This window comes from Ostrea edulis, chromosome 9 (genome assembly GCF_947568905.1).
Source record: "Ostrea edulis chromosome 9, xbOstEdul1.1, whole genome shotgun sequence".
NCBI classification, from domain to species: domain Eukaryota; kingdom Metazoa; phylum Mollusca; class Bivalvia; order Ostreida; family Ostreidae; genus Ostrea; species Ostrea edulis.
Window position 1 is genome coordinate 15,198,850 of NC_079172.1, and position 71,201 is coordinate 15,270,050.

General features: G+C 33.7%; 2 protein-coding genes and 1 long non-coding RNA gene across 12 annotated transcripts in view; 1 reads left to right on the forward strand and 2 right to left on the reverse strand.

Moving 5' to 3' along the window:
• The window catches only part of LOC125659167 (uncharacterized), a 15,254-nt gene extending 7,136 nt beyond the window's left edge, over positions 1-8,118 (reverse strand). For 2 of the 3 annotated variants that reach the window (XR_008798452.1, XR_008798451.1), the window contains exon 1: positions 2,060-8,117. The gene's annotated coding sequence lies outside the window, so the exon portion shown is untranslated. Of the gene's footprint in view, positions 1-2,059 lie in introns of all 3 variants that reach the window. The other variant, XM_056148635.1, reaches the window with a different exon arrangement.
• Positions 8,119-22,094: 13,976 nt separating this feature from the next.
• Positions 22,095-56,718, reverse strand: LOC125657945 (uncharacterized). Of its 8 annotated transcripts, none has more exons than XM_056148629.1 (11): positions 56,538-56,718; positions 51,137-51,261; positions 47,487-47,603; positions 37,008-37,228; positions 36,813-36,873; positions 36,230-36,686; positions 32,473-33,987; positions 30,834-31,029; positions 26,251-26,494; positions 25,805-25,975; positions 22,095-25,267 (listed from the first exon to the last, which is right to left on the reverse strand). In XM_056148629.1, exons 1-11 carry the CDS (start codon positions 56,644-56,646, stop codon positions 25,139-25,141), a joined length of 3,345 nt encoding a protein of 1,114 aa, XP_056004604.1. In that variant the 5' UTR covers positions 56,647-56,718; the 3' UTR covers positions 22,095-25,138. The 8 variants fall into 8 exon arrangements, with proteins under 8 accessions (XP_056004604.1, XP_056004606.1, XP_056004605.1 ...); XM_056148631.1 differs by having other exon boundaries at positions 36,482-36,686; positions 56,538-56,717; XM_056148630.1 differs by having other exon boundaries at positions 25,829-25,975; positions 56,538-56,706.
• Positions 56,719-56,739: 21 nt separating this feature from the next.
• Positions 56,740-60,535, forward strand: LOC125657947 (uncharacterized). Its single transcript, XR_007363532.2, has 3 exons — positions 56,740-56,838; positions 57,649-57,804; positions 60,159-60,535. It is a non-coding gene; the product is annotated as an uncharacterized LOC125657947 (long non-coding RNA).
• The last annotated feature ends 10,666 nt before the right edge of the window (positions 60,536-71,201 follow it).

The window sequence follows — 71,201 nt, forward strand, 5'->3', positions numbered from 1 at the left end:
GAGTGAAGGATTTAGTGGAGGCCCCGACCATCCCTCTCCCTCTTTTGGATAAATTAAAGGTAATTTTGGCCTGATATATATATATATATATATATATACACCAAGGGCGGATCCAGGAATTGCGATTAATACGGGGGGCGCCACTTGATGAGACAGAGGTCTGAGGGCCGCCTTGAGTGGGGGTCCTGGGGGCGAAACTCCGGAAGCTCCTAGATTTTACAGATTTTATAGAGCTTGAAATATGTCTCCTATTTAGTCATTTGTACTTTTTTCTATCATTTTTTATAAGGTGAAATTAAATAAAAATGACGCAAATTTTAAGGGTTTTTGGGAAAAAATTAAGTTCTCCCATTAAAGTATTTCAAGAAATCAAAAGATTTTGTTATCAAGTGTAAGGAACGATTACTTTGGGTAGAGATTGATAGAAATTATGTTTGAATTTTGGTGGATAATAAACTTAATATCTATGTAAAGGATATATACGCCAAAAGCTGTCCATTCTGTGCGAGAAAGGCCTCGATCAGTTCTTTCTCGCACAGAATGGACAGTTTGAGGCTTAAATCCTACTTAAAACATTACATCTTTTGTTCTAAGAATGGACAGTCTCAGGTAAACCCATTGACAATGATAATTATGGATAAAGCTATTTTTGAATAGTCTGACAATATAACCAGTCTTGCGTAGAAGTCTGTTTCTTTTGTTCACTTACTGGACAGTGTCAGGTAAATAGTCTTGTACTGCAGGTTTTATATTCACTCACTCTATAGTACTGAGCCATATCAACATGTCTTCCTCGGATGGGGAGAGATTTTCATTGCACAATCAAAATTTAAGGATTTTAATGAAAGTGTTGCAAATATTATCTTAATGAGTGTTATATTCTGGATATGGAAGGTGAGAAAGTTTTGATTTGAAAAGCATTAACAGTGCGACATTTAACTCTGGACACGACAAAAGTCCGGAGTTTCGCCAACCCTTTTATTAAGGATACAAATAAACCCTTTACAAAAAAAGATGGGATTTTATGTCCACAAGACATGCACCAACATTTACACTTGTAACTATTGTAGTTTTTAAGATATTTCACCTGAAATCAAAAAATCCCATGGGATTTTGGAGGGATTTTTAATCCCACTTGGGGGATTTTCACTCCTACCAAAAATCCCATGGGAGAAAAAATATAATTTCTCCCATAGGATTTTAACTCCCATATTTAAATTCAAAATGGGATACAATGTCCCATAGGAGGAAATGTCCCATAATGAACATGAAATGGCAGTGAATATCCTATTTGAGCATGAATGGGAATAAATATCCCAAATAAAACACAGGATGGGGACTTTTATCCCATGAATATAGTAATAAAGCAGAAAATTGTATCTTAAAGAGTGTTGTTTGTCATGATTCTTAAGAATTTACTTGCAAGCTAAGGAATGACATTAACTTTATATCTAGTAATTACATTCCTAAATTATGTAGCCCTATACATGTGTTAATGGATAAATGTCTAAACAACATGAGAAATTAAATTATATTAGAGCTCTGCATTACTAAACTCTTTCCCATGCAATTTCAATTGTATACATATAACCCTATCACAAAAATATTAGAATAAAATTGAACGGTATTAAATTATGCAGTTAGAACACTAACTTATTTACATGCAGCTGTTCACATTCTCTATTTACAACCCTTTACAGGTCGTCAGGTGTGAATATTCACAGGAACCGGTATTTTTGTCTGTAATAATAATAGTAGGCCCTATGGTACCATCCCCAATGAAAAAAATAACCCAAAAGGAATGGCACCATTTCTTACTCAAAACTTCGCTTCAAAATAATTCGAAAATTCTGCTTTTATCGTCCCCACCCCAATTGTCATTCTGATTCAGTAATCCCAGTGCTTTTATTAGGGGTGTGTGGTATATACCCCTACTCTTATCATTATGTACAGGCTAAATTACCGGTTCCTCTGATATGTTGTGGAATTTTGGAATAGCCTGGCTTACAGTTACAATTTGTTTACAATATATTAAAATTAGTGTTAATTAAGTGCTTACGGGGAAATCTGCTACTGCTAGATGATGCTAAGTTGTTTCGTGAACCGAATCAGACATCTCCAACAAGATTCTCGAAGATTTAACAACACAAGAATCATTTTACAAAATGCATGCTTCGGTCCATCATTCTCCCTCTGACAATCACATTCATTCTGAAGTCAAAGTACTTTCTCCTATACCTGAAGCGTCAAAAAGACTTTGACAGGTAAATACGAATAAACGGTTAACAGACATCTCGACCCTAAGAAAGTTCAGTCCTGGATGTTCTAGTCCAAAAAGAAGTATGATCCAATCTTATGCATTCATTTATTACATTTCCGGTTGAGCAACACCCAAATCCTCTAGAGACATTGTTTACAGTTATATGACATTACCTAAATGTGTGACACAATATTAATCCACCCCTGCTCAAAGGTACACAAAGGGCATAAGCACCGAGCATAGACCTAAATGTTGCAGCCCTTCACTGGCAATGGTGACGTCTCCATACAAGTGAAAAATTCTCAAACAGGACGTTTACGTTTTTTTTGTTTTTTTTTTTTTAATTTTGTTTTCATTTTTTTAAATGTTAAACATGAAAAGTATAACTGAATCTGTGTTCACAGCCAAAATTTTAACCTTCTGGATGCAGGAATAAAAACAATATTTTAGCCTTCATTCTGTGTTATGTAAACAAAGACTGGAGTCTTTTTATGTTTACATTTAAGGTGGCTCACTACACCGGGAAATAGTTTCTCAAATCAGTACAAATAGATTTAATATTTTAAAAAAGATCTGATGATATACAATAAGTGTGTATGCCAAAAACAGCAAAAAATGCAAATTTGGATAAAAACATGATTTTCAAAAATATTATTTCAACACATGAACAAAAGACTGGTGGATTTGAGCTCAAGATCTGTAGTTCACCAGCCCAATGCTCTCTCTCTCTCTCTCTCTCTCTCTCTCTCTCTCTCTCTTGCCCAATGCTTTATTAATTAACCACTTAGCTATGGTGTTATAGACGAATAAATCGATCAATACAAATACTTTCCCAAAACATTTAAATCGCCATCTTGTAACATAGTGTCATAAAGCTTTAGTGTAGTGAGTACCTTAACAAACCAGTGAAATGTTTAATTTTGTAATTGAATTTTCAAAGCATCTTTACTTTTGCACATGCAATTTTACAAAGATTATTCAATAAAGGGTAAAAAAAAAAAAAAAACACTTAAAATACTTGTTTTTGATCCACTGTAGATATTAGGAAAATATTAGATTCCTGGGTCAGAGAAATCTAGACATCATTAAATGATAATGAAGTATTGTATAAAAAAAAAAATTTAAAAAAAATAAAAATTCAAGACTCTGCAATATGTTTGCAACTAGGAGAAATGGTCACAAGCTATTTACACCCGCATCCCTCTTGGATCGAACCACTATAACTTTTAGGATAACAATAAATCCTCTCCCAACAATGTTCACATCTGCAAATGGCAATGAAGCATTGTACAAAGTTTCAAGTTTATCAGATAATCCATACAGGAGGAGAAGCATTTTAATGCACAATTTAAGACTTTGTGACAGACAGACTTACAGATATGGACAGAAAATACAAAAACCATATAATTATATGAAATGATTTTGCATGTAAAAAGTACATGAAGTGCACAATTATGATTTAAATGTAATTATCATTTTTATTAGGAATTTAGATGTCTCCTCTTTTTGCAAACAATTACACATCTATATATGAAGATGACATATATAGTGAGCATATAAAACACTCCTACCAAAAATGTAAACAAATATGTGCAATGCAAGTTTGAAAAATATGTATGTCTTAAAAAGTGATTGACTAGATATCAGGAAGCAAGCAAGCTCACTCCATGTTACTGTGCTACAACTAACTGAAATTCACTACATTATCCAAAATCCACCCAAAAAGAACCAAAACCTACCAACACTAAATACCAATATATATCCATGTGAGGTCAAGGTTTCAGGAGTGAAACAATGTGTTTTTTAAACTTTAAAATCATTATGTTTTACTTTTGTAGGATATTCATAATGTTGAAATTGATTTAAAGCAATCAATTTTCAATTGGAGATACAAGGTACATGTATGCACATAAATGTACCACCCTGAATCTCATATCATACCTTATTATAGCTGGCAAAATTATGAAATGAAATTTAATGTCACCACAGAATTTATAATTTCCGTTTCTTTCTCTCAATTCACATGGAGACCTCCTTTTTTAGAGTCTTATTTTCTTTTACTTGAATGTTCTAAATTGAAATCTAAGGAATAATAATCTTGGAAGAAAAATCTACATGAAAATATTTTCTACTTTGAGAAACAAAATGACAAACATAACTGTTTTAAATGTAAGTAAGAAATAGAAAAATAATTCAATTTAATGCACTTACATATGTAATTGAAAGAAAATTCCTTTGAGTACATGATTTTAGAATGAAAATAAGATTGATTAATATTCAATAAAGTATTTCAATTTCTTCAAAACTTCGATCTTCAGATGATTTTCCATCCATTGACACCCCAAATGTATGATCACACACATTTAGCAGGAACATATGTTCCTCAAATCTCCTTCACATAACACTTGACTACTTTTGAAATGCAATTTAAGTCTTTTTAGAAATTAACAAAGATGAGTGTACAGATTCATACCCTAGCTGTTGATGATTGCTAAAACTGATCACTACTCAAAACTCTGAAACAAATCTTTATGGATTTTTTTGTATTTCACACACACACGCACACATACACGTACATGCATACACACATCAAAAATATCAACAAGACACTGACCTTAACTAAATACCTGAGTTATTTAGTTAAAAGTATTACTAACCTCAATATGAATGAAATCTATATAATACAGTAACTTTTCTTGCTCTAGGCATGCATTTATATGCTAAATTCTAATATTCAGTAGAAGTATAATACATGTATAAGGTGTAATTCATTCCCCCAAAAGCGTCTATACTGATGAAACATTTTACAATTATAAACTTGATATACACTTTTAACACTATTTGGATCTGACCTTGAATCAGAACCCTGGAGTTGCAAGTGTCACAATTTTTGTACATCTTTCTGTTTTTCTTGACAATGCATCCATCATTTATAATATTCTAGTGTCAACAAAATTAAAGAAGGATTCTTTTAAATCATAAAGACATGTAATTACTATGACCATTTTTGGTTCCATCTATTTTAAAGCTAGTATCAAAACCTTTAGATTCTAACATGTATATATAAACTGTGTTTTTAATTATCAAATACCAAAAAAAAACCACCCAAAAAACCAACCAACTTTTAGCCATTAGTGTTTTATTTTGATAATTTAATTTACAGATACATGTATAAGTTGTCATAATGTCATTTAATTCTATTTTATTGTTGCATTCCTCTTCTTGCCCTTGTAAAGCACAATCTCATTAAAATAAGATCTTTGATCCGCTCCGTTATTGTTATAAATAAGATCTTTGATCCTCTCCATAACAATAACGGAGCGGATCAAAGATCTTATTGAAACGACATAACAATAACGGAGCGGATCAAAGATCTTATTTTAATCAGATTGTGTAAAGCACCTTAGAGTAATAAACTGTTTTATATAAGGCTGCATGTATATAAATTTTATTATTATTATCACTGATAGAGGTCATGAAATTTACAATTACCTGTTCCTTCTTTACCTAAAAGTATCAATAGCATTAAGGAAGATGTTATCTAAATTTAAATGTTTTACACATAAACACTATATATCAAGTTTGGTTCCTCCTGGAGTCAGAATTTCTACCCTAGGAATCATGATATTTTCAAGCTTGATGTTTTGTTTACTGTCACAACAGAAGCTGACCACTAGCAATAGGTCACATGAGAGAATCAATTGACCTAAAAATCTATTAATTAACATGATTGAAATGTTTTAATCTTTATATCCATGATAAGATATTCTTTATATATTTTATATTGAATTCAATTGGTACTTTGACCTCTTTATTTTCAAAATAATTGGAATTATGTCTATATACACACATGTGAGAGTTGGCCTCCATGTGTCCAATGAAGAAATTATGAATAATGGAATGACAAATTAATGATTGTCTAATGCTTACAGGGATGGATCCAGGAATTTTTGAGAGAGGGGAATTTTACCATTAATTTTGGTTATCAAGGGAGGGGGGTCCACCCTCAAAATGTGTTATTTTTACTTTATTTTAGCAAAATTTCCTGAACCAGCACCCCCTCTGGATCCACCACTAGGTTATCATTTACTCCTTCATTCTTGATTACAAACCTAAGGACAATAAATTGTAATTTCACATTTTTTTTTAATTTGACAATATTTCATTATCACACAACAGCAAAATTATGAAAGCATATACATGTACGTACAATAATAGCAAATTGATTGTTCTGACATATCATTTGATATACATATATATTCATAAGAAAATTTGAACTATCATGCATATTATAGATTATCAGTCATCAAGTTTTTTGTTGTGTTTTTTTTTTTTCAAAGTAATTTCACATTTTGAATCTTGCTTATTAATTGATATGTTGATATGGAATCAAATGACATGCATGCACGCAGAAGCTATGTGAAAAATGTCAGATCTTGTGTAGCAATTTGTAAACCCAATGATTACAAAGCCTATTAGTATTCTATATCAGTAAAAGAAAATCCTATTTTAATTCATATTTTGCAATAGATATGATAAAAGGAATAAGCATTTAATAATAATTATCAAAATCTATAGTATAAAATTGAAAAACAATCTCATAAAAATATAACATATATTTTACACATGCATTTTTGTAAACTTTACAAAAGGAACAGATTTCCCCCCTGAATTTATATAAAAATCAGTATTATGTCCTGTGACATTTTGTTATTATGCTTTAATAAACTTCTAATATTGACTTTGTCCTTGCATGGTCATTTTGTCCATTTTTTTTTTATATCTGTACCCAGGTTTTGTCTGGTGAATTTTACCCCAACTAATCCCTTTGTGTATAATACACATGGGATGTTCTTTACAGCTCAGCAAGCCCCTGACTTTGTTTCTCATTGTTCCTTATCTACAATTACTGGGTGAATGACTTTGTGAGGTTGTAATTTGCCATCTAATACTTTTATAAGCATTTCATATCATGATCAACATATCATGCTATTTCAGTCAATATTATAAATAATTCATTTGATACATAATATGTAATATTGTAGGCTTATATGGTGATATTTGGAAAATAATGGCAAAGCAATTCTCAGCATGAACATTGAAAATTATGTTGCAATATACATCACCCAATACAAAGACAAAGGATACATTTTAATTTTTACGTTTAAATTCATATGAAATATTGTGAAATTCATAATCATGTGAATGCAATAGCTGCAGAACTGTAGCTCTCTGAGAAAATATTAATTGGTACAGATCTGTCCCAATATTTTCTCAGAGAGCTACAATTTTGCAGTTAGTGAATGTGGTTAACTTATACTACCATTAAGATATGTAATCTCTTTCTATTATTTGTTTAATTTGTACCTTTTTCATATTGTACAACAAAGTATAATTTAATGCACATTAATCCTCGGATTATAATAATTTTTTTAAATTATTTTTTTTAGGCTTAATTTTTTTTAATTTATTTGTACAAATAGAAATTAAGTGCATCATAATATATACTTTTAAAGGTAAGATGTACAATTGATATATAATCACTCATACCAACCATTCATACTCCACTCAAACATTTCAAAACTATGGATTATAAATTTTGATTAGTGCAAAATTTGTTAATTTCTATAAGGTCATCTCAAATCTTTTAAAATCATTTTAGTGACTTTTTGGGGGAAAACACCTGAAACACTTTTAAAGCCAATTTAAATGGTCCAGGTCAAGCATATTTTGCTTTTAGGCCAAATCTTTGGAAGATCATTTGTGCACTTTGACAATTATTTCTAAATATTCGGGCTAGTATAATGAAGAAGTATGGATGTTTCAATTCTCATTAACATTTAATACCAAAACCATATCTCCTTTGCTTGACCAAAAAAGCCCCCCCCCCCCTCCACACACACACAGTGAGGTCTAGATCCGCCACTGTTTAATCTGTGATTTTGGGGCAAAGTTGGATCAATTTCATTTTATAAACAAGTCCAGTGGTACGATGGATTTTTCATTTTCAAGACAAATTAATAGAAATATAAATTGTTAGCCAGTAAAAAGAAGTAATGATTTAAATCAGATACTTGGAACAGTGTTGATGTTAACAGGGACCTATATACTAGTTAGTATATAGGTCCCTGATGTTAACTTATGAAATTCTTATATTGTATACAAGATATTATCCAACTAACAGATAGACTTTTGCAATCATATCTTATGCATTATGAACTGTAGCTAAACAATATCACTATTAAAATCTTATGTCCATTTCCATGTAGTTGGGAATCAATTAAGCTTTCCTGGTTCCGATTTTGATTTAATTTTTATTTTGTGAATATAAATCAATATTTGTCTAATCACAGGAACCGGTAATTTTGTTTGTAATGATAATAATGAGAGTCTATACGATACCACCCCCCCCCCACCCCCGTGTTTTTATTAGGAGGTGGTATTGAATACACCCGTAAATACAGGGCCGTAAATTACATGGAGGCGGAGGAGGCAGCTGCCTCCTCCAACTTTTGAGCCAAAAAAAATTAAAATTTAAAGTTCATTAGAATTTATGTTGTTTCCAATAACTAAGAACATGATACCTCCCTTAAAAAGCATTCCAAATCTTTCTTTTAGAATGAGTTAGTCAAGTAACATCTTAGAAGGCCCTAGAATCAAGGATTTTGCACGAAACGTGTTCAGTGTGCACAAAATGTGCTCAGCGTCTGGGGGCCTCGTCGGCCCCCAGACCCCCGCCTAATTTCCTGCCTCCTCCAAATTGAAGGTTAATTTACGGCCCTGAAATATCATTACAGACAAAATGGTAATATATTTACAAGTGCACTTTACGTATTGTTCTCCACGGGCAAGGGCACAGGCACCGGAAGTATGGATACATGTATTTAGAGATTGGCCTTCTACTGGTATATAATAAAATGAATTTTATTATACCGGTAGAAGGCCAATCTCTATACCGGTAGAAGGACAATCTCTAAAGCTTACAAAAAAAAAACGTGAAACGATTACATGAATCGAAGAGGGATGAAATAGACTACGAATTCATACACTTCAGAGAAATTATTCCCATAAAAAAAAATATGAAAAAAAGTTGAGGGGGGGGGTAGTAATATCCATATTTAAGGTGCCTGTGGGCAAGGGCGCATCCAGGAATTGTTTAAAGGATGAGCGGATTGCGACCCAAGTTTGTGCCTATTCCGCCCCGGCCCCAAAGATGGGTGAATATCGCAAACTGGTAAAATGACCAGTTTTGTTTAAAACTATGGAAGTAAAGTGGAGTGACTACAACCCTCTCGATCCGCCACTGATGAACAAGAACTACATTACGGGGATTAGGAAGCACAGGGTTCATTTAGAATAATTGTAATCTTTAAGGAAATCTTCGTGGAGCACATTATCGCAAATAGTTGCTGAAATTGAACCTTACCATAATTCCGCCGGCGAGGATTGCAGCTATTTTCACTTTCACATCGCAGGAGGTGCGTTTGATGAGCTATCAACTTATACAGACAGTATCTCCTCATATCTACATGTACAGGGGCGGATCCAGGAATTGTGGTTACGGGGCGCCACTTTATGAGGCAGTGGGTCCATGGCGAAGCCCTGGTTGGGGCCCAGGGGGCGAAGCCCCCGGAAACTCCTGGGTTTTACAAATTTTATGGGGCTTGAAATATTTCTCCTATTTAGTCATTTGTACTACATGTATTTTCTATCAATTTAATAAGGTGAAATTAATAAAATGACCCAAATTTTAAGGTTTTTTTGGGGGGAAATATTAAGTTCTCCCAATAAAGTAATTAAAAAAAATTAAAAGATTTTGTCATTTATTTCTCCGCCTACGCCCCCTCTAAATCCGCCACTGATGTATATTGCAATAATCTACCAGAATATACTGACACCTTATAGGTGATACTTCATTAGTACAAATGGACACCACCACCACCACCATCCCTCCAAAGGGAGGGGGTGAGACTAACAACGAAAGGGGTAAAACACATTCCGTAAATTATAATATACATGTAACAGGCTGTCTTTGCATTTAGTCCGAGTGTTTTCAGTTATCTTTTTAAAAATTCTATATATTGATTGCAACACAAACATCCTATTATAATTACATGGCGATGATAAAGTCTCAGTAAGTTTCCACAAAGCTGAAAATTGGTATACACCATATTGTACAAACTGATACAGAACTAAAATATTGCGGAAACTTATCAAAACTTTGCGGTAGACTATCAGTATAGCAATGTGCATACTAAAACAGAACAGTTTCTGCAAACCGAAATTTGCGCAAACTTGATCAGCTTTCAGCAAATTGTCGTTGCGGAAACTACTTGAAAACAACGTAGATATATCAAGTTTCAGCAGGACACACCAAGTTTTTGCAGGGAGAAAGCTATCAAGATGAAAAATGAGTGCGGAAACTTGACGAAAACCACTTGTACACCTAAGTCTATGTAGTGAAATTTGTATTTTTCATCCATTTGTAAATTCCATGTTTTTAATGAAAAGAACTTATAATAATTGACATTAGTAAATACTATGTAATATTGCAGGTAAATTTTGTAGGGTATATAAGCGAGTGGGGGGGGGGGGGGATTCAGACCAGTTTTTAGTGTTAGGAATTGCATGCTTTAGTCCCAGTTTGTGTTACTCTGAAGTGAAGTCCCAATTGGTTATTAAAATGCACGTACATAGATCTATACATTTCCATACACCTATATTCAGTGCAACCCCCCCCCCCCCCCTAAAATTTTCAAATTTAAGGTAAATCGCGGTATCTTGTTTAGAAAAATGTACTAAACGATAAAAGAAGCAATAATTTCTTCCACTCCCGGAGAAATAAATGACAAAATCTTTTGATTTCTTGCATTACTTTATTGGGAGAACTTAATTTTGTTCTAAAACCCATAAAATTTGAGTCATTTTATTAATTTCACAAATGACTAAATAGAAGACATATTTCAAGCCCTGTAAAATCCCGGAGCTTCCAGGGGCTTCGCCCCGCTGAACTCCACCAGCGCTTTGCTCTGGATCCACTGTGGGCCTCAAGGCGGCCCCCAGACCCCCTGCCTCATAATGTGGCGCCCCCTCCCTGTAACCGCATTTCCTGGACCCACCCCTAATATTACGAAGTTCATACAGCCAGAATCATCGAAGCTTAGACTGGGTATTTTGAATTGAAGATTTCCATTTGTAAAGCATAAGATTCTCCCCCGCATAGACTTTCCCTCCGGAAAAACGGGCCCGGGATAGACATTCCCCCCGGAAAGATGGGCCTGGAATAGAATTTCCCCTTACGAAGAATTAACCCGGGTCCAACCCAACCCCCCTTGGAAAAACCGTCCCAATATAGAAATTCCCCCTAAATGACAGTACACCCCCATTCTTACATTTTAGCTATGTATCTGTTTCCATTTCTATTACTAGAATTCTCTTGCTTATTTAGACCCAGTAATTCTTCTGATTATTTTTGTGTGTGTGTATCGTGAACAATCACCATCTTATGATTTTTTATAAAAAGGAAATTGCTCAAATCGTGCGATCGTGCGATCTCCACACCCCTTAATTCCGCAAGTGAGACTGTTAGTTAACTCTATGGTAAAATTTAGAAGATATAAAACAGAAAGAATTTTGATACAAGTAAAAAGTTTCATATATTTTTAGAAAATTATCTAGATGTGCATTATTTAGGATTAAGCTCAATAAAAATCCGAAGTATGTAACATTTGATAAGGGTAATTTTCGCATGGGGCGCCTCTATGCCGGCTTGATTAGATCGCGTCGTATACGTACATTTAATGACAGAGTGAAATTTCAGTGTTTTTATTGAAGAAAATATGTGGTTGTCATAGACAAAAAACTCCGCACTTTTATCGTGTCCAGAGTTAAATGTCGCACTTTTAAAGGTATTTTGTTGATTAGGAATATGCATTGATTGATCACTATTTTACGATCAAGTGTTGCATCTATATATTTTGGAAAATGAACTATACGTGATGGCTGGTCGAGGGGTTGGGGAAAGGGTGGGTGCTTTGATCAGTCCGCTACTAAAGTTTTCCTAGTAATGAAGACAGTATTAGTTCTTCATTGTAAAATCTATTTCCAATATCAACCGTAACTATTTCAACTCCAGTAAAGCTTCCACCAAAAATTACAACAAACAACAAATCATCAATACATAAATGTTCGAGATTATGTCTCTAGGTAGTGTCAAAAATAACAACGAAATCTTTCTTTGGAAGCGGAAGACCATAATGATAACAGAGATAACAATGAGGTCTTCAGTTGGAAGCGGAGGACCTGAATTACAGTAATCAAAAAACCCATATATACTAGACTAGATAGGTTAGGGTCAATGACTTATGATCTCGTATCTGACGAAGCGTAACGTGTAGAATTTAATAGGGTAGTTTGTTAATTGGGAATACAAAATGACTGACTAGTGGGACCACTATTTTTTTTAATTTTATTATTATTATTTAAGTAGTGTCAAGAACAACGGAATCTTCCGTTGGAAACGGAAGACCTTAATGATATCTTATTCAGGTTTCCATTTGGAAGCAGAAGACCTTAATTACAAGACTTGTTCGGTTAGGGTCAATCTGTTATGTTGTCGTGTCTGACGAAGCGTAACGACTAGGATTTAAAAGGATAGTTTGTTAATTGAGAATACACAATGACTGACCAGTTGGGCCACTCTATTTTTTTTTTTATATCCGTGTGATTATTTCCTGTACATATAGTATTGAAATTGTACATTGTATAGAATATCAGGGACTAAGTAGAGTGATTGATCAGTATTTTCCGTTCAAGTGCCATTTCTATCTGGTCAAAACGAGCCTTTTGTCAATTTTGGACAATAAATCCTGCAGGAGGAGGGGTGGCTTCTGCTCCTCCGCCGCTAAAGTTTTTTTTTTTTAAATTTCAAAATATTCAAAAATAAACACGATTATCTATTCTAAATATTTAAATTATTCAAAATGTTAACGTTGTCTATTTCATCTTCCAATATAGTTAGGAAGCTAAGTGAATAACGCTGAATATTACCGCAGATATCCATTGACTTCATTTACCTAATTATTATAGATCAACACAATTATATTTATACATTTACTTAAAAAAGTGGCGGATCCAGGGGGTTAAATTGCAATATGAATACTTTACTTTTGAAGAAGAAGAAAATAGAAAACCCAAACAAATAGAAACTCCAAATAAACAATGAAACATACTAGTAAAGATCACAGGAATTTATCACGTACAAAATCAGTATCTAGGTAGTATTAGTGGGTTAGTGTCTGACGAAGCGTAACGGTTAGGACTCAATGGTGAAGTTCGTTAATTGGAATTACACAATGACTGACCAGTGCTTTACGTTCAAGGGTAAAAATGGGCCACTTGTCAATTCTAGAAATTGAATTGTGCGAGGGAGAGGGGGATGTTCGCTCTCAGTCATCCACCACTAAAGTTAATAAACATCATATGATGAATTCCTTAACATGTATATATGTAAAGTATTCAAAATGTTAACATTATATCTACTTGTATTTTAACTTCCAATAATGTTACAATGATAGATGAGTACCGCTGTTATAGGCATCACCAAAATTATCTAGCTAGTGGCGGATCCAGAGGGGTAAGAAGTAGGCATAAAATCGTGATAACAGTACTTTGCTTTTGGAATAATGATAAATAAACCCTGACAAGACAACCCTGATATATATATAAATGTCCGTGATCATAGAAATGTATCACATAAAAAATCGATGACTAAGTGGAATAACAATTAATTGTCAATGATAACAGGTTTTCATTGCGAAGCAGACCTTAATTACAATAAACAAGTACATCCATACATACAAGACTAGTTCGGATATGTTGTCATGTCTGACGAACCGTAACGAGTAGGATTTAAAAGGGTAGTTTGTTAATTGGGAATACACAATGACTGACCAGTGTCCCCACTACATTTTTTTTTTATTTCCGAACTAAACATCGTGTGACTGTTTATACCATACAGATATGAAATATTCAAATTGTACATTGTAGAATACCAGGGACTAAGTAGAGTTACAATGGGAGTAGTTTTTTTAATTGGAAGTACACAATGACTGACCAATATTTTCCGTTTGAAAGTGCCATTTCTATCTGGTCAAAACGAGCCTTTTGTCAATTTTGGACCATAAATCCTGCAGGAAGAGGGATGGCTTCCGCTCCTCCGCCTCTAAAGTTGTTTTTCTAATTTCAAAATATTAAAAAATAATCCTCGTATGATTATGTATCCTAGATATTTAAAGTATTCGAAATGTTAACGTTGTTTATTTCAACTTTCAATATAGTTAGGAAGCTAATATTAAAAGTGAATAACGCTAAATATTACCGCAGATATCCATTGACTTCATTTACCTAATTAGTAGATCAACACAATACGTCTACCTAATAACTGGCGGTTCCAGGGGGTTAAACTGCAATATCAATACTTTGCTCTTGAAGAAGAAGAAGAAGAAGGGGGAAAAACAAAACAAATAAAAACTCCAAATAAGCAATGAAACATACGAGTAAAGATCATAGGAATCTATCACCTACAAAATCAACTCACGACTAAGTAGTGTCAATGGCAACATAACGGTCTGTATTCAATGATGAAGTTTGTTTATTAGAAATACACAATGACTGACCAGTGTTTTACGTTCAAGGGTAATGTCTATCTGGTCAAAATGGGCCGCTTGTCAATATTAGAAATTGAATTGTGCGAAGTAGGGGTGGGGTGTCGTTCTCGGTTATCCACCACTAAAGTTAATAAACATCATAACATCATATGATGAAGGCATGCCTTCATCATATGATATATATATATATATAGTATTCAAAATGTTTACATTATATCTACATTTATTTTAACTTTCAATAAGTTAGAATGATAGGTGAGTACATGTACGTACCGCTGTTATAGGCATCACCAGAATTAATTTAGCTAGTGGAGGATCCAGGGGGGTATTATAAGAAGTAGGTATAAAATCGTTGTAATGGTACATGTACTTTGCTTTTTGAACACTGATAAATAAATCAGATAATCCTGATATATAAATGTCCGAAATCATAGAAATGTATCACAATACAAAATCGTTGACTAAGTAGTGTCAATGGATTGATTTAAGGTTTCATGTCCAACGAAGCGTAACGATTATGATTTACGAGGGTAGATTGTTAATTAATTGGGAGTACACAATGACTGAAAAGTGCTTTACATTCAATAGTCGTGTATATCTGGTCATTAAGTGGCTGGGGAAATAATTAGTATTATGCGTGAGGGATGGGAATGGGACGGGGGATCCGCCCATTCGCCACTGAAGTTATAATTTGAAAAATAAACATCGTATAGTTAAATTCTTTTGCGTATACAAGGTATTCAAAATATTAACGTCATCTATTTTATCATCCAATGAAATTAAAATGATAAGTGAAGACTGTTGTAACCACACAACTTGTGTAACTAATTAGTGGCGGATCTCGGGGTTAATACATTTGTAAGTAGACCTAAAAATTTGCGATAACATTGCTTTGCTTTATAAGTAAAAAAGTCTACAATATTCATAAAACATTGATACACAAATGTCGAAAATCATAGAAGTTTATCACTATAAAATCGCTCGAGATGTTTAGAACATTTAGAGCCGAACTTCCCTAGAGTCGAGACGTCTGTTAACCGTTTATTCTGACACGCCTGTCAAAGTCTTTTCGACGCTTAAGGTAATGGTAGCAATCGGAGAAAGTACTTTGACTTGAGAATGAATACGATTGTAGAAGGGAGGGAAAGATGGACCGAAGCATGCATTTTGTAAAACGATTCTTGTGTTGTTAAATAATCGAGAATCTTATTTGAGATGTCTGATTCGGTTCACTAAACAACTTAGCATCACCTAGCAGAGTTCATCTTTCACCGTAAGCACTTAACACTAATTTTAGAATATGTAAACACTAAACAAGTTGTAAGTTAGGCCTATTCCGTAATTCAACAACATATCACAGGAACTGGTAATTTAATATGTAGTAATAATACTGCTAACCTTTATAAAACCACAAGGATGGTGGGTGACGATAATTTTAAGAACTATTTTGAAACGAAGTATCAGCCCTTGTAGCCCCCCCCCCCCCCCCCCCCCCCCCCCCCCCCCCCAATAGCAGCTGATTAGGGGATGGTACGGTATATGGTATACCCACACTATTATTAATACACTGACAAATTACCGGTTCCTGTGAACATATTTTAACACCTGACGACATATGAAGGGTTGTGAATAGTGAATGTGAGCAACTGCATGTGAATGCACGGGCAATGGAAGTTGATGTAAATAGATACATGTAGTATGTGCATGTATATATATTTATACATGCACATACTATATATTTACATTAACTTACAGTGCCCGTGTGTGAATGAGTATTTCATAGTGTTCTTGTCTGCTTGTTGCAATAATATAGTCCCGTCCAATTTTATATGGAGATTTTTGTGCAAGGTTATATGTATACAATTAAAATTGCATGGGGAAAAGTTTAGTAATGCAGAGCTCTAATATCCTTTATTATCTCTCATGTTTTTTAGACATTTATTCACAAACACATAGGCCGACACATAAGAGTTTATAATTACTATATATATTTAAAAATTAATGTCATGCCTTGGCTTTTAAGTATATTTTAAGAATCATGACAAACAACACTTTTTAAGATACAATTTTCTGTTTTATTGTTATATTCATGGAATAAAAATCCCATCCTGTGCTTTATTTGGGATATCTATTCCCATTCATGCTCAAATAGGATATTTACTGCCATTTCATGTTCATTATGGGACATTTCCTCCTATGGGACATTGTATCCCATAATAAGTTTAAATATGGGAGTTAAAATCCTATGGGAGAAATTATATTTTTTCTCCCACAGGATTTTTGGTGGGAGTGAAAATCCCCCAAGTGGGATTAAAAATCCCTCCAAAATCCCATGGGATTTTTTGATTTCAGGTGAAATATCTTAAAAACTACAATAGTTACAAGTGTAAATGTTGGTGCATGTCTTGTGAACATAAAATCCCATCTTTTTTTGTAAAGGGTTTATTTGTATCCTTAATAAAAGGGTTGGCGAAACTCCGGACTTTTGTCGTGTCCAGAGTTAAATGTCGCACTGTTCATTGTGTTTTCGAATATTTGGATGAGGAAATAATTAACACCAGCCAAAAGAACTCAATACGCCCATCTCGTGAAATGACATTCATGAAAGCAAAAATAATAATTCAGAATTAGGATATATATGCTTATAAAGAAAACATTAAAAAGTGTTGTGAAGAAGTTTTGGAAAATGCCTCTGAATCCAGCAAAATTCAAATACAATATGGAAATATGTCTTTCAAATTTAAGTTTTATGTGATATAATAATGGCCAATGGAATAAAAAAAAGTTAAAGTTGAAGCAGAGAATTCTACTAAGGGGAAATGTCGTTTTAAGTGTCTCAGTGATTTTTCCGATATCCGTGTTGATTCTCCCTTGTAGGGAATTTAAAAGTCTTTGACAAACATTGTCTTTCTCTTATTTTCAGCCTACCTGGGAGACATCTAATAAGTTATTGAGTTTACCTGGCACTGTCCAATAAGTTGACAATTACTGTCCATTATTTCTAAGAACGGACAGTATCTGTCCATTCTTAAAAATAATGGACAGCAATCGTCAACTTATTGGACACCTACAGGTAACCTTTTCACAACAAGTGGACTTTATCCTATATAAAAGCCTAAAAAGACAAAGGATTGCATAAACTTATCAATACACACTGACCTGTTCTAAGGACCTTTAGTCCGTATTACGTGTACCACAATCGTCTAAATGACAAATAATGTCAAAGTATGTAAAGAAAAATACAACCTAATGAATACATGTATTCTTTCCTCAGATTTTAAAAAAATCCGATAAACACTAAAGAATATAAAACATTTTAAAAACATGTTATGAAAATTATGTGAAGACACTGCCTACTCGACCCCAACGAAGCTAAGCCCCTGTCTAGATCTATTAAATCGGATAAAAGACTTATTTTAAAAATCGTTTTTACTATATCATAAATCATAGAAACGATTTATTTTTTCTACTAGTTTAAAATGAGACGTCCAGAATACGCCGTCGAAAGAAGTCTGCTCCATTTTGATTTTCTGCATGCTGCTCCGATTTTCCGCATGCTGCTCCATTTTGTTTTTCTGCATGCTGTTCCATTTTGATTTTCTGCATATGATTAATTCAGGGCAACAAAAGAAATAACCTCTTGGTCCGGATCTAGTTTTTGCCCTTACAAAAAGCTCACCCATAATCGTTCTAGATTGTCGCCATACGCTGAGTAAACAACCTTCTTGAAGTTGAAAATAAAATACATATACATGTAGTAATTACTGTAACTTTATGAAGGCTTTACCTAATAACACAAGCTTATGATTCATCACATAGCACTCATGAGGCGGTGCATTTATGTATACATGCATGTTAATTAGTCCCCTACTGACGAAGTCGAGGGGATTTCAGGTTTGCGCTCTGTCCGTCAGTCCAGTTTTCCGCACTTTTTTCTCTGTTCTTGCAAATATTTATTTTATATTTGGCATGTGGCTTTGCCATAACAAGTTACAGACCAAGTTCGAATTTCGTCTCGGTCCGTTTATTTTTCACTTAGTTATGGTCCTTGGATTTAGAAAAATAGCATGAATAATCATTTTCCAGATTTGGTTTTTTTTTTGTTTTGGTTGTGCTTGCAGATATTCATTTGATATTTGGTACATTGCTTTTTCATAACAAGTTACGATCAAGTTTGAATTTCGTCTCGGTCCGTTGATTTTTCACTTAGTTATGGCCCTTAGACTTAGAAAAATAGCATGAATTATCAGTTTTCCGGACTTTTTTGGTTGTGCTTGCAGATATTCATTTGATATATTGCTTTGCCATAACAAGTTACAGATCAAGTTCGAACTTCGTCTCGGTCCGTTGATTTTTCACTTAGTTATGGCTCTTAGACTTAGAAAAATAGCACGAATAATCAGTTTTCCAGACTTTTTTTGATTGTGCTTGCAGATATTCATTTGATATTTGGTACATTGCTTTGCCATAACAAGTTGCAAATCAAGTTCGAATTTCGTCTCGGTCCGTTGATTTTTCATTACGTTATGTCCCTTGGACGTAGAAAATTAGCATGAATTGTTAGTTTACATCCAAGTTTCTTATCTCTTAAGATAAGAATTAAGAATACTACACTCACTAAAACTTCTAGCATAGTAATGCTACAATATAGATAAATTATTCATGATTATCTACATGTCACAGTTTATTGACTTGGTTAAAGACCTAAATCTAATTATAAATTCGTCTTTTTTTTGGTCTAGTCTCTACTCAAATAGTAGTTGATTTCCAATCATTCCTATCCTGGTTCCCCAATTTTTCCTTTTACCATAACCTACATAATGAACTTTGAATATTGTTGTGGTAGTGATTTTTGCAACCGGTAGGGGACTATGTATTGCCATGCAATACTCTCAGAATGCTTGTTGATAATAAATGATGTACATATTACCCTACCCCCTTACAGATATCCAATTTTTTAAAAATAGAACTATGTTCAAAAACACCAAAATATATACATCTTATTTTGTGAGAATGAATTCAGGAGTTTGGGGGATTTGCCCCAAAGGCCCCTTATAGGGTATTGCCCTTGACCCATTGGGGGCCTTAAAGGGACTGATTCACGATTTCCCCCAAAATTTTCTTTTTCACTTTTAATGATCAAAATCTACTGCCTGATGTGTTTAAAAGATTTCACATAAAAATTAAGGTTATACGTTATCACAGAAGCTCATTGTAGAGAGTTTATTATTTGTTTTGTAAACAGAGATTGCGGTGTGTTATTGTTTACGAAATTTTCAAAAGAAATGTAAATCGATCTAAGTTTATTATATCTTTCACATTTCAAACATTTTTGGGGTAAAATGTGTAATCTAAAAGTTAAAATTTGTGACTACGCAAAATTAAGATGCTTTATTTTACAAAATCAATATTTTACTTGCTTGTTTGTATACATAAAATGACTCGAGTCTTTGTTTACATAACAAAGATTCAAGGCTAAAATATTGCTTTTATTCTTGCATTCAGAAGGTCCAAATTTTACAACATTAAATGAGTTATATTTTTAATGTTTAACATCAAAAATGAAAAATATTTTTATCAAAACTCGTGAACCAGTCCCTTTAAGAGAGTTCCTAGATACCCAGCCGTTTACCCCCACCCCTGTTTGAAATTTCTGGATTCATCACTGGGTCCAGCAAATTATCAAAGGGAGGGTTTCGACCCAAGTTTGTTTCCCCTTTCTCTCTCTCTCTCTGTCTGTCTCTGTTAAAGAGGTCAAAATGGCAAAATAGTACTATTTTTGTTAAAAATGTTGAACCAAAGGGAGATGTAACCCCTGAGCCCCCCCCCCCCCCCCCCCCCCCCCCCCAATCCACTCACTGTCATAAATATCAAAATGAACCATCTCATACAAACGTACTTTTACATGTAAATGACATTTTAAATTTTTCATTTTGCAGCTGTTATTATTAATGAATAGTACAGAATAATGTATAAAGCAATTAGAGAATATAATGTTCTCTATCTGACTGATACAGCAAGCATATTACAAGTACACATGCCATGTGCCTAAACCTAATTCTGGTCAATTTCTAGATTATTACCCAAATCACATGAAATGAAAAACATTATGCAGGTTGGACACAAACTCCTCCTATAGGCACCTGATCCCACCTCTGGTGTGTCCAGGGGTCCGTGATTGCCCAACTATCTATTTTGTATTGCTTGTAGGAGTTATGAGATTGATCACTGTTCGTTATCTTCACCTTGCATGCAAGTCTTTAAAAAACAGTTGTAGAATCTAAACTGTACTTAAATTATAGCTGTCTTATCTATTTATACCACTGTAATCTCTCTTGTCAAAATACTGAATATTAAATTCAATAATATAACACATCTTACAACCAATTTTAGCCTTCTCAGTCTAAAAGTGTAGAATTCCTGATCCTTTGAAGTTACAAGGTGCAGAAAAATTATTATTATGTCTCCGAACACAAAGTGTCGGAGACATATTGTTTTTGCTCCGTTTCTTATTATTCTTATTATTATGTCTCCGAACACAAAGTGTCGGAGACATATTGTTTTTGCTCCGTTTCTTATTATTCTTATTATTTTCTTCTTATTTTTCCTCTTCTTTAGTGAGAAATTTGTCCGCACGATTAAATGAACACGCTTCGACTGATCCACTTCAAACTTTGTGAGGTCACTAGGAGGGGTGCAATCAACTTTTCAAATTTTCAAAATGGCCGCCGTTTCAAGATGGCGGCCAAAAAACGTCAAAAACTCAAGGTTGTCGGATTTCAACCAAATTCTATTTCTACGGTAATTTAGTGACCTCGAGTCCATTTCCACCATCAAATTTTTTTTTTCGAGCCGCCATTTTCAAAATGGCCGCCATATACCGAAATATTTGAAAGTGTTAAAATCTCTACAACATTTTGGTTCTGGGGTAAATTGAGGGTTTACAATTCATTTCTAGCATCAGTATTTCCTTCCATTCAATTTTGAAATGTTTCAAAATGGCCGCCATTGAAGAAAATGGCGGCCAAATATCAAGTCCGTCGGATTTCAACCAAATTTAGTTTCTAGGGTTTCTTGAGGATCCTGAGAGCATATCTGGCATCAAAAATCATTTCTGACATGGGGAGGTGTTCGGAGACATTCGTGTTGGCATCCCAACACAGTTATAGCTCGTTATATTTTTTATTATTTTCAGAAATGATCATAAACTTACAGAAATTGTGATAATCAAATCAGTTTTAGATCCATTAGGTATACCACCTTACAAATAGCGTACATCTAAATATCAAATTTGTGTCTATATGGTTGTATTTCTACGAACTTGTCCTGACATCTATAATTTCCAAAAAATGGCAAACTTATTCACGAATACACATACTCAACATGTTTATAAATCTGCTTTCTTTTCACCAACACACGACTTGATTCATCAACTTGAATCTGTTAGTGCTGGCTCACACCAACCAGTATAATTAATCTGTTATCATCCAATCACAAACCTTGTATCTTATTACTAGATGGCCAGCATATAGCACATCGATACAAGATGCAAACACTGACTGCATTGTCAGTACACAAAAACTTCTAAAAAAACAGTGTTAGCAACATAACAGTTCACATTATAGGATTCATAAAGCAATAAATAAATTGTCTAAATAAACCAAACCACCCATTAATCAGTATGGTGAATGAAATATTGCATCACCATATCAGACACTTCTTCACCCCCCCTCCCCCCCCCCCCCCCCCCTACATTCTGCCCATGGTCTGCAACAATGGATAGAATATTATACACGTAATATCACTATATGGTAGGAGTGAATGTGATAATCATTTTATATGAGAATAATTTTTAAGTATGCTTTAAATATACAGGTAAGCTTTCTTTGATTCAAGCTAAATTTAACGATTTTTAGTGTATTTTTACTTACAGAGTGGGCATAATCACAGATAAAGTGGACAGAATCACAGATGAAGAGGACATAATCACCGATAAAGTGGGCATTCACTGCTAGAGTAGACTTTACTAGTGAGACATTGCACATTCATTGATACAATGGACATTTACTGATAGATTAAATATTCACGGAGAGAACATCATCTTATAGTGGACAGGTTCAAAATCTCATCCACATATAAACAAAACATATATATAAAACAACATGACCATAACAACATGTACTTCAGTGCATTATTTCATCTCTCCATTTGAAAAAAACCTCTGATCTGTGCTCTATTCCATAAATAATGTATTAATATCTAAAAAAAAAAAACAAAAAAAAACTGAAACTAACAGCATCTTTGTGTGAAAACCACACAGAAAATATATGTTAAAAATGCCAGCAGTATAGTTGTTTTTGTTACAGAAATGTACTATGACTACAAATACCACAAAAGCTAGAGAAAAATGAAAACAAAAAATACAATAATAATGAAGGCGAAACAAACTCAGATATAAGGCAGATCTCAATATACAAGTAATTCTATCAAAATAGTCCATATCATAGTAGTAAAATACTGAGCACTTCATGAATCACGACCAATCACAGAGACGGAGAGAAGGTTATTAAGTACATGCGTTCGCATTACTGTTGTATACATCCATTTTAATTTTTGTAAGATCTATAACACATCCATAGCACCAATGACAATACCAGCTAGAAAGCAAGTAAAATTTGTAGGCTCAAAAATAATATGGCAACCATTGAATGTATGCAAATCATCTTATACACAAATAGAAAATGCTCTATGATTAGCAAAGGACAATGGATGGATACTCTACATTGTAAATCAAAGCCTCGTTCACACGAATGCACAAGTAAAAGTTTACTTTACTTCAAATTGGTATTAAAATGCTGTGAAATAGATTTACATCCCATTCATTCTATGATTAATGTCTATATATAGCAGATTAAAATGGTATTTATTAGTAGTCAAATGAATCTACATTGTTTTCTAACAAAATGAAGTTTTTGAGAAATCATAATAACCCGTATATCAAAAATCACTAAGATACCACAGGGTTCAGTGCTGAAATCACCGATTACAGGAAATATTTGGGGTGAAACTTATCTCCCTTTGTTACAGTGTATTTAAATACTAGCTTCTTCCTACTACACATATACATACCAGCATACAGTGTTTTCAATTACTAAATGTGTGTAACTCTGAATGTCTAAAATGTGCTCTACAGATTTTTACAGTTCAGTTTTGGTTGCTGATGGATTAGACAAATAGAGATCAGTTTTATTTTGCACACTTGTGAGTACACATGCTATTGAAATAAAATTTCAATAAATAAAAGAAAAGAAAATTTTCTTTGAATTTTCAAAGACTTATCCAATTTTCACATGAAGTCTGAGTTGCATATTCCCTTAAATTAATATGCAATGCTTGATAAAAATTCAATTTGCAAAAATGTGAACGTGATGCAAATCTAATGCAAATTAAAATATTTGATTTACATCAAACTCTCCGTGTGAACGAGGCATAAAATCATTACCGGGTATGTGATTGTTGAAAGCATGCAACATGAGACCATTGATATTTATCAAGGATGACAAATCTAATTTTTCTTTAACAGAGCTAGATTTCACTGAAATTTTAATATATATATAAAACAGGAATTAGTTGTATTTTCGCAAATATATTATTTACTAATTAAACAATATCCATGATCGAATATTAAAACTTATTTCAATATGATAAAACCAAAAATTCACCCTGCAAAACAAAAATCATATGTTGAGCACCAGTGCAGGCTTCTGTACTAAGCTCAATTTTTTTCTAATTACATGTAGGTACGTCATCCTTGAATTCTTAAAATTTAAAATATTTAAAAAATGAATGTATTATGCTGATAATGTCTTCCATGCAATTAATTGCAAATTATATTCATTTCTATTACCACATTCTCATATATGTACAGATTATCATGAAGACTATAAATTAACAATATTGTCTCTAAATTTCTACTTTCGATGTGACTGTTCTACAACATTCTAATAATGAAGTCTACAACATGTAATCTTATGTATTTTTGAGATAATTTACTACATTCTATACCACATTAACAATAAAAAGGGCCATTTTAAAGATTTGAAGACATACATATTGAAATAAATTGGAATTCAGAATGAATCAAACATCTTCACATTATTTGGCATGGAATTCAGAATGAATTAAACATCTTGACATAATTTGGCATGGACTAATACTTCATTAACAGATCCTTGTAGTTTTTTAGCTTCTTCAGCTGTTTCTTCAATTCTTTGACAAAATCTTCTGGTTGTACAACAACGGAGATGTCCTTCCCCACGGCGCTTAACAAATGGTCAATCTACAGACAAAAATGGCTTCCATGTTACACTGTAGAAATGAAATGCTTTATTGTACATTTATATCAGTCTGTGTAACATTCTTTTCTTTAATCATTTCATCATATTTAATGAATATCATCAAATAACTTCTACAGTACTGTTATTTCTTGTTGTCATCTATCAATTTCAGATATTTTTGAAGTTTTGTCAGATCATGAAATGATTGAATGAACTTAAATTTTAAAATCTCATTACTCATCAACATAAAACATGTAAATTCCCATGGTTCAATATCTTTTTTAAAATTCCATGAAAATTCATGCCCAAGGAAATTGATGAAACGTGATATTTTTTTTATTGCTGAAACAAAGAAAGAGGGGGGAGAGTAAATTGACCATAATTATAAAACAAAATTCTTCAATCTGAGTCACAATTTGTGTTCTTTGGGAAATAAAAAGCCTTATTGAGAGACAAACACATGTAAGAATTAAATTATTTCATGTGCAGGCTTCCCATGCTTTTGAATTCTTGCACTTTAAAATTTAAAATCAATTCACCCGGCCCTCTCCTGATTGACCGACCTCATTCCCCTTGAAAGACAGGTCTAATGGACGACTGTTGATTTCAGTCAGGCACCAAAAACAGAATTCACTCCCCACCAGTACAGAACGCGCTCTCTGTTGAAGACCATGCTTTGCAGCCAGGCCATTTGGATCAACATACACTATCTGTGAAAAATTTTTTGGAGATAAACTAATTAAAAATCCATCATTAAAACTTAGAAGCTGTTGACCAAATTAAAGGAAATACTATATTCTAATGAAAGTTAGAATAGAATTAAATGTTAGGGCTCATTAAGTGCAAGCAATGATTTGACTGGTTTGAATTTTTTTTGGTTTTTTTTTTTGCATACACATGTATCATATTAATGTTTCATCTGTGAAATCTTGCAAAATACACAACATGTTCAGCAAAGAAAATCTATTGCATTCTGATTGGTTACCTTTGATGTTCCACCTTCCCTCTGGATTCCGATTGGTTGCTTGTTTTCCTGTCGATGTATGGCTATCACTTGAGCATAGGGAAGTCTATGTACTGTCAGAGTCACGGTTTCCTCAGCAATTTTATACATTCTTTGTGCATCTGTACTATTTTTAACCTTTTTGTCATTGATTTTCAGTAGTTGGTCTCCTATGTGTACTTTATCACTTAATCGAGGGCACGTTTTCATATCCCATCCAGCAATCCTATTTTTCCAAAAAATCAAAATATTATATTACAAGGTGACAAACGTCATATAAATATTGTGTTGCATGAAAACTCATAGAGAAATTTTATACATGTACATATACAGTAAAACTCGAATTTAGCGAACACGGATATAGTGAAATTATGGCTATAGCGAAGTGAAAACGATTTCCCCGGCAAATTCTATATATATTCTATATAACAATTTGCGTCTATAACGAACACGGATATAACGAATTTACGGATATAACGAAGTAAATTTCTATTCCCCTCGAATTAAAAATGAACGTAAAAATCACCTTTTATAACGAATTTTTTTTTTTTCATTTTAAACTCGTTTTCCATTGACATAAAGGATCCACACTTATTACAAAATTTCTGTTTGTATTTTTTCAAAAAAGGTTGTTAACGCAAAACAATACTTACACATACGTTTAGGAAATATATTGTCGGTATTGTTTACTATTCTCGTTAATTAAATTTGAAGTTTGATTGCATTTATTTTATCGTACACTCCTTTATTTGTGTAATGCAACAAGTAAATGACAATTGCAATAGACTATACATGTACATGTAAGTATTGCGCAAAATTTTGTTCACATTTCTCTCTCGACATGTTCATACATGACTTAATAATCCATCAAGATAAATTATCATATATAAATCAATGTGTATATTTCTTGTATGAAAATATTTCTTCTCGAAAATATATAGGCTTCATTTCTCTTAAAGACGATCGCGATACAAACGCACGTACATGTATATCGATTGCTGCTTTCTTATATAACTGGTATACAAGTAAAACAAATCAGTTTTATAACGAATTTGTTGTATTTGAATCATGAATTCGCTATAAACGTATAGCGAATTACACTTATAGCGAATTTTTAAAGAGGGCCCCCAGAAATTCACTATATCAGAGTTTTACTGTATAATGAACCCGTAAAGCGCAGAATATCCAAAGAGGAAACAAGGACATACTGCAGTAGACAGGATATCATGAACACTGTCGAATTTATGCATATATACAAAAAATAGAATTCTAGACATACATGTATATTTACAAGACTGTACTGCATTCATGGAAAACTCTTCAAAATGTTTTTTTATATATATAAACACTTTGTACATCATGACTTCTGTAGAATCCAACTATAATTAACAAAACCAATTCACAACTATTTAAAAAAAACTTATTTCTCATCATACACATTCCTTGCACTGTTTAAATATTGAAACTGGAAGATACCGGGGTGAGAGCAGGCAGCATAGATTATGTGATGTTTGTGACACCCAAAAAATTGAAGATGAATTTCATTCTATCCTTCAATGTCCTAAATACTCCTCTCTAAGGGAAAAACACATTCAAAAATACTACTACAAATCGCCAACTTCATATAAATTACTTCATTTGTTGGGTTCACAACACACACTCCTACCCTTACTGCTCTAGGAAAATATCTTCACTATGATTATGCATCACGTAATGCTGAATTGTCGCCTTAATATATATGCGTGTGCACGATGCCTTTTGTATTATTGTTCAATATTGTTTGATATTAAATTCTAGTTATGTATTGTACTTTGAACTATGCTTAATATCACATATATATATATATATATATATATATTCCAAATAGAAAGAGTTGATATCACACAGTCAAAATAATTCAATAAAAAAGCAGGAAAATATACAGTTCCAAAATATATTTTGGACTGTATATTTTCCTGATTTTTTATTGAATTATATATATATATATCTATATCTATATATACATATCTACAGGAAACTAGATGACTGGAACTGTGAATCACTTGATCAGGGATTTCACCCCCCCTTTTTAGACTCCTTAATTAAGCGATAACTATATATCTATTTTATTGTTATACATTTAAATACTGATGGGCTGTACCACCCAAGGTGGTATTGATTGAATACACAACAATACAGTAAATAATGTATTGGTCAGCTAATGTAATTTAGAATACATGTAAGTCTATTAATAACACACACTGTAGTATATAATGAATTGATCGATTTATAGGTCACAATAAGTCTATTAATAACACACACTGTAGTATATAATGAATTAATCAGTATATAGGTCAGAATAAGTCTATTAAGATAGATAAGATAAGATAAGTTTATTCCAATTTTGGGCCCAGAGGGCATAACAGTAAGACAGTTTATAAAGAAGGAAATTCAAAAAAGAAAGAAAGTTTACAACATTAACTACAGGTTACATAGAATGCAAACTGCATGTGGATGCAGCATGTTGGGGAAACAAGTACATACATAATATGAATTGCTAATCATGTGTATACACATGTAAATGGACAGTATCAGTATTATACCAACATATGAATAATAAACTATAATGATTTTTGCAGTATTAAAGCATCACTTCTTTTTCTGAAAGTTTGCACTAAATATTCACTCAATTTGACAATTACTGGTTTGTCTTCATTAATCATCAACCAAGTAAATTTGTCCTTATTTGTTAGATAGATAAAATTTTTGTTGAGCTTGTATATACCATTAAAAAACATATTTCTCTCTTCAACATAGAATGGACAATCAGTAAGGAAATGAAATTCATCTTCTACACAATTAAGGTTACATAATTCGCAAATTCTTTTGTTTCTTTCTAAAGAAATCTTCTGGCCAGAATTGGTTTTTGTAAATTCATATCTTCCTCTTTCAATTCGAAGGTCATGTGCACTAATTCAAAATCTACATAGAGTTTTTCTTAATTCTAGGGATTCTAAAAATATATATAACTTTCCATAGTAAAGTTTTCTTTATACGAAAAATATGTTGTGAGTTTTCCTGATTTCTGACCCTCTTCACGTTGTTTTGACCAGTAAAGTAAAAATTGTTTTCGTACCTGATTCTTCATTTGTTTTTTGAAAAATGAGAATTTGAGATTTTTACAATTGGGTACCAAAATGCCCATTTTCCCCTTAAAATAACTAATGTTAATAACACACACTGTAGTATATAATGAATTGATCAGTATATAGGTCAGAATAAGTCTATTAATAACACACACTGTAGTATATAATGAATTAGTCAGTATATAGGTCACAATAAGTCTATTAATAGCACACACTGTAGTATATAATGAATTGATCGGTTTATAGGTCACAATAAGTCTATTAATAACACACACTGTAGTATATAATGAATTGATCAGTATATAGGTCACAATAAGTCTATTAATAGCACACACTGTAGTATATAATGAATTGATCGGTATATAGGTCACAATAAGTCTATTAATAACACACACTCTAGTATATAATGAATTGATCAGTATATAGGTCACAATAAGTCTATTAATAACACACACTGTAGTATATAATGAATTGATCGGTATATAGGTCACAATAAGTCTATTAATAACACACACTGTAGTATATAATGAATTGATCAGTATATAGGTCAGAATAAGTCTATTAATAACACACACTGTAGTATATAATGAATTGATCGGTTCATAGGTCACAATAAGTCTATTAATAACACACACCGTAGTATATAATGAATTGATCGATTTATAGGTCACAATAAGTCTATTAATAACACACACCGTAGTATATAATGAATTGATCGGTTTATAGGTCACAATAAGTCTATTAATAGCACACACTGTAGTATATAATGAATTGATCAGTATATAGGTCACAATAAGTCTATTAATAGCACACACTGTAGTATATAATGAATTGATCAGTTTATAGGTCACAATAAGTCTATTAATAGCACACACTGTAGTATATAATGAATTGATCAGTTTATAGGTCACAATAAGTCTATTAATAACACACACTCTAGTATATAATGAATTGATCAGTATATAGGTCACAATAAGTCTATTAATAACACACACCGTAGTATATAATGAATTGATCGGTATATAGGTCACAATAAGTCTATTAATAACACACACTGTAGTATATAATGAATTGATCAGTTTATAGGTCACAATAAGTCTATTAATAGCACACACAGTAGTACATATATAATGAATTGATCAGTATATAGGTCACAATAAGTATTTGATATAATTTGTTTTTGTTAAAAGCAAATGTCTCCCCAGCTCCCCAAATGATAGTGCTCCAAATTACAACCTCTCTCCCCTTAATGTACTGCATGGGATGGAAAAGAAAGCATAAGCAGGAACACAGACACATTGTGCAGTGAGGGACACATTGTGCAGTGAGGAAAAAGATGGAAAAAAGATGTAATGTGATGTGACCAATTTCATTCAATTTGTTGTACTGAAATACAAAATTAGCGACTGTATGCTTAAGTACCAGTATTTTGGTACTTACCAGATTTTGTCGAAACAGTCCACGAGGCCGATCTTTGTTCCCCAGGCCCTGTTGATGGTGATATTGATGAATGGGTGCCTCTGTTCCTGCTGTAAGATTTCCACCTGACTCTGTTTTAGGGGGACCACGTTGATAACCCCGAGGGTCTGACTGATTCGCTGGCGTTCCTGTAGAGATTGCTGTCTTACCACAGAACCTACAGTCAAATTATTCAAATCAATCTATTTCTATCCTAAATAAAATTCTTAAATTTCTAATTAATTAATACACTGTAATGTCAAGTATAAATCTCCAACATTAAGTATGGTAGATATATATCGACTCAAGTATAAATCTCCAACATTAAGTATGGTAGATACTCAAGTATAAATCTCCAACATTAAGTATGGTAGATACTCAAACGAAACAAAAGACATTGTACATTTTTCAAATAGTTTGCACAAGTTTTGTTACTAAATTGTATATTTATGGTGCATTTTCCCTTGAAAACATGCAGATCTCAAGTTTTGCATTCCACCCAAAGCCTTTATAATATAGATTTATTAAAATTAAATTCAATAACGAGATTGGTTCACAAAATTCTATATACTTCTTTATAGATTTTCAGATATGATTGATTTACACTGAAGAAATGCCCCCATGATAATACAGATCTTTTTTCATTAGATTTGTGATGTACGGTGTCCAGGATTAACCTTAAGAAAGGGGAAACTTACTTTTAATGTCCCCGGAATCAAAGATTCAGGGGCATATAATTTTGGGCCTGTCTGTCTGTGGCAAAAAACTTTAACCTTGGTCATATCTTTCACACCATAAAAGGTAATGTTTTCATATTTGGTATGTGTATTCTTTGTGGCTGGACTTTTTCATTGACACCAAAATGTTGAACTGGCAACCTTAACATTGACCTTTGACCTACTTTTCAATGATACCAGATTTCTTAACCTTAAGACCTTTACCCTAATTTTTTAATTATTTTTTTTTAAAAAAGCCTATTATCTGGTCATATTTTTACATCATATGAGGTAGACCTTTCATATTTGGTATGTATATTCCTTGTAGCAAAACATTTCCATTGACACCAAAATCTTTGACCTAGTGACCTAAACATTGACCTTTGACCTACTATTAGAAAATTGGAATGTAAGTCATATCTTTCATATTGTAAGAGGTGCTGTTTTTATATTTTAAAACATATGCATTTTTTGTGTGAAGACTTTTCTAGCGATACCAGATTTTATTTGTTGACCATGTGACCTTGACCACTGACCTAGTTTTGGGAAATTTTCCAAAAAACTACAATATGTCTTACAGTTTCACTTTGTTGTAATCTTGGAGCATCAGTGTTTCACAAACATATCTTGTTGCTAGTATACCGTATAGTGAGTTTTCTCCACAGGTCTAAAATTTGCTCAAAGATATACTAATAATTTTAGTGGAATAAATTTTGGTAGACAAGAAGAGTTATCTCCCTTGCAAATACTGAAGTTGCAAATTGGGTGCATATTTGGCAGGTAAATTTTGTCGGCAAGATATCTAACTGCTAAAATAGGCCAAATTTATCCCCCCACAGAAGAAAAAAAAAAACGCTATACAGTATTATACACTTGACATGTAATCTGTTTCAGTGTAAACTTACTCTTTGGTCTTGGAATGTCATCTTGTTTCTCTTCTGCAGTGTGGCAACTTTTTGATTTATTCAAGTTGGGTCTATTTGAACCCCGTGGTGGAGGTCGTGGGGGTTGTCCATTCGTTGTGATAGCATCCTCATATTCATCACTGTCACTTTCGTTTTCAGTTGTTAGGTCTGACCTGCCTGGTTTGAACTTAAACGATTGTTGAGGTGGAGAACTCACTCCTTTCCCCGCTTGTCTTTGGGATGACTGTCTCCGGGGAGGTGGAAGAAGGGGGATTTCTATCTTGTCCTCTGCTTTTGGGGTAACATATGCATAATCTGTTGGAGGAGGGATATTTTTCCTTTTGGGTGGTAAAGGTTGTACAGAGTAAAAATTGCCTTTATCCGGATCATCAAGCCTTGGTGAATCTGAAAGACTTTGTATATGTTCACCAGGTGTGGGATGAAGGACACCGCTTTGTAAGTTATCCTGTGTTGTTGTATCTTGTAAAGTTTTCCTGACTGGAATAGAATCCAGGGGAGGAGGGATGGGATTGGTTAACCTGGATGTGTCGGGTTCTTTGGAATTCTTGTTTGAAGATGTTGGGGACACCACACGCATTTTGTGCCGTGTTGGTTTTTCGGGACTAGAACATTTTGGAGAGTCACTGCCACTAGACCTCGGTGGAGGAAGACTGGGAATGCCATCCATATTGGCTGTGGAATTCTGGGAATCAGACAATGGGAATGGAGCATACATGTTCTCCTCTTTGGATGACGAGTCTCTGGATAAAATGAACACACTTCCACTGTCCCTGTTTGTTGGTGTGCTTGCGTCACTAAGTCCACTATGACGTTTCGGTTCTGAAGGGGGTAGAGACACTCTTAAATTTTTCAAATCACTACTCATAAATTCATAATCAGCCAACATGTTGGGATCGCCATCTTCAGATCTTATCACTTGATAACCATCATCTAAATCAAGTATCTTGGAGGACTGCTTGGAAAGCAATTTGCTCTTGTTAGCATCACACATTTGTAAATATGGATCACTTGTGGGTCTCTCTGGAGCTTTAATATCCTCATGGAATGGAATTTTTGCTAATTCGTAGTTCTCATCTGGATCAGTGGGAACATCACCACTACACATCCGTGGTCGCCTCACGAAGCTGTAGTTTTCATTTCTTGTAAGTTGCTGGGGAGGTGTGGTTTCCTTTCGTCTGGCACCTTTGGAAGACTGATTTGGTAAATTCAACCTACCATCTAACAGGCCATCTGGATTGTAATTTTCATAAATGTTAAAAGATGGCGGATAATTAATCATTGACACTGGTCGCACTGGTTGAGGGGTGGGGCTTTTTCTTATTCCCAAATCATCTCTGAACCGCCGCTGGACTGCAGGAGATTTCTGTAATTTTTTATTGTTTAGAAAGAAATCTTCTTCTACAAAGTCCTCATCACCAGTCGTATCCGGTTCACTGCCACTGGAGTCCGATTCAGTATAATGTTGCACTTTCCGAATTCTTTTATTAGCCCCATCTATAAATCAAAGACAGAGAACTTGTAAAGCATACTTCCTCAAATCTCTATAGTAGAGAGGACTTAGATAGGCAGTGCCTGCTGTCCAATCCTATTGTGAATTTTCATAATAAAATACTGTTTGAATAAAAAAAATTAAATATCTAAAGTATTACACTATTGAAGTCTTTATGATAACATATATCTATGGTATTTTTAGTATCAGAATTGATTATCAAAGAACCAGTGTAGAAGATCTAAATTATAAATACGTGTAGTCATGCCACTAGATCATACTACTGCTGACAATCAGGATAACCACAGGTCATAATGCTCACCCGAATCACTTTATTTGAATTTCATTAATTTTAAGTTTTTGTCATGTATGGTTTGAAATTAAATTTTGACCAAATGTTACATATAAATAGTAATTGGCAAAATTCACAATTACGTTGTATGACAATGACCAATGGTTTAAGTGACATTATACAATTACTGACTTTTGCTGAGATTAATACAAGGAATTATTTATCCAAGATATAAGAAATTGACTGATCCAAATTTATTTATATTAATCAAAACAAAAGTGTGGACATTTACATTCTTAAATTTCTTACAGTATATATAAGATTATCCTCAAAATACCATAAAAATCAAAACTGTTCCAGTCTGTGAGACATCACAATTACAAATAGTTATTTCATTGACATCACAATGAGCAATGAGGCCGATATACAATGTATGCACTAAGTCTATAATTACAATCCAGAAAGCAGCCATGGTAATTCAATTTAAGCACATGAGGGTTATATAATAATCCAAATGTATAAACTCTGCATTTTGACAGTTCACATGCGATTATAAAGATGTGTCTAATAGTAAATGAATATTCCTGATTATAGCTGATGAAATTGCAGCACTCTATCTAGTCATGTTATAATAAATATTAGTAATTCATCATATTAATATAATTAAAGTGTTACATCATCAAATCACTGACTCGTACAATGAACTTGTTTTTGTAGCTGCGACAAGTAAAAATTTTCTTCTTAGTAATCAAATTAAAATATAATCTAAACAATTTCAAAGGATATCCCAGAAAAACGGTGTACAAGCTTGTGTTTATCGGGGAGTTTATAAAACATACAAGTAGATTAATTTTGGTGAAATTGGATTATAATGTTTCCCTCTCATTAAAATAACCATACTGATTGTAGTTTAAGAGCCCCCTTGGATTGTTTATGCTTTGTTTACACCTCTTATTATACATTAAGTTCATAAGAAGATAATTTCAATTCTTTTAAAAAATAGGTCATACATACTCAGACTTCTTTGATCAAAACAGGTGTTAATTTGGTGTACACTCTTAACAAAAGATCAATAAAGGAGATCAATGTATTTCCCCACAAAGTTTTCTACAATTATTTTTGAATGATCAGTGTGTTGAGTTTCCATAAGAAAATTATTGGCTTGATGTGTTTTAGCTGTCCAAATATACAAATGAACTGTCTATATTATTAAGATGCATGCCATCTGTATGTATTTTATAAAAATGTAAAAAAAAAAAAAAAAAAAAAAAAAAAAAAAAAATTTAAAAAACACCTAAAAACAAAAGAAAGCCAATGTAGCAGTTTGTATCAATTGATCCAGACCCTGTGGTTTATTGACTTTAAAAAGAACTAGAATCTACATAGGAAGAAACTAGTAAACTAAGCTTCAACTTGGCTCTTATGTCTTTTCCCAGCAATGACAGAAATTATACTACATGTGCATGATTGGATCCAGCACCATGCAGGCGGAGGAGGGGTGATATTTTGCCATGTAATGATCTTTTTGAATATATGAAAATACAATTTTTTTTATTGACTGTTGGTTAGAGCTAGTAGGATGAACACAATCATCATTGCATGGCTAAAAGCTAAAAGGTTTTTGTCACCCCCTCCCTGTTCAAGTGATGAATGTCAATTTGATTTCTCTCTCTCCCATCAATCCACCTCCATCCCATCCCCACCCCCAGTAAAAATAAATCTATGATCCTCCCCTGCAATATGCTGCTTTTCATTTAACTCATCTACTTACTCTGCACAACTATTAATCAGTGGCTAACATACATATTAACTGGAAATCTGTTCATCATTGTTCTAGCATTGCTACAACACTACATAAACAAGTACAGATAGAGTTAGAAGTGGATAGGTGACAGAAATAGATATCAGCCAATCTTGTGTTATACAAGAGCCTTTAAATCTAGCACAAGAGAAACCTTCATTGGACTCTGCGGTGTTAAAATCGATGGTTCTCTTGGTCCAGGCAGCATCACTATACTCTGGGTCACTGTCTATCTCTTCATCTCCTCCTTTGTTGGGTAAGGACAGACTTGCACCACCCTCAGGAACGGACTGACACACATCATCCTCGGGGAGAGACCGACAGACTCCATCGTCAGAATTGGATGAATTACGCGTAGCCAGGATAATGGATTCTCTCAGACCTGCTGAGGTGTTTTGTAAATTACCTGAGTTACGTAAAGAGTCCATCAAGCTACACTGACTCTCAAATATCTCCTCCCTCTCACTGTTTTCCCCGTGGCTGTTAGTGGGGAGAGGGAGAGCTTCTGCCCCTCGAGGCTCTGGGGAGCCAGGGGGTGTGTCTGGAAGACTCTTCCTGGGGGGTCTTCTGACAGGATAGGCACTGTACACATGTTCACTGCTAGTCTTCCTCTGGAAATAGTTAAGAGCTGTAACAAGCCTGAAGTTAAACTGGTTATAGACTTTTAAAATAGATGTGAAATAACGTTTACGCAGATCTATCATTTTCATAGCTTCTTGATACACAAAATATCTCACTAAATTTCCAAAGGCGTGTAGAGTTCTTTCTAGAATCCGGCACCATGACAACATACTGTCCCTGTAAATGACACAACCACAGAATCCACATATAACATTTCTTTATCAAAAATGGTTATAAAATTGAGAAACATTTATTTCAATAATACATGTATATATATTATTTGATAATGTCATGAGTATCCAAAACTTGACCTAGAATCAGCTGTCAGTTCCAGTATCCGGTCCTCTAAGAAGACACAGAAAGTCCACACTTTGTTAAGCCGCCCCATGGTGTAGGTGATGCGCTTACAGTTAGCCATGCTGTAGGAATGGATAGGCTCCCCTGAGAAGGCACTCTCCTCTTTATCATAATATTCCAAGTAGGGGATTCCTACCTTCATTCCAAACACATACCATCTTTGGGGTTCAAACAGCTGAAAAAATAATGTAGTAATTTAAATGTCTGTAGGGAGACACTCGTGTCCTAATGCCGTGCGTATTATTATTCAATTAATGAGTGCCTTTAATGCTGTGCGTATTATCATTCAACTAATACAAATAAGAGGTTTTTTTATGACACCCACATGTACAAATATCAAATGGTGATCAGACACTCCGTATATGTTTTAAGAAAGGTTGGTAAGACAGATGAAAATTACTTCTGATATAACAGACAGATTATCATATTCACTACAAATGGTCGCATTCAATATCCTTCTTCTAAACAATTTTTGGGTAATATTTCTTTCCTTATGTGCTCAACAATTAAACATTGGAAATCATTGAATTTAGAACTTGGAATTCTAAACTCTTGTACACAGATTTAGTCCACTTTATTGAATAATCATTGAGTGTGTTTATCTGAGGACATGTTCGTGATTCACCTATTGTGATTACACACGTCTGGTACACATGTACATTGTACATACTTTACATTCATTTCCTACGAGATAGTCTCTTTTTCTTCCATAAAGCACCGGCACTATTGCAGTCGTAATAATGCAGCGGCCTATAGTGAAAGCATGCATTCAGTAATAAAAGAATTCAATTCTATCTTTTACAAATAAAAATCCTGCATGAGCAATTGCAGGCCTCCATGCATACATGTATCAGGAAGTGCTTATTGAAATATTTAGAGTTTTGACACAAGACTTTCACATGACTATTGTAGAAATTATATGGTAATCTTAAGCACGCACGATTAAAACAAGAGTACAGGAAAAGTTATATAAATGCCTGTCACAAACTTATGTCAGCCGTGAGTCGTAGAACTTCACAGTCACTGTACTTTAAAGGACATACAGGACATTTCTGACATTTTCCCTTAAATCATTTTTTTTAAATCTCCTCATTATAAAAATTTCCAAAAAAGGTTTAACTTTTATATTGTAGACTAATATTACAATACTTGGTATATCAGTCTGGGTAGCTCAATGGTTAGATCACCAAACTAGTAATGCAAGGGTTCCATTTTTCTTTCCTTCCTCACTAAAGTAATTAATGTATGTCTATTTATATTACTTACTGTAAAACATGAGAGCTGACTTCACATTTTTAATTACAACAACCAGGAACTATCAAAATATCATAACTCTATCTGAAACAGACGTGGTAATACATGTATACCCCAAGATGTTTTGTAGAAACGAGATAGAACGCAAGTGAAGTATTCGTGAAATGTCACAAAAAATTATATATTACTGAGAAACATCACATAATTATATGTCCTTAAGATAGTATAATATAGGAAAGAAAAAATCTATGGGAGTCGAACCCAGGACCACTACATTACTATTCAGGTTCTCTCACCACTGAGCTATCCATCCAGGCCTATTTCCAAGGTCCATATAGCCCTAACTATTACTCTATACAGATGGCCTGATTATCATTGCTGACTCATTGGATGAATGAGTGAAGAGGCTCCTGACTTGGAAAGAAGCTATGGAAAGGAAAGGACTGAGAATGAATGCGGGCAAAACCAAGCTCATGATCTGCGGTATGGGTCTTGACCTACTTCAGAACTCGGGCAGCTTCCCATACTAACAAGTAATTCGAACGCGACTGGCAATCCTGAGCGTGCGAATGACAATCTCTGTGTTTTTGAAGAACTTGACTGTTAAATAACAGAAACTGAAATCACCGACGCTATCAAACAATTAAAGAGAGAAAAATCGCATGAAACTGACTTGTTGATTAATGAATATTTTATTGAATTTAAAATGTTCTTGTACCTATTATTCATAAATTGTTTAATCGCATTTTTTCATCAGGTTTCTTCCCTCAAATGTGGTCAAAGTCGGTCATTGTTCCAATACTTAAGAAAGGGGATGTATAAGACCCAAATAATTATAGAGGTATTAGCTTAGTTAGCTGTTTCTGTAAATTATTTACTTCTATTTTGATTATATGAATAAAAGGTCTTAGCTTAAAACTGTGATAGGAAGTAGATCGACAATCCAAAAGCTTTGTGTGTAGAATATTTCCCCAAAATTTACTAACCTTAACAACCTGTAAATTTTTTCAAACATCAGAGGAAATTAGAAAATTGTTGGGAATTAAAATCCTTGTAATTTGCACACCTTTGGACAGTTTACAAAGCCTTGAAAGCTGTAAAGAGTTGACAAATAACGTGCTCAATTTGTAATATTTCCTCAAAACTGACTTAAGGTCGATCGATCCTCATGTGACTTATCAATAATAATGGTTAAAAGTCTAAAAACTGTATTAATTTCCATTCAATATAGTTAAATTTAAACAATAACCATAGAAAATGTGTATGCTGCCACATTTTTAAAGATGTCAGACATAAAAAACGGAAGTTTATGTTAACATCAGAAAATCATACATTTTCATTGTACAGAAGAATTAAAATAGATAAAATCTTGTTGAAATGACAAATTTTAAATGTCAACAGTTTAAGAAAACTGTTAATTCATAAATATGTATAAATTAATTGTGGATATAAAGGAAATCATGCATAATAGACATGCAGTAGGAGAAATACCAGCATCGGAGTTATTGCCCTTGCCAACATTTTTTTAATTATAAAGAATTGATTATCTATAGAAAATATACACTTTTTCAATATCAATAGTTTACCAAATTTTTTATTTTATGTAGTAAATAAAATTCCTCTGAAGATATATTTCTTTCATGCGCAAAGTTTAATTTGATAAAGATTTTTGCAAAAACCTATGACATCACACGAGGATCGATTAACCTTAACGTTGTTCCACACTCCTGTGACGTCATAAGATTTTGCAAAGTCAATGATTTAATGACTGGAACATAAATTTTGTTGGAGTCTTTTTCAATAGTTATTTTTAAAAAAATTGTCAGCCATAAAATATTTCAAAAGTCTTAGTTATATTTGAATAGTCAATGATATGTTTCAAAATATTGAATCCATGGACAATAACTCCGTTTTCAATAAATTATTTATCAAGTCCATTATGCGATAGATTTCCTTTATTTTTCACAAACATTTTACCATGGTGATAAGGAATCATTATCTGTGTCTTTTTGTGAAATTACATAAAATTTTAATCCATGAGTGATTTTGAATAGCTCAGCTGTATGGTGCCAGACTTTGGTTTTTTATGGGGGTATACATACTCTAGAAGCTATAAATTTGAAATTATTAAGGAAAGGTATGGATTTTTTTTCATAAATAACTATAATAGATGTACATCTACTAATATAAACAGAAAAAATTATATGTAAACCATGCTAAAAGGAAATTGTGTCCACATTTATTCGTTTTTTAACATTTTGGAGAATAACGCTAATTCAATAATCCTGCACTTATTATTCTAAAACTTGATGAACATATTGAAAATGACATGTGTTTTAGTTATTGATATGTTTCTTGATAAATAAATGCAATTAAACAATTTTCTTGTTGTTTTCATTTTAAAATAACGACAAATAATGTTTCCAATGAATTTCATAAAAATCTACATAGGGGTACATGACTTCAGTAGCGTCTGTAATGAAAATTAATATGGAAATCCTTAACTAATTTGCATTTTCTCATTACTCTGAATGTTAATTTATTGATTCCAAACAAAAAAATGCTACCTAAACCCCAAAAATCCAGGACTAAGGACCCACCTTAAGTTAAACAACCTTTCATTTTCTCAAAAAAATATGAATTTCATTGAGATTGCCAGATTTCTGTCTAAGTTTTTAGACAGAATTTTTTAGGTTTATCTGAAGTCCACCTAAAATCTGTCTAAAATCCAGTTGTAGTTTGCCCAAAGTTTCCAAATATACATGTATATTGCCAAAATAAAGTGGTTCACCTAAGTGCCATCTGGAATATTTTGTACAGAATATCAAATATTTTCTCATAAACAGGTTCCTTTCCGATACTATGAACACAATGTACATAATCTATATCATGAAGAAGGAAGAATTGTTTCATTATAGTAGAAGACAGGAAATGACCGACTTCAAGATAAAGCAATTACAGCAGCTAATGCTGCATGCATTTGCATTCATTCTTGATTGTAAATACACATACATCAAATTTAGATGATTCACTACCACTTCTGTTAAAAAAAAATGTGATCTACTTCCTTCCTGTTTCACTTGCAACAAAAACATTTTCTTCTGATACACCGTGTACAATGCCACATGCGGGGACCGTGATCGGTGTAACGCGGGGATGTGATTTCGAAGCGAAGAAAGTAGGTCAATAAGTATTCAAAGACTGATTGTGTTTAATCAAAATAAATCTAGATAGCCAAAAGTATTGCACGGAAGACAGTGGTTATTGGCAAGCTAGCACTAGCAACTGGGGAGTTTAGAACTCTTTGGAAATACCCAAACACTTCGACAATATACAAGTAGGGTAGGCGCCGGGTATATTTTTCGGTGTATTTAATGAGAAATCTCCACTCCTACTGCATAAACTCCAAAGTTTTTTTGACCAGAAACATTACCTTTGAATGGGACTCAATATTCGACTGAAAAAAAACAACACAAAATCATGATATGCCGAGTATTTGACTGAAAACCCTGTGTGGCGTAGGGGGGTGAAAATCTTGTGGCGTAAGGGGGCCGAGAATCCTTTTAACGTAAGCAAAGTTTCTCACTAAAATACACATCTTCAGCACAGCAAATATTGTCTTTATTCAAAATTATATGGAAAATTCTCAAATCATTTTGTTCAAAGGGAACCCAAGTAAAATCACAGTGTATGATTGACTGTTATCTATATGTTTAAACTTATGTGTGTTTTGCAGAGTAAAACTGATTGCATGTAGAGGAAATGATGGAATCCCAACCAAACAAGCACATATATACGATTTGTGCGAGAAATATTATATGCGTCAAAATCAAACTTAAGGCATTTTTCACAGTGCAGCGCGAGATATTTCCCCCTGAATACAGGTGGCGCATAACACGTTGCGGTCCTATTCTCCACTCAAAGGTTCGTGCGCTACGAGCACCAATCTAATTAAAATTAGATGTTAGATCCTCTAACATACTCCCTACACGTCATCTTTGTTGAAGTATACATGAAAAGATCCCCCGATGTCGCCATAGTTTAAAATTTAAACAAAACACGCGATAAATAAGTCACGATCGTGGGTGCCGCCATTTTTTCTCTTCCTTACGTAAACAATATATGGAATTACGATATGAAGGCGGAAATTTGATTGGCTGTTGCAAATTTGACCTCTGACGTGACCCTCTATGGGATGTTAGATGTTTGTGTAGCGAGTATGTGAGCGGATCTAACATCTAATTCTAATTAGATTGTACGAGCACTAGACCTCTGTCAACGGCTTTTTACAGAAATCTTGTAAAAGTTTCTAATAATTCAACATTTATGTTTTGGACTAAATATTTAGTCATATTTTGAAATGCTTTTGGTGCAATTTGATGGGTGCTTACTGTAAAATGTTTAAAATCACGGTTTTCTGATACTAAATTTGGAACTACTTCGTAATATGCGTATGAATGTAGGTCATTCACGTGGTACAGATCACTGTAAACATGGAATCAAAAGTAAGGAAGGCTGTAAAACATTCCATAACACTTGTAAAATAAGAGACAAACAGCTTAATGGTAAAAATGTACTTATCAAAGTGCCAGTGCGCTATGAAAGAGCCTGATGTATCACATGTTGCCAGAACTTTTAAAAGGAAAGGAAATGAGAATGGCTGTGTATATCATTTGATTGTATTGTCACGTGATTTCAAGTGTTGACAGAGATGTAAGAGAATCTTGCGTAACGCACCCTTTGGCGAGAGAATGCTTGCGGTCCATGTTCAAACAAACTCTGGCTGAGTTTGGTTGCGGTCCTCAATTCATTGCAGCATTATAAGGATTTACTATTTCTGATTGTACATGTAAATAAGTGCCAGTTAAGGAATAGTGTAATTACTGACAATTTGAAATGATATTGCTGACGATGTACAATACTTTTAGTCATTGATTATATTTATGTGTCCCTTGTGTGATTTTTCGCAGTCCTAAAAAAAATATACCAGGGTAAGGATGTCATTAAAATATCAAGTTTTCATTATTACTTTTCAGAAATTACATGTAGAAACAAAGCATGCAAGTATTATCTTGTAGTCATTTCACACTGTGGACAAAAATATACATGTACATCAGGAGTCAATGACCGCAACATGTTAATTTTATCGAACACGCTTCTCTAATGCAATATTTTTGTTGAAATATGTTTACTCATGTGTAATTCGATCTTTTGAAAATCAATGTTAGTGTAAATCAACTTACTCAAATGTACACAAAAATAATTATCAAACACGTAGCAATAGAAGGGAGTGTTTTTTACTGTACATGCATAGTTAGTTAATTTTACGAACAAAGTTTGATCTATAAAATACCTCCATTAATAAAATAATATTTGAATTATAAAATTTAAGGAACCGATCAATCTCTTGCCCTCCATCCCCCGCGATTTAGGATTTAAACTGGGTTTTGTTATATTTGTTTCGTTTTTGCTTTTAAAGAATTTTCAGACGCTTGTGAAGTGGACGTCCCCCCCCCCCCCCCCCCCCCCCCCCCCCCACTTTTTTGGGGGGAAAAAATCCTACGTGCCTGAAAACATTTATATCATATGCTTTCATCTTGCTTTATTTCTGGATATTCGTAAAATTCTTGGTATTACATGTAATTGTATCATAACTTTGACAGAATTAAACAGGGAATCCACACATTTAAAAGATATTATGGTGCAAAAAATGGGGGGGGGGGGGGGCTAAGTAGTATCCATACCTCAGGTGTCTGTGTTTATTTAACCAAAGATTGTTTTTCTTTCTGATCATTGCATTATCTGAAATTATCAATAGTTCATGTCAATTTCATTAAAATATGAAACTGTCTTAATCATCTGGTATTGTGGTATTTTAGAAAATGTTTTTAATGAAAATGTAATGGCATAGAAAGTCACACACATCATTATCGGTTTATCGTACGAATATCAGAGTAACTTTGAACAAGTTTGAATTTGATATTTATATATTCACTGTGTTCAAGATGAGGATTTTGGTAAGAAACTTTGCGAGTCTCAGTCCCCCTACGCCACAAGATTTTCACCCCCCTACGCCACACAGGGTTTTCAGTCAAATACTCGGCATATCATGATTTTGTGTTGGTTTTTTCAGTCGAATATTGAGTCCCATTCAAAGGTAATGTTTCTGGTCAAAAAAACTTTGGAGTTTATGCAGTAGGAGTGGAGATTTCTCATTAAATACACCGAAAAATATACCCGGCGCCTACCCTACTTGTATATTGTCGAAGTGTTTGGGTATTTTCAAAGAGTTCTAAACTCCCCAGTTGCTAGTGCTAGCTTGCCAATAACCACTGTCTTCCGTGCAATACTTTTGGCTATCTAGATTTATTTTGATTAAACACAATCAGTCTTTGAATACTTATTGACCTACTTTCTTCGCTTCGAAATCACATCCCCGCGTTACACCGATCACGGTCCCCGCATGTGGCATTGTACACGGTGTGATAATGTGGTAAAAAAAAATTCCTGATGGCATCTTGTCTGCTTATTGAGTGAAGTTGAAAATCTACAACATGTATCAGGCCTGACATAATTGTGTTTCATACTGAAAACAATATACATGTATGCCTGATGAGGGAGCAGTTCAAAATCTACAACATGTATCAGGCCTGACATAATTGTGTTTCATACTGAAAACAATATACATGTATGCCTGATGAGGGAGCAGTTCAAAATCTACAACATTCTGACATAACTTTAATACCAAAAACAGATTTGAAATAAATTTCAGTTTTGAAAAATATATGACAGTAATATGAACTGTGACATTCCATGTTAGCATACTTTATGAAGAGTGTTAGTGCTTCATGAAGCATAGCAGTTTATACCCTCATGTATTTTCACATTTTACTTTCAATTCTTTTGGAATTCCCGGCCATTAAGATAGATGTACTCTATTTATCAAGATCCGTACGCCTGATGAGGGAGCAGTTCAAAATCTACAACTTGTAAATATAATGTATCTGTCATTCACTTCAACAATGCCTGATGAGGGAGCAGTTCAAAATCTACAACATGTATCTGTCATAATTGTGTTAATATCGAAAACAATGCCTGATTAAGGAGCAGTTCAAAATCTACCACTTTTATCTGTCGTAACTGTAGTGTTTAACACTCACTCATTGCATATACAGCAGCAGCAGAATTTTCCTACTAGCCTAGTTACATTTTATATGCTGGTAAATAAAGATTTATTGTAATGCACATTCACAATAAAAATGATTACCTGAATATTCAATAAGCTATATACATGATCCCATGATATGTTTTGGAATTCAAAGTATACCAAGTATTAAAGATAACATGGAGATATGTCAACACTGATACAATTAATGCATGCATTGTATGCACACAGTACAAAATAAAATTACTGTTTCCAGACTTATACACAATTTTCCACACTATTGGAATGGTAGTGAACATGATCACTTAAAGAGCATGTCATTTGTGCATATCTGTGTGCCAAATTTTCTTGTTTACTACACATCAGTTTATAAATTTATGCAGTTCACCATATTTATCCACCATATTATCTTACAAATTATTTGAGATTTATCTTACAAATTATCTTACAAATTATCTGAGACTTATCTTATAAATTATCTGAGACTTATCTTACAAATTATCTGAGACTTATCTTATAAATTATCTGAGACTTATCTTACAAATTATCTGAGACTTATCTTACAAATTATCCGAGACTTATCTTATAAATTATCTGACATAAAACTCCATATTTTTCACCCATTCATTAATCAGAACAAATGTAGTTTAAGAGGATGCTTACATTGTATGTGGCACTGATTGCTATAGACAGCATGTGGTATACTTGTACAGCATATTGAATTAATCTTTGAACATTTGATCAACAATGTTAAATGTATGAAGTCTTTGTTTCCTGTGCTTAATCAGAATATGGAGATCTGAAATAAAATGTCTAACACAACTGTTTGTTGTTGCGAACCATGATCGTATTTAGTGGTAACACTATTGTATTGTACGTGTCACTACTGACGACTTGTACATGTACGAAGTATTGGGTCATGCTAAGATCAAGGTCAAACTAACCTATTAATGACAAACTACTTGTTTTTCAAAGTGACATATTCTTAAGCTTGACCTTTGTATTTGGGAGAGGGCCTACATGAGCTAATGCTTGTTACCTGCATGATTCTTTTGAGTTTATCAATCAAATGTTTAAACTGAACTAAAGTGTCAAATTTTTGTGGCTTGAGAAAAATACAAATATTCATTTGGAGTTACTTTCATATGGCTTGAGAAAAATATGAATATTCATTAGGATTAATTTCATGGCTTGGGAAAAATATGAGTATTCATTAGGAGTTAATTTCATGGTTGATAAATTGTTATTCTTTATTGAAGTTTTCAGTTTCTCTTATTGGGAGAGGATTTAAGTTTATCAGTATTAAACCATCCTACAACAAACAAGAGGCCCATGGGCCACATCACTCACCTGAGTCACTTAGGCCCATATTTAAAGATTTTCCCTTTATATTCGCATGTAAAACTTTGATCTCTACTGTGGCCCCAACCTACCCCATGGACCATTATTTTAAGAAATTTGAATATGCACTATGTCAGAAAGCTGTCATGTAAATTTGTACTTTCCTGGCCCAGTGGTTCTTGAAAAGAAGATTTTTAAATGACCCCACCCTATTTACATTTTTATGATTATCACCCCTTTGAATGGCCCTTCATTTGAACAAACTTGAAAGCCCTTCACTCAAGGATGCTTTTTACCAAGTTTGGCTGAAATTGGCCCAGTGGTTCCGGAGAAGAAGTCAATGTAAAATGTTTATAGATGGACAGATGACAAACAACAGGTGATCAGAAAAGGTCACTTGAGCTTTCAGCTCAGGTGACCTAAAAAGGAGAAAATTCCTCCCAGCAAAATGAATAAGTTGACTGTGTATCAGTATAATGATATAATATATCAAAAGAGGAGAAATGGCTGTTCCATTATTGATGCAGCCTCTCTACTGCACTGATTTATCCTTTAAAACACTTTATGCCCCATTCTGCTCAGTGTTACTAACACATATCATGCATAGTTATGTGTTATCATCCGATAAATTAAACACTGCATGTTCAGATTTTTTTTAGTTATTGTATTATACCTGCTTTATGCTGGTGGCAAAACTGGCACCAGTTGATGATGGCGATGTTGGATGTGCTTTCTTTAGATAGCCCTGTTTTATGATATTATCCATACTCATCGTGAGGCAGAGATGGTACTGAAAAAGAAGTTCCAAATATAAGTAATGGAAAATTTAACAGCATAATAGATCAGTTATATACATGCATGGATGCACTCACTTAAAAGTTTATAAAATAAAACATATTTTGCATTACAAGTATATTTCAGTTTATACTGAGCTAATTGAGGGTGATCCCATGGGGATCTGGGTTAAAATTGGTCCTCAGTACCCCCTTGCTTTTCGTAAGAGGCGACTACATGGGAGGGTCCTTCGGATGAGATCACAAAAACGTAGGTGTGGCATAATAAAGATCCCTCCCTGTTCAAAGGCCGTAAGTGCCAAGCATGGGCCTAAATTTTGCACCCCTTCACCAGTAATAGTAACGTCTCCATATGTCATTGAGTGAAAAATTATTGAGAGGAATGTTAAACAATATACAATCAATAATTGAGGATGAAACATACCACCACCCCCCCTTCCTCCTCTGATTTATCCAGAGAGAGCTACTAAACTTTATATTTTGGTTACTATTTTTCTGAGGACATTAGGACATGTAAGCATTGATACATAATGATACAAAATATTCCCCAAATATCATAATATAACCTAATGGAATACACGGAATTTTGTGGATTCTCTTGTAATATTTTACTGTACTATTCATTATTCAATGGGATCTGCATTCAGACCTTGTTGCTTCAATCAATCCTTACCATCACAGCCACTGATGAGCAGATGACAGTCGGTAACATTTTATCGTTCATTATTTTGGTAATTTTTTTCTATAGAAAAATTGCAAAATTATAAGAGACCATGCAGTGCAACCTGATTAAAATCAGATCTTTGATCCGCTCCATGATTATGTTGTGTAGCAACATAACAATAACGGAGCGGATCAAAGATCTGAATGATTTTAATCAGATTGGGGACCAGTGTAGCATAATTTTGGTTTTGGGTGATTTAGCATACCACCCAGAATGCTATATACCTATAAGTTTGGTTCCAGCCATAATTTTGGTTCCAGGCACACACTTCTCCTTGAAAACTTTAAAAATGTTTCCTAACATTTGTGAAGAGTTGTTTTTTTTTTATATCAGGTTATACAATAATTAAAAAACCAATATCATTAAAGCCAAATTTATACATGTATCTATTGCTGTGTTTTCAAAAGCCAAAAATTGTCAGGACAATAGGTTTTCATTTCTTAATTATTTTTTTTTTTTATTTCTGAAGTTAAATCTCCAATCCAAGGAACTATATATGTAATTATCTTGCTTCTGCTGATAGGAAGTGTGAAACTTGTTTACTGGGACAACCTTTCATTGGTCAATCATGCAGTCATGCAACTCATTAAAGGAATTATTATTAGCAAAATAAGTTTCATTGTTCTAAATATGGAAAAAGTGTGAGAGTGGGATACATCTCGGTACCTAGCTGCAGTTACCACAGGAAACGCTTTATCAAAACACTAGGAGTTTGACCTTTCGAACTATGTATTCTGCAGGCACAATGTACACCACACCATACTTAGAAGAAACCACAGAAAATTGTTATCAAAACACATCACCTCAAGACACTAGGTAGCTAGACCTTTGGAACAGTGTATACAATTAATAGGTACCTCAGATACCACTACAACTATAGCATACAAAGTAGAAACCTATTATCACAAGACCTAAAAAGTACATTTCTTCATTATTTACTTTCTAAACATGAATCAAACTTACATATTTCATTATAATGAATGATTTGTATAAATTGTAAAGATTCATATAATATATAATCCAAGTTATTATGGCATAATGCGAAGAATTTTTAACAAAGACATATATATGCAAGATATTTCCAAAGTAAGTCATCTTTATTTTACTTCAATACACTATGATGACTTCTTGAAATGAAAATAAAATATAGCATAGTATTTGTACAATCAACAAGTTGGGATCATCTTATTGTGATGCATAAACTTTGTCTTCTAGAAAGAATTCTTCCAATATTTATGCTGCTTATCCAATCTAATTAAAATCAGATGTTAGATCCGCTTGTGTACTCGCATACATAATTATGTATGCAAGTACATGAGCAGATCTAACATCTATAATTTTAATTAGATTGGCTGATTATCTTTCTTTAAATATTTTATGAAATATTTGAATAAAAAACATTTTGATAAAACTCTTCTCCAAAAACATTTTTTAAAAAATGATAAGTTCGCAATTTACAGATTGAGGCCAGAACCAAAATAACAGTACAACCTGGAACCAAAATTATGACTTACTTGAAGACCGGAGTGCGAAATACCTGGAATATAAATTATGCGACACAGCAATATTGTCACACTGCTGTTGTCATTGATATTGAAATTTGGAGGATTTTTAAATGACATGAGTATCTAAATAATTGTTCTCAAAAAAAACCAACAACAAAAATGAACAAAAAGATTAACGTCAAACAGCCCTTGGTAAGACAGCAGAGAGAAATATCCTCTGTCACGAGGATCATGGTGATTTTAGGGACAGGGAATACTTTTCACCATACGTAGTGCATAGTCACTGGTCAGCATTTTTACCTTTCAATAATAGTACATTAAAATCCTATGGCACATGCAAACTTACTATATAACAGGTACAAAAACACATAAACGTTACATATATAAAACGAGAGATGATTAGACCAATACCTCACATGCCGGTCACATAATGCCAGACAGTAATGGATGCCTATATCAACAGACACGTAGGTTGGTATAAAATGCTCTAAATTTACTTCCTCCTAGAACAATGTTTAAACGACGCTTCAGACCTACTTGAAACTGAGACTCTAGGAGATCGATTCCCACTTCTCATCGCTATGTCTTTTCAGTGTGTGCTTGCTATCGTGTAATGCCTGAACTTGACATAAAATTATATGATAATTCAAACCAGCCTCATGCGTCGTATTTTGTGTCGCAGATATGTGTAATTTCATTATCATAACATTTGCTGCATTGCAAACTGCAAGTAGCACTTTACTTCCGCAATTAATCAGCGCCATCTGTAAATAATTCAACCAAGGACTGCAACTCTAAACTGCAAACGATTTTTTAAAAAAAACAAAAAACCATACACACAATCAATCAATCACATCCTTTGTGATCCAACATTGAAATAAACATGAAGCATCATTAATCTCAATTGAAATTTAACTAAATAATGTCTATTTATGGTTTAGGTCTATTTTAATTACCCTCATAACGTCAGGGGTCCTGAGTCCACTCGTATCCGTGAAAAAAGAAATTTGTTTGAATATATCAGATACTCTTTATACCTTAGAAACAAATGCTTGTTATACATATAATACCATGTAACATAGTATATATGGACTTTATACAACATGACTAACAACACCTAGAGGCCTACATGTGTTGATTTACAACCTAGATCTAGAACTTGTCCAGAGCGTTCACGAAAATATCTTGCAGGCCTAGAGTCCAAAAGAACTAAAGAAAAAAAAAATACCCTCACTGGCTATTATAACAGAACTGTAACATGCATTAGAGAGATTTTCAACAACAAAAATAATTAAATCACCTCATGTAGATTATTCGGAGGGGGCACCTGTTGGAGTGTTGCCGCATGTTGGACTTTCAACGTTCCTGATATTCTCTCATGCACATGTAATATCGTGGTTATTACGAACGATGATACTAATTTCACTAAAAATGAAACCACAAATCATTTGTCAAATTACTTTTTAAACAATCAGAGAACTTTTTCTCATTGTGAAATGCATTATAATTAATCAAGTTATACATGTATATCGGTAGGGAAGTTAATTAGTTAATTTTAGCCACGGAACAGATGTACTGATATATATATATATATATATATATATATATATATATACGGATTTTTGCAATTTCTGGAAACAACACAACTATGGAAATAATCGACTGACTCGATCGAGCAGCCCATAGAAAATTATTACTGACCCCCCCCCCCCTTTTTTTTCCAATAATAATAATCAAAGTACTGATAGTACTGGTAGTCGGTGGCGTGGTTAGGAAAAGCTTAGCTAATATTCATAAACTTGAAACAGATTGTAACTGCCTGAGGCCTATAATTGCAAGCTGACACTGAGAGTATTTTATTTTTAAATTTATGTCGATACTGAAGATCGAGAAGTACATGCAATGAAAATAACATGATCACCCCTAACACATTTTGTAGCAATGATCTTCGTAGTAATTATCATGTTTATTTTTATTTCACATGGGGGGGGGGGGGGGTAGGTCTATTTCTTTTAATCCACGTGGGGGATAAAATCTATATATGCTATCCACACTGTATCTGTACGGTAATTCTCGTCTTGTTATTGTACATTTATATAGCGGTTCATCTAATCAACACAACTACCCCAAAGCAATTTACATGTAAAAAACAAACTAACAAAAAGAACAAATAATACGTAAAAAGAGACATAAAATATTTTTCAAACCGAGGTTAACATAGTAACTAAGAATAGGCAGAACTATATAAGGAGTTTGTTTGTTTGTTTGTTGTTGATTTTAATCAGAATAACTGTTTAAATAAATACCAAATTACAAATTAAATGCAAGTTTAAAAAGATATGTTTTAAGTTTATTTTTAAAAAACAAGTTATTGAATCTTCGAATCGAAGATCCAGATGGAGGCAGTTCCACAAGGTTGATGAGGACATATCGAACCGTCTTTCACCTTACAGTTTAGTCAGTGCGCGTGACGTTAGAAGGGATAAGGAATCAGCAGACCATAGTGCACATGTTCGCTGACGACGGTAGACTTGAACTAATTCCTAGATGCATGCTGGAGCTGATTTATGTAGAGCTTAGAAAGTATACAACCAAATTTCATATTTCGTTTGAGATGTCACAGGTATCCAATGAAGCGATATGAGAACCGGTGCAATATGCTCGTATTTCTGTGAATGTGTCACTATCCTGGCAACACTGTTTTTAAGTTTCTGTAACTTCTACAAGGCTGCTGAATTAACACCATAAACTAGTGCATTTCCATAACCAAGACGGGATGTAACCAGTGATCTAACAAGTGTCCTGCATGCATCCTCCGTTATAAGAGATCTAATTCAACCGATATTACGAAGTTGGAAATAACATGATTTAGTCAATGCACTTATTTGACACTCCATGCTCAGTATCCTGTCGTAAAACATCCCACATAAAGCACTAATGATGATATATTCACCGGAAGCCAGTTGATATCCTGAGAATTCATTAGCTTTACGTTTAGAGGTAAAGAGGATAAGTTCTGTCTTTTCCTGATTTAGCTTGAGTACGTTGTTTTGCATCCAGTTGTCAATATCAGAAAAACATCGTTCAAGTTTGTTTGCAATGCTGCCCCAACTGTTGTTCCGATTTGTAATCAGGTATACCCAAGTGCCCTCCGCGTAGCAATGATAACACATATTATGCTTCCGGAAAATTTCTCCAATTAGTTTGGAGAACATCCAATATAGACGAGGTCCTAATAGAGAACCCTGCGGAACACCAGATGGGAGTTGGAACTCTCTGGACACAGTAGATCCAACAGTATTTTCTTTTTTATTTCGACCAGAGAGATCGAAAGGGTTAAAGTTTACGCGTTATTCAGACCAGGCGGGATTTCTTTGCATGTGACTGATGCCTGTCTCTTTTGCCACATATCATATAATGAAGCCACTTAAGCTTAGAATTAAAATTAGGTTGTCATTATCATAAAGTATGACATCATAATCACCGTGATCCCCAATGCAGCACTTAACTAAGTATACTGGTACTTAACCTTGAAGCTAACCATATCATAGAACGAAAAGAAAACGAGGCCAGATTTTGATATTTTATATATTAATCTAAATCCAACATAAATTAAACAGAGCCCATATTTATAAAATCATCATCTTCATATTTTTCTTTAAATCTCAGTCTTTTGAATCCTCTCTAGTAACTTTTAATTCTGTCTACAATATTTAGAGCCATTCTTGTCTTTATAGCTTTTGCCCTTTTTTATAGAAGCCAAGAAAATGTTTCCTGCACATTGTTCTTGGTTTTATTGTACAGAAATCCCCAGTTGAGAACGTCCTCCTGTGGGTAAGGAAGTACACTATACAGGTCTTGGTGTCGCTGTGTTGGGACTTCCCTGGTTGTTTGATGGACGTTACTGAAGCTTCTGTTGTGTGTTTAAAGGTCACGACACTGGACAAAAATTATAGCTTTCTTGAAATAAACATATCATCTGGATCGGTTTTCAAGAGACGTGATCTTTCACATTTGCTCTCTGTATCAGTGTTTGCGTTATAGAATCCTGTGGCCCTATTTGTTTCGACAATTTACCACAATTTTCAAATGGACATCGTATATGCCTATTATACACAACTCCTTTGTTTTCTCCGGTACTAGTACGGACTCCTTGTCAGCGAGTTTGAGATATTGGGGTTGGACTGTTAGCTGGGATTTTACTTCATTCGTGTTGTTGGTATTTTCTGCCTCTGTATACGGAATAGTCGTTCTACTTCTGATGGTTTTGTTAAGAACATCTCTCCTGGCTTCTTTTGTTTCATGTATGTGCAAGAAATATTGATCATCAGTCCATGATGGCAAAAATTAAATGATTCTGTTTTTGAAATGACGTTTTTGATCCTGTCACGAGCAACGAAGTCAGTATTCATGTCGTGGTCATCCACTACCGAGCAGTAAACAGTTCTATAGGACATGTCTTTGTGTTGCACTGACGCTTCTCGATAAAAAGGTATATGCACTGTAACTATGCACGTGTTTTGTTTGCTTGGCGTTCGTTTGCAGTTACGGAGATAGCCGAGTAGTTACGATTGGGTACTATTGTGACTTTAGAACCCCATTCGGCAAACTTCGCCATTCGGTATCCTACATCTATATACATGGAACCGGCCGAGGTAATACGAGTATTTCGACATCCCCTCCCCCTGAACTGACGATCCAATTGTACAAGATCCAAAACATATATCACAAACTTGTATTATCCGCTAGCCTCCTCTCCACAAAACTGGATATAGATAGTCACTATATAGTGATACCCCCTCCGAGAAAGATGGCTATATAGTTTGGTTTTTTCTCTTTTATAGCCAGAAGTTACCCGTGGAAGAAGCATGAATTAATTTCCCCCCCCCCTTTACGTTTTATTTCATTATGAATTTTGTACATGTGATGCAGTGATTTGAAATTTGCATATGTATTATGAAATTACGGAGATCTATAAGATCAAAGAGAAACAGGAAAATCAAATTACTATGTAAAATCTAAATGTAATGTCAATATCTCAATTATATGGCATTTCAGTCTTGTAATCTCAATACATTTGACTCAGTCAAAGTATTTTGATTGTGTGTGTCTCTGATTTTCTGTAATTTTTTATGTTATTTTCTCTCATATATATATAAAATTCTAAATCATTTGGTATCCTTTCACAGTCACACAATCTTAAAATCGATTAATGAGGTTTTCAAACAATATCTCAATTTTTTTTTTAATGTGTTTTTAAAAGCTATTTTCATATATATAACACGTTATTCAATAATGCTTTGAAGTCTTGGAATTCTCAATCACAGATTCTCAAACTAATATAACATTTATATTGGAGCTATCAAAACGATATATGGAGTAGAATCGATCAGAGTCTGCTTAATAGCGGTGCATGTTCCTGTCAATCTTCATCATACATGTATTTATAATATGAATATGACTCTACTCAAATATACGAAAACCAGATGCATACATATGTATACATATAAATGATATCAATTTGCATTCACTCGAGGATGGTTTTGTTAAAATACAGAAAGCGCTAGTGATTTGAATATACAATGTACATGTATTTTGGAGCTGCATATTTTCCTGCTTTTTGAAAATTATATACAGTGGAGAGAGAGAGAGAGAGAGAGAGAGAGAGAGAGAGAGAGAGAGAGAATGATAAAACGTGTATAGTGTAATTTTTAACCATTGACAGATTCTGTCCTTACAATTACGTCCCCATAAACATGATCCACAGCATGTGAAAGATGTAGATCTATACAAAATATTAGGTTAGTGAGGTTCTCACTAATATTCTCTCTCAAAACCATTTCTTTTTCAGAATTAGAAGGAGAGTATTAGATAAACTTTTAAAGGTGCCCCTATAGCCATACCTACATGTAACACAGTACATTTTTGCCTTTACAATAACCCGTGTTTTCGTGTATTCTCTTCTAGACATGGTGAGGACGTCCTCACTAAACAGGTTTCATCGTCCACAGAGAGAGAAAACAAACGAGAGGTATGGACAACTGAATTCATCATTTATTGAGTATATGTGTTTTCCCAAAAAGTTTCGAGTCCATTATGAAAATATTGCATGCAGGTTTCTTTTGGTGCATGTTGCATATATGTATGCCAGCATTTCTATTTTGGATGTTTACAAACATAACAATCATAAGTTTCATGAAAGATGTGAGAAAAGTGAAATAAAGCGAATTTTAAAAAATTGTGTTTAGTTTTAACTTATATTTCAAAATCTTTTTGCTACTGCTTTTGATTCCTTCCTTCCTTTCTTTCTCTCTCTCTTTCTTTCTTTCTAATGTTACATAGAATAAATTAATTTTTAAGTAATGGAAACAACTCTGAACTATTTTCTTATTCATCAAGTTAAAAAAAAAAAGAATGTGCTGGCCTTATTGTTAAAACGGGTCGTTGTCGAGTATGAATGTAAACTCTGAATACATTGTATATACGCATGTGCATGTCGCTTTTAAAAACGATGTTCATCTTATGCAATATAACTATATGCAATGTACCTCAATACACACTGTGAGCATATCGCAGTATATCTCAAATTCTTGTAGGATTGTTTGAGGGGGATTGGGTAACCGTTGTTCATACTACCTTGCATGTGAGGGACAATTTGAGAAAATGTATGAACTAATGATTATTGAAATAATTTTACTTACTCATATATGTACCATGCACGCATAGCCTTGTCCGTTCATAATCAGCATGTTGTATGTATCCACCTGCTTGCAATATTGAATTTTGCACATATATTGTAGCTGTAGTCATTCGATGCCATCGGATAGGTACTTCACGCTAAATTGTTCCTATTTATTTTTAGATTTTAAGAGTCACGATTTTTATAAAACGACGGATGGATTTTTCACGGCGATAACAAAGTAGAAACAAGGATGTTATAGATTTAAAATTCTCCCCGCATAAGGACAACTTAAAGCGTGATAATTGTGCTGCACAGAGAAGGTTATATATCTTCCTTGATATATTTTTCTCCTGTTTACTGTGTTTCACAACTGATATATATATATAACCTATCATTTTTCAATTTGCTAAATTCTAAGTGTTTCAACAGTCTCGTTTAAAGACAGCATTTCGCAAATTATATGGTCGTTATATATAACGATGTAGTTTGCCAATGCAACCTATCATTTGGGTCAAATGCTGTCCCCGTGGGGATCCGGGTTTGAATAGGTCCCCAGTACTCCTTGCTTGTCGTAAAAGGCGACTAATTAATGGGGCGGTCCTTCGGACGAGACCGCAAAAACCGAGGTCCCGTGTCACAGCGGGTGTGGCACGATAAAGTTACCTCCCTGCTCAAAGGCCATAAGAGCCGAGCATAGGCTTAAATTTTACAGTCCTTCACCGGCAGTGGTGACGTTTCCATATGAGTGAAATATTCTCGAGAGGGACGTTAAACAATATTCAATCAATCAATCAAAATGCTGTCTGACTTGTTTCATACCGATTGTTAGGCTGTTCTTGGTACACTGATTTGACTCCGTTTACCTGCTCAAGATATAGAGCTCACGGCGGGTGTGACCGTTCGACGGGGAATGCTTACTCCTCCTAGGCACCTGATCCCACCTCTGGTCTGTCAAGGGGTCCGTGTTTGCCCAACTCTCTATTTCGTATTGCTTGTAGTAGTTATGAGATTGATCACTGTTCGTTATCTTCGCCTTTCAGCAATACGAAATTTAGGATCACCTCAAATAATGATTTTTTTTTCTTACGTTTTTGTAAATTGCAATAATCATATAATTTCTTTGTTTGTAGGAATATACAGGGACAGTATTAAACAAGCGGCTGGAAGCCGGTATGTACTCCCCAGTTACATCGCTCGGCTTGACGGAAAAGACCGAGCGATGTTCCGATTGCCTCTTTGTAACACATCAAGCTATACAAGTACACAGGACGTTAAAGTAACGATATGTACGTAGTACACATGAACATCTCTAAAATGATCCAGTCATAATATAAATGGGTATGGGCGTAGCTTCTGTAGGCTCGAGTAGGCATGAGCCTACATATTTTTTCATTTACAAACACAATTTTGTCCATAAAGGTATGCAAACAAATATGTTCATAAATATTTCTAGTTTCTAAAATCGGATATAAAAGTTATAAAGATTATAAAAATTACTGTTCCGTCTGGCCTTTTCTTTTTAATAATGTACCCTACATGATATAAATAATGGTTATATATTTTTATAAACTTATGGTGATCACAATGACTCACTCGACTTAACAATTTTTGAAAAGCTATATAATATCTAATGTCTATCTATTGTAATTATTTTGATGGTAGTGCAAATGAGTCCTAATATTTCAAAAATTTCACGGGGGTGACCCCCCCCCCGAGGGAGGGGCAACCCCCCTTCCAGACCTCCCCCTCCCCCGCTCTTCATCTTCCGGGCCTACACATTGAAATAGTCCTAGCTACACCCCTGGGGGTGTCATGTAATACCTCTGGAAAATTGATATAAAGCTATACGTCTCCCTTGCATCATTTGAAAATTTCCTAGATCCGCCTCAATTTTACATAGATAATTTAATTGATTTACATGTCAAGAGTTCAAATCTAATTCCTTTGGCATGCATTTGAGATATTCTATCAGAAATAGGATAAAACTTATCATAAGAACAATAATGATAATAGTACATGTATCAGACTGTTAACCTCGAATAATATCGAAGTGGTTGGTTGTGAAGTGGTTGGTTGTGAAGTGGTTGGTTGTGAAGTGGGTGATTGCATTATGAGTGTTGTGATTATGATGATTTATTTCCAATCAAGGGCCCTTTGAAGGCATCATGAAAATGTTACAACGTGAAAGAGTATGATTGGTAGGACATAGTATACATACATGTATGTTTATAATATTGTGTACTATCAGCACAAATGGTTTTATAAATACATCGTAATTGAAATGATATGTATATACATTCCATTACATCACAGTGAACAATGTGCGCATGAATCTTCATAAACAGTACGACTATTTTAACGACCAGGAAAAAGAAAAATGTAAATATTTCAAAAATCAATTTTTATTTTTGAAAGTACATGAGGGTATGAACTGCAAAGTTTCGCGCCAGCATGCTTCTCACGCGTAAAGCGTCGCAGGTCGTGTTCTCATCAATTTAAAAAAAATAAAATTTATTTCTTAAATTCATATTGATCATCAGTCAAAATACAAGATCAATGCAGGCTTTTTTTCTTTTTCATTTTTTTTAAAGATAAATTTCAACCGACAGAGTTCAATATATCATATAGTCTTTATTATTGAGTAACCTTAATTATTGAGTAAAGAAAAGTTTTGATATTTTCCAATGATATTGTGGAATACATTATTTCTTAGTGTTGAATACTTAGTGCATGCAGTCACAAAAATGAATTTCGCTTTGTAGAATTATAATTGTTAAATACTACACAATCTGCTCGATAGAAGCTTTATTACAGCGCCAACGTCCAGTTTCAATCTGTATGATGAAATCCTTAGTTTACATACGGATATTTGAATATCAAATTAAAACATTTAAACTCTATATACAAATATTTTTCGTAACATCAATTTTGTTTGAGTTCTAACGTAAGGGATCATTCGCCATCTGCATATATCTTGAGATGAGTACATCAAGCTTCAATAAGTGTTCATTAATATATTTGTGAACAGTCTGTTTGTACTTATAATTAATGTTTTCGTTGATTTCAATCAACTTTTCAACTTAGGTACAAAAGCAAACGATGAATATTGCTGGTTCACATGCAAAATATTCATCTTTAAGAAACTCTGGACAGATTTTCAAGCCTGTGTAATTCATGATAGAAATAATTTGATTTGAAGGAATAAATTGTATATAATAGGGCAGAATAAGATGCTTTTATCGAGGAAGCGCAATTTCCATTGAGTTATCTCCCTTAGTGATTGATACTCGCAGCATAAGTACAAGTTACTAACTCGGGTATTAACATCTTCACAAGTCAAGGGTGCAAGGTAACGAATCAATAACCCTTGACTTGTGAAGATGGGGTCTTAACCACAGTCACTCGACGTTTTGAATATCTATAATTAAAAAAAACTGTCTTCCTGTAAACATAATATGTTACAGCAACCTCTCTCCTTGCTCGTAACAATCCAATTGTGAGGTTGGTTGTGTTTTTGAATAAGAAATATTTTGCCATTAGCGTTGAATATACAATTTAATATCCCACACCCCTATTTCCCACATTATTATTATTAAGGAACAGGTACTGTTGGCTTGGTTTTTAATTTTTTTTTTTTCAGGAGAAGTCCCGTCTACAGTCAACACTCCCTCCATTCCTGGCACGGCTGTCACATCAACTTACTGGCGAACTGAGCGGCATACATCAATTTAACTCTAATTTGTCTGTTTTGGACCACTGCACCACTCAACGTCACAGGTTGAAGATCATGTAAATATCGTGACACTTGATTTATTTCCCTTTGACCTCTGCACCTTTCGGAGTCATTGACATTTAAGACTATGTTTACATTGAACCCTCTATTCTTTGACCATGACTTCTGCATCTCCCAGGGTCAAGGTCACATAAAGTCGTGATTTTGCATTGAAATGTTGTTGATTGTGTTGCTATAGGCCTACCCGTTGTTTAGGAGGATTGTATTATCAGCAGTGCCCATTAACGCCAAATAAATGTAACCCATAATTTGTTTGTATTTATTGCGCTTGTACGAGATAATAAAACTGACAGATCAGAAAACATAAGATCATAAGCAAGTTCGTACAACTTCCGAGTTCTTCTAAAAGTAAAAGCCCAATAACACACAACTGTTATAGAACTAATGACATCACAATATAAAGGATGTCTCCAATGCCCCGACAGAGAAGCAGAATGAACACTCCTTTTGTGCACACCAAGAGTATACTTGCAAAATATGTGGTGTAAACTGCCACACAATAAATCTTTGTAAAAATCTTCTATTTTTTCATCAAGAGTTATGGAACTTTGGCCTTTGCGCAGAAGAATAGGTTTCACTGTACAATGAAAAACACGTAAGCGGTCTTCATTCAATACTAGGGTTTATGGCGATGAAATCATTTCTATATGCTTTTAAACCTTTTTTTATGAGTTTAGATTTAGTGACATGAGCACCTTCTGACATGAACACTCGGGTATTTACAATAGTTGACACACTCAGTTAAACTATCTTGAAAAGTAAAATTGTGTTTGATAAAACGACCAGTCTAATTGAAAATCAAGACCTTAGTGTTTATCATTATTGTTACCAATTCTTCATAATATTTTTCAGGTTTGATTTATTAAGGTTCTTTTACAGACCAATATAGCAAGTGATAAAAAATATATATAATACAAATATCATCTGCGTTGTGTACATATTCATTCAGTAATTAGTTTATTGACAGTTGTAATTAATTTTTTAATTTTCAATAGTATTTTATTCATGCATGTATATATATATATATATATATATATATATATATATATAGAAAATACATACATAAATGGGATTAGGCAGCAGGCACAATGCCTGTCGCGCACGGTACTGGTGTTACTTTCATACGTGCATTAGAAAATGTTTCCACTATGTTTACACAGTTGTATATTTTGTGGATTATTAAAGTCCTATACATCAATGGCAAGGAAAATATATAAATAATGATAATAGCTTATATAAGATATAATTTACACGCATTTCATTAGCAATAAATACACTCAGATGTCGTCATTTTTCGTTGTCCCGCGTTACATGAAATACGCATACGCTTTATCCACAGATTAATAAAATGATTGATTTTGTCCCAAATAACGTAAGAATTGGTGTATGATTGTGACGTCCTTATCTAAAAACCATAAACCAATTACTTTAAATATTTAGTTCATAGAATTGATATAGCGACCTTAAAAATGGCAAAGACAGTTCCTGTCAGTGGTGTCCCGTGTTTGTAGATAGACTGCAAATGCAAATCATCATGACCAGTAGCACGCCTAATACAGGGGGAAGTTGACTATCCTTGTTACATTTATAATGACATGTATCGTAGAGTACAATGTATACCAGTATTATAAAATTCTGAGTATATCCATGAAGTAGATTGATTTTATCGGTGTCCAGTGAAATGTCCTTATTCTACAAATACCGCGCTTTTTAAACAATTCTACCATTTTATGTCTTATTTCTAAGCATTATTCCAACGCGAATATTTTAATGAATATAACTTACAGAAAGTACATACAATTTACTATATAGAATATACAACATTTCATTTTATCCCGCGTCCATTTAGGAAAACGAAAAGATACTTAATGTCCAAATAAATGTCCCATGTGATTTTGTCGCGCAATGACGCGACGTCAATGTACACAACCTACGTCTAGCTAAAACGTAAAATGTTGCTTGTATTATTTTTGAATAATCTAAATTAAAATGATTTTTAAAAATAGTATACAAGGTATTTAAGCTATAGCATGTGTATCTCATAGATATGTTTTGCTCTAGATCTGGTACATATACTTTAATTGACTTTATCAAATGACAATTGTACAGACTACATTTTGTTGCATGTACTACTGTATGTCATCGTCGCAAACCACGGGTTATTGTTTCATTCTATTTCACAAACGTTTGTGAAATAGAATGAAACAATAACCCGTGGTTTGCGACGATGTACTGTATGTATGCATATAAAAATTCAGCATTGAACAGATACACTTACGGTGTGTAAAACGTTGCAATATTATACAAATCTTGATTTATATACGAAACTCTTTAATCATATTCGATAATCTTGTTATTCATATATGAGAAAATTTTAATTATATTCGATAATCTTAATATTTATATGCGAAAATTTTGATTTATATTCGATAATCTTGTTATTTATTTACATTTGGTAACCTTGTTATTTATATTCGATAATTATATAAATCTCGATTTATATTCCATAATATTTGATTCATATTTGATAATGTTGATGTACACATGCTATATGTACGCATGGATTTAGTCATTATTGATTGTAGGTGAAATGCATAATTTCAAAAATTGATAAAAGAATTAGCTTCATTGACCATGACCTGACCTCGGATGTCTTAAATTTAACTAGAGGAGCTACTCTGCTAAAATTAAACTTTAATAAATATACAGCAATACCAGCTGTGAAACATTTGGCCTGAATTGAATAGTTGACCTTGCCCTAATATGCTGAATAAACCCAGTAGCTATGTCGAAGCTTGGGTGGCTGCCCTGTAATCCCCCATAGGCTGCTTAGCTAGCTGGATTAACAAGAGTGATACAAATTTGAATATTTATTAATCGTAATCAGAAACAGGGTGCAAATTTACATATATGGCGGAAAGGGTCGCGTGCAATTTTTTGTGGGGAACTGGGGAGGCGGCCAGTTTGACTACCAACGTAGGGGCAACACAGGGGGCCCTATGTGGACATAGGTGCCTGGACCTGAACGGGTGGTCACGTTCTAAGGGGGAAGAGATCTCTGCGCATCTCACCTGTCTCCTGCGTGCTACCTGGTTTAAAGAGCAAGTACAGAGCAAACTGTGGACCCTCCTACAGTTTCCAACATGCACCAGCCTGTAGCATTCCCTAGGAGGTGGATGTGAGCACAGGCACCAGAACGGTGGATATATATAGCGTGTTAGAACTTATGTACCCCCCCCCCCTTCCAATGAATGAAAGATATATACATAAGTCACATATTAAATGAATTGAATGTCAAAATCTTGTTAGAGTATCAGTGACGTGTTGAACAATCTCACTGTTGTATTTAGGACCCAGGTGATCTCTGGCGGGTATGAGCGATTGCCCCTGGAATATTTCGCCCACAAGCGTTGGTACTCCAGAAGAGTAGAGGAAGCCTCTCTCTCTCTCTCTCTCTCTCTCTCTCTCTCTCTCTCTCTCTCTCTCTCTCTCGTAGAGTAAAATAAAAAAAATTCGCATATGAATATCAAGATTTCTCACATATAAATCAAAATTTCCGTCCGCATATAGATATCAAGATTATCGAATACAAATCAAGATTTCCGCATATGAATAACAATATCATTAGATCAAAAGTTCAACATCTGACAAAAAAATCTAAAGTCACACGGTTTTCACGAGACCACCCCTTCAAAACTAAATATGATATATATATTGAAACTAACCGATTCGCAAGTAAAACATACGAATATAAATAACACTCTGTATACCTTTTCTACTGTTTATTCAGAAATGAAAGTGAACATTAAAACGTTAAAATGTAATATTATTTGGAAGTTTTTAACTCTCACTTCAACTCACCGTGGTTATTATTATTATTCATTTATAAAGCGCAAAACTACATATACATGTACTTTCTATGCACTGGTTGTTGTTGTTTTTTTCCACTAGAGCGTGATCGATGTAGATCGATGACAGAAACGTACGGGAGTTTTTAACCCCCCCCCCCCTCCTTCCGTGTTTGGCATTAATAAAAAGTATTAAAGAGAGTCCAATGATTATTAAACATAGAGACTTGAGCAAGTCTATATATATCCTAGAAAAAACCAAAACTGATTTTTTTTACTGTGTTCAAATTTCTCAGAGGTCATATTCATAAGAATTGCAAGCCTTATTTCATGGGATGGTTACCTGTAAAATGCGAAACGAAATCGAAAGGAAACGAAATCTACCGAAGCAAAACGAAACCTACCGAAACGGGTACCCTTATTTCATACGACATGCCTGCTGTTGCTACTTTGGAGTATTTCTAAGAATTCATAATTTTTATGAATGTACACTATACACGTACAAAGATTTGTTTTCAATTTTTAAACATTAAATCATGCATGTGCTTTAGTTATGATATTACAGCTTGGAGATAATGAATTTGTTTAAAATGTGACGTTGCTTTCGTGATTATATTTTGCCACAATTTATGACGTTATAAGTGTAACGTAAAGTGACACCAGTACCGTGTGCTTAGTGCATATAAGCCCTTTCCATAGGTCAAAGGTAGTTATGACAAAATAAAATTAACATAGTACATGAAAATATAACAAAAGATTGAAGAAGAAGACAAATAAATGAAAAAATAAACAATTATAAAAAGGATTTGATTTGAGGATATGACTATGTGCCGGTTAAGTTAAGAATATAACAATTAATACATACAATATTTTGGATTCAGAAGTACATGTATGTTTAGCTTTACAGTGAAGTATTGAGTGAGTACATATTTACTTACATTTTGCACAAGAATATTAAATACTGAATCTTCGACTTTTTTCAATGAAGGAATGAACTGTATCAAATATTTTTGAATTAGTACTAAAATATTCGCCATTGACAGTTGTATTTAGGGTGATAACCCCGTAAGTTGAAAGAACCTGTGTTCAAACCTTTAGTATGATATGAATTAATTTATACAATAAAATATGTTCAAATCAAGAGGTACATTCTCTTAGTAGGATATGGAAAATCATTGATCTTAAATAGTGCAGGACTTAGGTCGCCCCTTGGTGTACATCTGATTTCATATAATTATACTAAAGTGGTTTGTCAACATATTAACAACTTTCACACAAGCTTTACTATTCTTATGCAAATCACATATTATTTATCATATTGAAAAATGTGTTACCTACATTCATATACCGGTATATTTAAGTTTCCAATGTTTTGCCATTGACATCTTTGCCAATTGCAATGATAGTGATTTCCTCATGAATGCGATGCAGTTGTGCACATGCGCATATGGATTTTGATAAATATAGTACAACTGGGAATCCTGACAAAAATTGTGAAAGTAGAATGTAAATATAAGATATAATTTTCATTTTTGTAAATACATGAGCCAACACTTCACACCGGCCAGCTTTTTATAACGCTCTTCATGAAGCACGGTGACGTATTTTTAGCATCTAAGATTTTCTTGTCTGTTAATGTAGTAAAGCCCATTTCTGAAGATGGATAAGGTCATGTTTTTCAAGAATTTTTTTTCTAAAATGGCATTAATTTGCCTACAGTGCAAGTACATGTAATTGTAATACCCCTATAATTAGAAGGGTTATGTGGATCATCTGATAAAAAATACAGTAGATATACATGTATTTCCATGTACCCATATAATATGATTTATAATGCCATTTAAGAAACATATATCATTCAATAACTTTTAAAGTGATGACTTAACAACGATGCTGATCGGATGAAAAATTCGTTTGATTTCTGTCTCAAAAAAAAAAATTTTCGTCCGGAGTTCATCTGCGATAAACATGCGGGGCTACTTTTCTCTGGAATGCGTCTTCCCCTAACGGCCGTTCTAATTTTAGCGCTATTTATAGAACGGGAATTTCCACACATGCATTGTAAACTACGCATTGATGAAGTTTTCTGTTCAATTTTTCGTTTGATACATGCATCAAATAAAGAATTATAAGTTTCATTTCTTAAATCTTATGAAAACATGGCGTTAGGTTTTAACATTTCATCTAATATCAAATTGATACCTTTAGCCGTAAAGACAACTTCTTGCCGTGGAAATTTCTTTCTGAGATAGTACATAATTCAACTCATTGTATAGACTTTAATATCTTTTTCATCCTCATTCAATACCTATTACTACATTAATTATATCTATGAGCTGAAGAAAGTTATCTTCTATGAAAGGGGGGGGGGGATTGGAGATAATTCAAATCATTCATCATCTCTGTCTCGCCTGGGTTAGATTTGCTCATTAAGTCTCTATGTTGTTTATTATTTTTGGTTTTAATTGTATGTACCTAATCTCTTTCATACTTTTTTATGATGGCAGAGCATAGTAGAGCAATATGAATACCACAGTGAGCAGTCAGCTAACATTTATTAAAACAACAACCGAAGTCCAGTTTGTATGTTTGACAAATCAAGCTTTTGGTATTTATGCCTCCGGTAAGACCATGATTGGTAAATCAGGCACGTAGAATCAGGGAGCAGGAGGAGTGCTCCCCCTTTTTGACATTGACTTGTGTCTGTTTATATTTGGGATGGGGTCAATTGCATACCAATGTAATTAATCAAACTACAATTACTTTGACAATATATTAGTCTAATTACACATCACATTCAAGAAGTTTCAAATTTTTATCACCAAACCATTTAACCGAAATGGAGAAAATGCAACAGACTAGACCGGTTACATTGGTGCCGTGACCAGGATTTGAACCTAGGTTGTCTGACCGTCACACACATATTGTAGATGTTAATATCGATCATATTAGTCACTGCAGAGCTCCAGATAAGGTGCGTATCAGCGTAAATACTCATTAAATTTGACCAAATACGCATTTAAGTTGAAAATCATGCGTACTATTATGCATTAGCGAATGTAAATACGCTTTACACTCCCAAAGTAATGCGTATTAGTCCGCGTATTTGTGATACATGTACAATGTAGTATGATATAAATATGAATTATCTATTCATATACCGGTATATGAATTAAGATTAGCCCAGGGCTTGATCATACATGATATTTAGCGCTATGAAATACGTTTTGATGACAATCACAATTTTGAAAAATTGGAAGAGTTAACTCAAAACACTATTATATAGGCCTACTTGTTATACTTTCTTTCTTAAAGAGTTAGTGTGCAGTCGAAAGCACAGAGAAAAAAAACCCATTATCAATCGTGGACGAATGATATACAGAATTGGATCATAATCATGTGACTGAGTGGCTGACATATTCAAATTTGATGCATCAATGATAAATATCAAATTCCCAATGACAATGAATAGTTTTACATGTGTAATAAAAAGAACTGCAAATGATTTCCCCCATTAATAGCTGGAGCGGCCTTTTAGTATAAACTTTAAGTTAAAGTTTAACGGAAGAAGTATTGTTTATCTGGTTACATCTTCTGTGCAAAAGACCAAAGATAATCAGTAAATTAACAAAATACACTTTTGAATTTTTCTGAAAAGCAAAATACGTATTGATTTGAAAATCAGGGAGTAAATACTCTTTGTGGTAAAAAAAATTATCTGGAGCTCTGTATTAGTACTAATAAGGAAGTTTGCAGCTGCATTTTATCATCATGAGTTTTTCGACCATTGGATTTGGGAAAACTTCAAAGTGCTTTAAAACACATGCTATCCTTGACTGTAATTCGTCAAATAAGCTTGGGTGTTGGGTTAATGCCCAATTGTACATTACTTCGAATTACATGAAATTTTGTAATTAATTACACTCGGCTATATAATTTTTTTTCAACTACCCCATCCCTACTATAGTTCATTTGTAAAATAAAGGTAATATTGGTTGACTGTCCCCTGCTTCTTTTTTTTTTTTATAGTGGTAGTGAATGAGAAGAATGCAAGACGTTATGAATTGAGCCCATGTAGCGATGTGCAGTTCTTACAATATCTAAAAACGACGACCAATTTTATACTCTTTACAACCACATCCTGACTCATGAGACATCAACAAAATACTTGGGCTGCACGATAACATCTTATCTCAACCGGGAAACCCACATTAACAACATCTGTACTAAGGCTAACAGAACACTAAGATTTTTAAGACACAAGCTAAACTTCTCGTCTCGTAACATCAAAGAAAAGGCTCGTACAAATCACAATTAGAATACTCAGCCACTGTATGCATCGTCTCAAGTCACAGTCCAGAGTCCGCACAGCGCTGGTACAATTTTCATATACTGGCCGTGGTTTGCGACGATGCATCGTATGGGGGCCCATACTATCTGGGTCACATACAGTGTGGTTCAGAGAGGAGCAGTTAGATAGAGAAATGTTTATGGAGCGCCAAATTAACATAAACTCAAATAATTGAAGATACTTTCAATTATTTGAAGATATCATCAATTAATTTGATGCGTGCAACAATTTCATTATAAATCTCTTCAAATAATGAATGATATCTTCAATTCTGAATTATTGCGCGCATTAATTGAATTGATGATAGCATTAATTCTTCAGCTGAATTGATGCACGCTTTAATTGAATTAATGATATCTTCAAATGAATTAATGATATCAACAATTGAATTGATGCGCGCTACAATTCCATTGAAGAGAGCAATAATTGATATAATGCGCGCATTAATTCAATTATTGCTCTCTTCAACTGAATGATATCTTTAATTCATTTGAAGAGAGCAATAATTCATTTAGAGAGAGCAACTATATAATCAAAGATATCTTCAATTCAACATATCCACAATTGCATTAATGATCTCTTTAATTAAATTGTTGTTCTCTTTAAAAGAATTGATGCGCGCAGTTGAATTAAAGAGATCATCAAATTATTTATACCGAGCTCTAAATCAATTATTACTAGCAATATTTCCATGAAATTGATGCTCTCATCAATTGAATTGAAGAGAGCAATAATTGAATTAATGCGCGCATCAAATCTATTATTGCTCTCATTAATTCGATTGATGTGCGCAACAATTGAATTGAAGAGAGCAATAATTGAATTAATGCGCGCATTAAATCAATTATTGCTCTCATTAATTCAATTGATGCGCGCATTAATTCAACTGATGAGAGCAATAATTAAATTGAAGCGTGCATTAATTTATTACTACCACCAAAAGAGTGGGGTGGGGGCCAATCCGCCAATTAATCTTATTTCACATGTGAAAATAACCTAATTAGTTTGCATGTGAAAATAACAGAAATTGAACGTTGTCAAAAAATGGAGGGTCAGCTCCGTGGTTCTACATGTACGTGCCTAACACGTTGGCATATTAAGTACACATGAAGATTTGCTCTTGCGCGAATCTGTCGACCTTTGATATCGAAAACATTTATTTAACAGCACAATCGAAAAACAATAATTTAATGCTCTTAATTGTATATCACATACATACATGTATTACTAAGCATTGGGGATGGATTGCACCCCTTTTATTTTGAGAGCGAGATAGAGAAAGAGAGAGGAGTTGAATAACTGGCACTGCCATATAAATAAATTGAGTGGCAGCCGCCATATAAATTAAGTGGCGGCCGCCATATAATAAACTGGCATCCGCCACTTAATTTATCTGGCGGCGAAGATGATAAGTGGCATCCACCAGTTAATTTATATGGCGGCCGCCAGATAATAAGAGGCGGCTGCCGCCAGGTAATAAGTGGCGATCGCCAGTTAAGAACGACAGACCTAATTCGAAAGTTTGCACTTCTGCGCAGAAAGCCGCGCACTTAAATTAAGTGGCGGCCGCCAGTTAAATGAATATTAATTTTATACCCTGTCACCTATCGGCTGAACCGTAGAAGCAAGACCGTTGAGATCACTAGGTACCAACAAAATAGTCATATAAAACAACACAATGAATACGTAAAGCCAACAGACAGACGCGGCATTCACAACATTATACCTCTGCAATATCATCATTAAATAAGGAGTGTCGGTGATGATCATTTTTCGTAAATTCAGTAAAAGACTGGGGTGTTTTATCACCTGACATTGTCAGCTCCACTAATGAGGATATCACAATGTGTTTTAACCGTTTTAAAATCTTATTTAAACATTTCTAAACCATGCGCACACTGAAACTGGCAGAATATTCGTAGTCACAAAGGACTCCTCAGGTGTATGGAGCGCCAAATTAACATAAACTCAAATAATTGAAGATATCTTCAATTATTTGAAGATATCATCAATTCAATTATTGTTCTCTTTAATTGAATTAATGCGCGCATTAAATCAATTATTGCTCTCATCAAATGAATTAATGCGCGCTTCAATTCAATTATTGCTCTCATCAATTGAATTAATGCGCGCATCAATTGAATTAATGAGAGCAATAATTGATTTAATGCGCGCATTAATTCAATTATTGCTCTCTTCAATTCAATTGATGAGAGCATTAATTTCGTAGAAATATTGCTTGCAATAATTGATTTAGAGCTCGGTATAAATAATTTGATGATCTCTTTAATTCTCTTGAAGATATCTTTAATTATTTACAATGCTTTTGTATAAGGAATTAACGCGCGCATCAATTCTTTTCAAGAGAGCAACAATTCAATTAAAGAGATCATTAATTCAATTGTGGATATGTTGAATTGAAAATATCTTTAATTATTTAGTTGCTCTCTCTAAAAGAATTATTGCTCTCTTCAAATGAATTAAAGATATCATTTATTCAATTGAAGAGAGCAATAATTGAATTAATGCGCGCATTAAATCCATTATTGCTCTCATCAAATGAATTAATGCGCGCATCAATTCAATTATTGCTCTCATCTATTGATTTAATGCGCGCATGATATCAATTATTGCTCTCTTCATTAATTATTTGAAGAGATCTTTAATTAAATTGTTGCGCGCATCAAATGA

Bases quoted from the DNA above. Each gene is read 5' to 3' on its own strand.
- LOC125657945 (XM_056148629.1), bottom strand. From the start codon at position 56,646: ATGACTACAGCTACAATATATGTGCAAAATTCAATATTGCAAGCAGGT. The intron at 36,874-37,007 runs GTCAAGTTTTGG...TGTCATTTACAG, and splicing joins GAACTGACAGCTGATTCTAG to GGACAGTATGTTGTCATGGT. The intron at 36,687-36,812 runs GTGAGATATTTT...AACTATTTCCAG, and splicing joins TACACGCCTTTGGAAATTTA to AGGAAGACTAGCAGTGAACA.